The sequence below is a fragment of the Wolffia australiana genome, chromosome 12 (assembly GCF_029677425.1).
Source record: "Wolffia australiana isolate 7733 chromosome 12, ASM2967742v1".
Classification (NCBI taxonomy): domain Eukaryota; kingdom Viridiplantae; phylum Streptophyta; class Magnoliopsida; order Alismatales; family Araceae; genus Wolffia; species Wolffia australiana.
The window spans coordinates 2,260,056-2,332,144 of NC_135846.1; the positions used below are offsets into that span (position 1 = coordinate 2,260,056).

The 72,089-nt window shown below is 39.5% G+C and overlaps 3 protein-coding genes across 4 annotated transcripts; 2 read left to right on the forward strand and 1 right to left on the reverse strand.

Moving 5' to 3' along the window:
- The first annotated feature begins 21,352 nt into the window (after positions 1 to 21,352).
- Positions 21,353 to 38,259, forward strand: SD3 (import inner membrane translocase subunit). Its single transcript, XM_078584213.1, has 8 exons — positions 21,353 to 21,646; positions 23,201 to 23,260; positions 23,344 to 23,362; positions 23,808 to 23,923; positions 24,754 to 24,935; positions 25,347 to 25,395; positions 25,482 to 25,601; positions 37,926 to 38,259. The coding sequence occupies exons 1-8, from the start codon at positions 21,434 to 21,436 to the stop codon at positions 38,082 to 38,084; spliced, it is 918 nt and encodes a 305-aa protein (XP_078440339.1). The 5' UTR covers positions 21,353 to 21,433; the 3' UTR covers positions 38,085 to 38,259.
- A 1,620-nt stretch (positions 38,260 to 39,879) lies between these two features.
- On the reverse strand, positions 39,880 to 48,025 carry NAR1 (ferredoxin hydrogenase). Its single transcript, XM_078584346.1, has 11 exons — positions 47,783 to 48,025; positions 47,271 to 47,338; positions 46,680 to 46,833; positions 46,009 to 46,195; positions 45,134 to 45,260; positions 44,514 to 44,676; positions 44,368 to 44,417; positions 43,585 to 43,756; positions 43,357 to 43,483; positions 42,416 to 42,507; positions 39,880 to 40,220 (listed from the first exon to the last, which is right to left on the reverse strand). The coding sequence occupies exons 1-11, from the start codon at positions 47,897 to 47,899 to the stop codon at positions 40,068 to 40,070; spliced, it is 1,410 nt and encodes a 469-aa protein (XP_078440472.1). The 5' UTR covers positions 47,900 to 48,025; the 3' UTR covers positions 39,880 to 40,067.
- Positions 48,026 to 60,902: 12,877 nt separating this feature from the next.
- APG10 (Aldolase-type TIM barrel family protein) lies at positions 60,903 to 66,943 on the forward strand. Of its 2 annotated transcripts, XM_078584385.1 has the most exons (9): positions 60,903 to 61,059; positions 61,230 to 61,322; positions 61,399 to 61,457; positions 63,042 to 63,252; positions 64,482 to 64,567; positions 64,997 to 65,098; positions 65,186 to 65,319; positions 65,525 to 65,573; positions 66,613 to 66,943. In XM_078584385.1, exons 1-9 carry the CDS (start codon positions 61,026 to 61,028, stop codon positions 66,796 to 66,798), a joined length of 954 nt encoding a protein of 317 aa, XP_078440511.1. In that variant the 5' UTR covers positions 60,903 to 61,025; the 3' UTR covers positions 66,799 to 66,943. The 2 variants fall into 2 exon arrangements, with proteins under 2 accessions (XP_078440511.1, XP_078440512.1); XM_078584386.1 differs by lacking the exon at positions 61,230 to 61,322 and having other exon boundaries at positions 60,908 to 61,059.
- The last annotated feature ends 5,146 nt before the right edge of the window (positions 66,944 to 72,089 follow it).

Consider the following 72,089-nt stretch of genomic DNA (forward strand, 5'->3'; position numbering starts at 1 on the left):
GTGTGTAAACAGGAGAGATTACATGCCTTAATATAGGCTAACGAAGAGAGATTTTGAGGAGATTACCCATGTGGGACTAACGACTAATAGGAGAGAGAGAGAGGATTAGGCCTAGTGGGCCTTGTGTAACACTCTCCTCAAGCTAGAGCATATAGATCAAGCATGCTCAGCTTGGTGTTTGACAGACCCAAAATATGTTATGTAATTATACATCTTTTAATGGCATTTTGGGATCATTTCACATGCATTTTCTCCAATTTTATAATAATTTTACATTCCCTGCATTAAATAGATCAAACGATGAAATAATGCATTTTAAGGTCAATTTTATGCATGTTTTAGAACTTCAAAGATTTTTTAGTAAAACATTTAGGACCTTTTAATTTTCTAAGGCTCTGTTTAGTATGTATGCTATTGCAGGGAAGAAGAGGACATTGGAGAAATTAAGAGAAGAAACAAATAGAGAAAATGTCATGAAAAAAAGTAAAAAAAAAATGGCCTTATTGGGCCGGCTAAGGGCAGACCTCACGATGGGCTTCAAAGCCAGCAGCCTGGCCAACAAGTGCGGCGCACTCAAGCCAGCCCAACCGCCAGCGAAACCCATGCATAAGGAGCCAAGTGCAGGCCCAAATCGTGCCCAGTGCAGGCTCTAGGAGATCGCGCAAGGTGGTATGGATATCATTTTGATTCATTTGATTAAATCGAAACATTATATAATACTTCATTTTTTAAAATTTTTCAATATGGGATCTTAATCCCATGCTATTTTATCTGCATCGGGCCAGGACACAGAGCCAGAACACGATCGCGGCCCAACAGGCCGCGATCTTAAGAAAATAAGAGGAAAAAATAGAAACCGGGCTTCGAGCAAGGCCGGCCCGAAGCCCGTGCCTTTTCGGGCTTATTTAAAGAGGCGGATATGATCTCCGTCGTCTGATCTTCTTTAAGAAGATCGGACGGTGGAGATCTATCTCGCCGAATTTAAATAATTTATTCCTTTTTTAAGTGACGTGGCTGCGGGACCCTTCGACGGGCAAATCAAGGAGAGCCACGCGGGTGAAAAGCTGCCTTGGAGCTTACGAGTCAACGACAGGGTTACACCATTTAACTGGGTCCACGGCTGCGATTTAATCCCAGCCATTGGATCCAAATGAGGCACATCAGATGGAATGAGGCATTTAAGTCATCTCTCGCCCTGGCCGTTGACTCCGCCAGCCGGAGGCCGTTCTCGGCCGGCGAGGGGGGACCAGCCGTGATCCGACGGCCAGGGAGGGCTACCAGGGCAGCTCCCCACCATTGGACGGCTTCAAGGGTCCCTATCAGGCCGTTAAAAAGGGGCCGAGAGCCCCCAATTTCAGCCATCTTTCGACCTTAAGCCATTATGGCGGCAGAGATCCCTTCCGCGTTTGGAAGCAAGATGTGGCATCGTGACAGCTCAAGCGGTTGTGGACAGTGAGGGAGGAGCCAAAGAAGCTCTAAAGAAGTCTGGATTCGCATCCGGATGGGAGAGAAGAACGAGGGACACCTTAAACCAAAGCTCGGCGGCAGCGAACGGCACCACCACTCTCGTCTTCAAATCAGGGTGATTCAGGTTAATTTAAGTGTTTCCTCGGCTAATTTTCATGTTTTCATATTAACCTAGATGCTAAGATTCTTACTCAATCGAAACCGTGATCATATTTTCGTTGAATTTGGTACCGAAAATTCTGTGTGGCATTTCATCGAACATTTCACGTGTTCGATGATGATTTGCTCGATTTATATAAGTTCTATCTTATAAAGCTTCTAAAAAATTTTGAAAATATATATTTCCCCCCTATTTCCTCTTCTTTTGGGAATTCTGTCGAACACCTCACGGGCATTCGACAGAAATACCCTCTCCTCTTCGATTCCTCTACAAACCTATCGAAAATACTTATAAAAATCATAATATAACTAAGTATATTATACATCTCGACCTCCTATCGGGCATTTAGTCGAACTCCTCACGGGTGTTCGACTAAAGCGACCCAATATTCTTGAAATCGACTTTAAATATAAATATAAACTATATTAATATCATATAATACTAAAACACCCTCTATTTCATTAAATTGACTCAACAAAAATCCATAAAAAATACAAATAAAAATATAAAAACCTCTTAAATACGTATAGTAGTTCTATACTAAATAGTTCACCCATGTCAGTAGTATTCGATAAGCATAGACTATCTTATAGTAATATAACTACTTCTTAACTACTACTAGTAAGCATTTATTCTCTCTTAATATCTCTATATACTTATCTAACCACTTAGTATATAATATCAGATACTTATCCTCTTCCTATCTACAAGTATATATTTCTCTTGCTTACCTATCTAAATTAAATAGTATTTCTCTATCTATCTAGCTTCTCCTTCTTGCTCTTACTCTTATTAAACTAAGTCTTATTAAATTCTTATCTATCCTTTTACTAACCATATTATTATCCTTCTTAGATATAATATCTAATTCCTTATTATTCTTAGTATCTCTAGTGCATATGTATATATATATATATATATATATATGTTCTAGATATTTTATCTTCTCTGCTTATCTTATTAAACTAATATTTCCTATACTTTCTTATTAATTATCGCTTCTTATTCTTCTTATCTTAACATTATTACTATACTTTAATAAATAACAACTCGATTATTGGATATATACCTAAATGCCAGTCCCTGTGGAGACGACCTTACTCTAACTATACATTTGAGCAAGTTCTATATTTTATCAAATTTATTTGATTGTAGGCAAATTAATTACAACGAAAAATTAAAAATAATTACGCAATTTGCCTCCGTCAGTGTTGCTTCCATCATAGGAGACTCTTGGTAGGCTCTTACCAAAGATATCCGCAAGCTGCTGAGATGATGCGACAAATGGAGTCAAAGTAATCCCCCCCCATTACCTTGTCACGAATGTAATGGCAGTCCCCCTCCATATGCTTGGTTCATTCGTGAAAAACTTCATTTTTTGCAATGAAGATGGCAGCTTGATTATCACAATGCATTGGCATAGGTGTAGGAGACTCTACGCCAAGTCCCTGTAACTGTAGTTTAAGCCATACCATCTTTCGAGCTGTGGAGGCCACGGCTCGATATTCGAACTCCGTACTTGAGCAGACGACCACCTTCTGTTTCCGAGACCGCCATGTAACCAGATTTCCACCGACATATGTGCAATAGCCGGTAGTAGATTTGCGATCCCTTGGGTCAGCCGCATATGACGCATCTGAATAAGCTTCAACTCAAAGGTGATGGTGTCGTCAACAACGAAGCCCTTTCCCTGGGGCATTTTTTATGTTTGCAAAGACCTGTAAAGCTCCTGCCCAATGAGCTTGACATGGTTCCTGCATGAACTGGCTTAGGACACTAACTGCATATGCAATATCGGGCGTGTCACTATGAGGTAGATGAGTTTCCCCATCGATCGTTAATACTGATCAGCATGAGCAAGAAGTGGTGATGACGTGTCCCAAAATGATGGATGAGCCCCAATAGGGTATGATGACGGCTTGTATCCCACAAGTCCTGTTTCTTTGAGTATATCACAGGTGTAATTTCTTTGAGAGAGACCAAGTTTATCACCCTGATAGGCAAACTCAATTCTGAGAAAGTACTGAGGAGTCCCCAAGTCACATATATTGAGGTGATGCTGGAGATAGTCCATCCTATATATTTGGATGAATACGTAAGCAACCAATAGAGCTTTATGTCATGCGATCAATTTGTCAAGGTTTTGTTTGACCGTGAACACCCATTTGTATGTGACGATATTTTTTATCCCCACGACGAGGGATTAATGTCCATGTGCCCCGTGATACAAGTGCGTTCACTTCAAGATCCATGGCGGCTTTCCACGCAGGTACATATGTTGCTTCATCATATGTCCTGGGTAGTGACTGAGAGGCCACGGCCAGGGCAAAAGGGGTGAAAGGAAGGGGAGAGAAAATCATAGGAGACAAAGTTAGAGAAGGATGTTGAGTGCACACACATGTACCTTTGTGAAGGGCAATAGGAAGGTGATGATCATCAGTATGAGGAGGTGGAGAGGCTGGCGTCGAGGCTGGTATTACGGCACCGTCAGAGGCAGGTGTATCTGCATCTAGGGCTAGTCAAGGAGGCTGAGCCGAGGAGGAACCTGGGAACTGATGAGTTAGATCCTAGACAGATGAGAAGGGAAGGAGGGCATCCGTAACATCGAGCAGGGGAGAGAAGCTCGCTGGAGGTGTTACGGGGCACTAGGAGGAGCCATTTTTGGAGAAAATAAGGGAGACTCCTCATGGAATGTAACATTGGTAGAGAAGATGTAAGTTCGGGTATGTGGAAAGTAGATGCGATAACCTTTTTGCAAACGAGTAGCCGATAAAGACCCCTTTTTTAGCATAAGGGCGAGTTGAGAAAGGGAAGATGAGTGAGTTTGGACAAATGCGATGCATCTAAACACTCGTGGAGGTAAGGGAAAAAGAACAACATTAGGATGAAGACGATGAAATCGGGTGCCACCGTCGAGAGCCGCGAAAGGAATGCAGTTTTGGAGGTATGTGGTAGTGAGAATAGAATCCGACTAGGGATGTTGAGGGACATGCATATCAATTAGGAGTGTGCAAGCTATGTCAAGTAGGGAACACTCTTTACGTTCAGCAATGTCATTTTGTTGCGAGGTGTGAGGGCATGAGGTTTGATGAATGATGCCACAATCAGCAAAGAATATTTGAAGGGATGTTTGAATTAACTCTAGGGCATTATCGCTATCGAATATTTTCAGGGTAGTGGAGCATTGAGTTTGTACCTCATTGCAGAATTGAATGATAGTGGATGGAACTTCGGTGTGATCGTGTAGGAGGTAGGTCACAATGACTCTGGTATGGTCAGCAATGGAAGGCAATGTAGTAGCGGTGGCCAGAAATGGAAGGTGTTAAGGACCCCAGACATCACAATGGACTAGGTCACACGGAGAAGATGTGGGTAGTCCGCCGTGGCGTGGATATGATGAACAATGGTGTCTCCCTAATTGACATGGCTCGCACAAAAAAAAGGAGAGAGAGAAGGAAATATTTTTTTGTAATTTGTCAACAGAGGGATGTCCCAAACGTTTGTGCCACAAAGAGGAAGATAATTTGGAAGTAAAGAAAGATAAAAGTGCCCGAGGGCTAGAGTGAATGTCATCGGAGAGGAACTCATGGATTCCCCTTCCATTCTCACGGCCCAAGCCAATCCTCCGCCCAGTAATCAAATCCTAGAAGGTACAATAAGTAGGAAAAAATATTACGGAGCACTATGGGGGCACGAGTGATGGCACTGACTGAGAGGAGATTTGCAGGAAATCTACAAACGTGGAGAATTTGGGTTAGGGGAAGTTGGCAGCGATGCCAAAAATTACCGAAAGAAGAGTGTTGATTTTTTAATCAACCATTGCTCTGATACCATGTGGAACTGAGAACGAGTGTATTCCAGTGTATGAGCAAGAGAGATTACACGCCTTCATATAGGTTAACAAAGAGAGATTTTGAGGAGATTACCCATGTGGGACTAACGACTAAGAGGAGAGAGAGAGAGAGAGAAAGGATTATGTCTAACGGGCCTTGTTTAACGGATGAAATTAGTCCAAGCTTGGATACAACAAGAAGTCCACGAAGGTTATTTTGTGGTCAAGATATGTGCCCCTAGTATCTAAGAGGATATTGATTCAAAGAGTAAGATGTAGTTAAATAATGGAAAGTGCTCCCTGATGATTTTATCACACATTAGTACAAATTACAATAATTGACTAGGGTTTCATAATTTATTATGCCCTAATTCAGTACTAACTAAAATAATCGGGAGTCTCGCACTGGACAAAAGAGTATACATACACAGTAATCGATGATGATAAAGGTTCCATAAGAGATTTGAAAACTTGAGACCCCACAGGATGAAAATTAACCTTTCAACTAGATTATATTGGTCGTTGACTTATTAATACATGTCAATAGAGTAATAAGGTTCTAGATAAATATTATTGGGTAGTTAGAGTTGTTAATTTGGCATATGCATGGCCTAGACATGTCACATGCATAATATATTTGGATATTGGTGGCTATACTCTTTGCTTGGGATCTTTTATGGAACTTTATTGCAGAAGGGAAGTTTTTTGAAATTGAACCATGAACTCTTGTGAAATTTTTCAAGATAGTATAAATATAGATGGGCACCCTCTTTTGATAGACATGCAAGTCAATAGTGAGTCTCTCCCCTAACTTTTCTTGCTCTTCCTTAGTGTTACTTCTAGAAAGACTGAGTGCTAAGGAAACTGGATTTCTTACAAGACATTCAAGGATATCTGATGCTTTGAAGATTTTGTGGATTGGACTAGAGGATAGACATCTGAATGACTTGAATAGACTCACTCAAGGAACCGAGAAATCACAAATTTGATGCATACAAAGGTGGTGTTTTTGGTTTTATCTTTGCTTATTGTTTTAAGATGCATTTTAAGTTTGCCTTATTTCATGAAATTGATCCTGGATTGAGTCTATCAAGGCCATGAATCTGATCACTTAGATAATCGTAAGCTCAACCTCACAAAATTAAGCTGAGATTAAAATAATTTCAATACAGACTACTAGTCTTTTTTATTACATCTGAAACTAGACATTAATAAGAATTTACTCAACTCCTTAGTCATCATTAAAATTATTGATTCATTGATAAAGACATAACCAACTCATAAATTTAGGAATATTTAATTACCCTTTGAATATCATTTTGGGTTATTTGGGCCTGATTGAAGATCCTAAAATGACTTTTGTTTTAAAAATCAAGGAAAAACAAATAAGATTTAAAAACATAAAATCTAATATGATCTTATCACCTTATGGAAGTAATTCAACTCTCAATTTGCTCCTTAGAAGAGTCTCTTCAAGTGGTTCATGTGCATGGCCTCCAAAAGTATCCGCACAATTTATGTGATGATTGATCTTCTCTTGAGCTTGTTCAATCCCTGGCCAGGAAATAAAAATATTTTTCCTCCTCAATTCAATCTCCTTTGTTTACTTCTTTCTATATTCAAGCTGACACTAATTTCAATCATTAAATAGGCTAAGTCAAAGTAAAAGCATAGCCATACATACAGAAATGTATTTAGTGTCTTACGTATCAATACTACATACATGATCGTGACATGAATCAACCTTATTGATGTTTACGTATAATACCATTTAGGGAAGTATAAGGATCAGTCAATGAACTATTTTCCCAAAGATCACAAACCATATGTCTTATAGTCTCTCTATAATAATGGTCATGGGATCACACATACTTATCACATTAGTTCAAAATATATTTTTTGTTTATAGATAGTTTGATATCCCTCTCAATTATGGTTTGAATAGGAATATTTAGAATACATGCTTAGAGATTAGTGATTGGTATAAAATGATCTCATCATAATTCATTGATTCATCCACTACATTAAAGGACTTCATTATAAACATCAAATGAAAATAATAATGAATAAATATTTATTTTATTATACTTGAACATGACATCGATGTGGCGCTGACTTGAAGGCCACATAATATCCATCATATCTAAGTTTCTACCTTGGTTTAAAACACTTTCAAGGAAGTCGGTTGATGTAAATAGAAAATTTATATTTTGATTTCAAAATCATGAGAAAGCACTTTCCATGTATTCAACCGCATAATAGGATCCCTAAATCAAGGTCAGTTCAAATGCCCAATAAATTAAGGGGAACCATATATATGTACACATATAATGGATACAAATGGAGTATATAACATTTCTACTTAGCATTCATGCAAGGTTAGCACTACTAACAATTCCTAGTGTCATTTTTATAAAAATTAAAATTTCCACTTATTTGAGGATTTTTCAATGTCATCCTAGGGAAATAAAATGTGTTTTGTTGGTTTTAAAAGACATTAACTAAAATATTGGCTACATGGGACTTTCTAAACTTTCGTTATTTAAATTTTCAACAAGTCAGGTGGAGTATTTAATAATTTGAACCTATATAAGCAATAAAATTTTACCTTGAATTCTTGAAATTAAATTTTTTGGTTTCTTGATTAATTTTTTAAATAATACGCATCATATTTTTTTGAAATTTTGATAAATTTCCATCATATAAAAATAATATCCATCATTTTAAAAAAAATTTGATAAATTTCCAATATATCAAATCTTATAATTCTCACAAGTAAAATGAATTAAAAAGAAATATCTGAGGAAGAGTGGTAATTACAAATTGATATATGCATTAAGCAGATATTATTCTATCTTTGTTGATTGTTCTTCAATATATAAATAACACATTATGTATTATTTTTTGATAATATTTATATATATTAATGATTCTCCTAAAATGGATTATTTTCTATATTATTTTTTTTTTACAAGGGATTTATCTCTCTTTTTACTTGTCAGTTATTCGAATACAATGACTTAGGTGCATTGAATCATAATTTATGGTGTAAGCCCAAGCCATGACCTGGACCAAATGAGAAAGCTTGCCAAGCCACAACCTGGACGAGAAGATGAGACCAATACACAAAACTCAAGTCATGGCCTTCTAGTCCATACGGATTATAATCCAAGGGTTAGAAAGTTTAGAGCTCATCTATTTGATTTAATTTCTCTCTTGTGTCATTTTTATCTTTGGATTTGGGCCTAACAAAAAAAAAGGTTTGTATCCTCCTTTTTTGAACATCATAATTTCTCTCCTGAATTAGTTATATTTTTATTTTATTAAATATTTAGGATCCATAGAAAAAATAAGAGAAACTATGTTCCAAACTGTTCTCACATTTCCTTCTATGCCTGTAATAACACATCACCATTTTGATTACACGCACGTGTACCACTAGTAATAGCAGCCTACTTCTGTCACAAGATCAAGAATGCAATGGTGCCTAGTTTGTTTGTTTGGCTACAAATCTTACATCCAATTAATCTAACTTAGTCAACTTGGCCCCATTTCTGTGTTTATGCTTTATTTTACTCATAAAAACTCAAGAAAAGTTTAAACATTATGTAATCATCCAAACGTTCAAAGATCATCCAGCATTACACCCGATACTCATGAGGATCCCTACCTTTTGACTTTCTTGGATATCCCATATTTCTTGGTCATGTGTGGCATCATTATTTTGATGTCTTTTTGGCCAAGATGAAAAATAAAATCAAAGGATGGAAACTATATTTTATATCCCCCAGAGTAAGCATTTAGCTCATATGTAATTTCCTCATGAACATCCCATTGCATACACTAGCGATAAATTGTTCTTCGATCCAAGGAGTGCCTACGTGTGCACTTCCTATGGTTGGGTCACTTAGAGGAAGGCCACCAACATCATTGGGTCTCTTGGTAGAAAGCAAGTTGACCGACGGAATAGGGGGGTGTAGGATTAGGCACCTTCAAGACGTCTAAGACATTCTTCAAAAGAAGCTCGTTGGCGTATGAATTCAGCAAGCTATCCGTTCCGGCACTTTATATGGGCCAAGTATGGCGAGTGGACTCACCACAATGCTGATATCAAAGGCCCTAAACAGAGGCATACCTGGCAATGCTACTGGCTAGAGATATCCACGGTGACTCGCTATCTCGTCTACCAAGGCAAAATTAGTGCCAACTACAATACTTGGCTTGCAGATACCGCCTTAGCTCGCCACCCTACTTTTCTACACAACCAACTGCAGTTGACCATGGCCCAATTGCTAACATGGAACAGAAGACACCTATGGGAGCAACATAGACTTGTGTTAGACTTCTTACCCACGGCTATGGCCATTGAGATAGAAACATCCAATGACCGTCTTATTTGGACACTCACGCATGGTGGGAGTTTCTCCTACCATTCCTCTTGGAATAACTTCTGAGAGAGATTCCCTACACAAGCTTGGGGTCAACGCATTTGGTACCTAGTGATTATCACCCACATTTCATTTTTCCTTTGCAGATTCATGCACGGTGGTGTACCTGTATTGGTCACTCCATTGGTTCACACTGCCATTGTTGTCCCGTCTCTCCTTAGGTTCAAATTATGTAAACCCTCTTCTTCCAAATTGAGATTGCAATGGAATGTTGGCGCAAATTTACTCACCTTTGGCTTCTAATTTTCTGTTCCCATACTACACTAACGACCACTAGAGTATTTTCACAAGATCTTTATCTTGTCAACATGCTTTAAGCTTAGCCCTTATCTACACATTACCATAGTATACTTACTATGGGAGGTATGGAAAGGGTGAAATTACTCTCATTTTGTAGGGTCCACCATATGACCATAGGATGTCATGAGTCGCATCAAGTAATGGCTACGGTGATTCCATCGACTCTAACCACCTATTGCTCGACGCCCATTACCTACATGTGACGCACTCCGCACCTAGGGCATCCCAGTCGCTTTGGCCCACATCACCAACTGGCTACAGATTGTATATTGGCACCCATCGCCAAAAGGTTCTCTCAAGATCAAAATGGATGGTGCGGCCAAAGGGAACCCTGGGCCCAGCTAATGGAGCTGGTGTCCTTCAAGATCATATTTGCTTTCTTACATTTCTGTGGAGTTTAGACTAACACCTCAACCAAGGCTTTAGCAATACGCGATGGCTTGCTTCTCAATGTGGAGCAAAACCTTCACTATATCATCATATCATCGGACGCACAACTATTAGTTGATATTCTCCTTGTTGGCTCATGCTCCCAATGGCATTTCCAGAATGGTGTATCACATGGAGCGCTAGAGGCGGAAGTGCACGACATCCTTACTAGACTTTGTACCCTTTGCATAGCTCCAAGATGATACCTGATGAGTGTGAAAGATAACACCTGCTCCTCACATCGCCAACACCGGGGACACGAACGAGCTGTTGGTGCCTGAAGTCTCCTCATCGATATGTAGTAGTATCACTATTATGTCTTTTTCCTTTGTGTTATGGGTGTGGGTAAGTGTGTTCCATGTGTAATTGGGATACTTACACCCAATCCACATCTATAAACTCTTCTAAACACTCAACCTTACATATATAAAACCCCACAAGGTGGAGTCTAGGGCATAGTTGGATCAGTCTACAAGCACAACCCCTGGGATGGACCTTCCCGGTATCGTGTTTTTGTCAATAAATAAATTATAGAAATTTTAATTATCAAAAATATAAATATATTTTAAGTTTTCTTCTCATTTTCACTATTTTTATTTTATTGAATTGGTTAACTTTATGAAAATGATTAAAAGTTCATTTTAACCAAAAAATGTAATCTCATTACATTCTCTCTATGTACTTATTGTGTGAATTTTAAAAAAAATTGTATAAATCAGGAGCCGTAATGATCATTTTTCCCTAAATTATTGTTTATCTAAAGGAACCAAGGGTAAAAAAGCTACTGATGGGCTTGAAAATTTGGTCCACTAAAGAAGAATACAAAAGTTCTTGCATAAGAGCATATATACAAGGTAAAGATATAAGGAAAATGGGTCATATGGAAGGAGAGATTTGTCTATAGGAGATATGTATATAACTCCAAAAGATTTGTCTATGGAGATTAGTATATATCTTTTGGGAGATTTGTGTATATGTCCAAAAGACTTGTCTATGGAAACAACAGGGACCATCCACATGAGTTAATTTCCCAATTAGACATGTCCTATTTTTAATATATCTGTTTTTTTATTGATATCATTAATGATGGCACAAAATATAGTTTTAAGACATGTAAATAGCAAGAATACTAATGTAATTGACATAAAAATAAGTTAAATCAGCAAGCTTATAACTTAGTTTCCTTTCATAGAACTATTTGTGAAATAATATTATTCTTCATTAATGGTGAAAAATCTAGACACCACTTTTAAATCATTGCCATAATGTTAAATGATTGAACATGCACCATTTTTTATATCCAAACTTGAACACTGCCATTAAAAAATACATCATTCTAGAATTAGTCTAGAAGGCACAAGGGATAATCAACTTTGAGCATTGCCATCACATAAAAATCTTCTCTTAGAGGTAAGCTTGGCTTTTTTAATCATTCAAATACCGAATGGGAGCTCAAGCTAAGCACTCTGGTTAACCTCAAATTACTTAAACCTTTTTTTAAAACAGGATTAACTAAAAAAAGATGTAATCAGATGCTTCTTTAAAATAAAGTGATTTGCCTTACTGCTCTTTCTTATTGATTTTAGACATTTACAGATAGATATCTAATTTTTAGTGGTGGTGTAAAATGTTTTCATCCAACCTGACCTATGGCTCTTTCTTCTCAAAATGAATTTGGTAATGAAGAAGATTATGTGTTCTCAAATGAATTCTGGTTTTCATTTTTTCAATTTGTGACATTCTATTTAGTAGTAGTAATGGGTGTAATCCAAGTGACTTTTAATAAGGATTTGCAGTCATTTTTTCTAGCCATCTGAGATACCTGTTGTTACACTTCTCAGTTAGGCCTAATATTTATCGTATATACTATCCTTATATGGTTGCATGATGGTCTACATGAATCAATATTGGAAGGTGATGACATACCTAATGAAGTGTTACTTATATTTATTTTATACAATTTTATACTCACTCTTCTTGAATTTAACGTGTTATTATCAAAATTAACTGAATCTTCATACATCAGCTGTAATTCTCCATGTCTTCACATTATGGGCATTTTTAGCTAACTGTGGTTGACTTATCTGATGTCAATAAACTTTTAATGATGAAAATTTTCTATTTCTATGTGTGTATAAATTTACAGAAAATAAATGGCACCATTATCATTGAGTTGTGGCACTTATTGGAGCTAATGTATTCGAAAAACAATCCTAAAGGGGTCCAATATGGTTTTGGGTTTAAGAGGCAAAACTAGAAGAGTCTGGGCAACATCTTCATCCACATATTTAGCCTTCAATCACTTCTTAAAAAATATCTGAAAAAATTAGAAGACAAGCCCTCACCCGATGGGAAAAATGAGGCAAAAAAGATAAGGAAAGAGAGTACAAAACCACACAGGGGTATTTTTGTAATTATTCCATCCGTAACAATATTCTCTTTGCCACACATTTCCCTCATTCTGGACGTGCTCTAACAAGTGGCTAGCCACCAAGACAATGCATTATCTAGGGTCTCAGTTGTTAAACCTGCTTAATGTAGATTTTTCGAAGTTTTTATTCAACCTCTTCTCTTGTTCCCACTGCAATTTCCTAATCCTGGAAAAATATAAGTATCCATACATGACAAGAACCATTTAGGGCTCAAGAGATATGGATTAAGGTTGATGAAACTTTGATCTCCATTTTCACTCCATTTCCATTTCCCCCTAGATTCTACCATTCTCAGTCTAAACACATAATTTCATTTATTTATCTCTCTAGAATTGTCTTTTTATCTCTCTAAACCTTCAACCATGTATCTAGTGTATTTTTCCTAAAGTTTCATTAAAAGCTCACATGTTTTCAGCTCCAAATCACATTCTCGATACCTCCAACACTATTTCTTAACTCTCTCTCGATCTCATCATTTTGACCACTCTCTCTAAAATCTATCCCTTTTATCTCTAGACCCACCTGCATCTTTATCTCTTCTCTCTAAAAAATCACATAAATTTTTAATTGTTTCTCCCCAGTTTCTTCCAAAACTCCAAGCACTAGCACATACCCTGGGTTGTTTCCAAAGACTCAACAGTTTTGAAATCACCCAAATGGCCTTCTAATAAGTCCAAATTCAGGTTTTATGTCACTGTTTTTGTTTAGAATTAAGCAAGAAAATGTGTAAATGAAATTAATTTTCATATGGAGTAAAATTTTTTATTATATTTATGTTTTGAGAAACATCACAATAGTGGTGTTTTACCTTATCAGCTCAAATGTTGATGCAGTTCATGAGTGTTATATGGGGAGACATTTATCCCATTATTATATTCACTATGGTGTTTCATGTGTTCATTTTTTTATGGTATTACTACGTATATGATGAATATTCAGGTATTAGTAAGAGTTTTCTCTAGCATAAATATTGGAAAAGATAAAATAAAGAAGTGTTAACACTAGGTATCTAACTTCATGGTGAACTAATATTGATAAAATATTCCATGATAACATTCAACTAGTACCCAAAAAAATTCTCAAAGTTTCAAAGATATGCTAGCTTTATTCACATTCTGCTCAAAGTTCTGCCTGCGGTCTAAAATTTTTTATCTAGACATTCCTTTGGTCCCCCTTCTACTTTTTTCTTATTCATCTTTATTTACTTTTGAATTATCAGCCAAAATGTAGAGTCATAAGTAGATGCAGGCCAAATGCAAGCCTACACAATCAGGTTAGCACCATGCTAGTCGTAGTCTGTCGATTGTCTCTTTATGGCATTCCTTTTGATTGTGCATATGACGCTGGGAAAAGTGCTTTAATCATCAACATATTTATTTATGTTAAAAGGTCTGTTTTTATTTAGTTATTCAAAAGTGTGAATCAGAATTTAAAACTGATCTCAGCTAGATAACAACATTCATAAGAGGATACATATTCAAAGAACATCCAATGAAGTCATTGGATAGTATGACGCAATGGGAAATCATGAAAAATATATTTATGTGCATAAAAATATTATATGCGTGTGATCAAGCCTAAAATGATTAAATTTAATTTTTAATGATCTTCTGATTTTTGGTATTTTAAGGTTTTTCTAATGATTTTTCTAACATCGTATACAGAAGAAAAAATGTACAACTCAGAATATTTTTTATGAATCTTATGACATTAAATTTTTAGGCTTTTATTATGTTAACTACAGAAACATATTTTACATACAAGTGATTTTATGAATTAATTTACTTGTTTGGGTTTAGTATGCACAATGCACCATGCGTCACCATTTTATTTGTTGAATCACAACCAGTCATTGTTTTTTGCAATGATTAGCGTAGCTAACCATTTTGAAAATATACATTGTGATTAAAAATTTCTATGCTTTAATGGTCAATCATTGCTTGCACATATCCAATTTGTTGAATGCTTGAATCTGACATGGATGAATAGAGACCCAACCTTATCTGCAATAAATGTGATTTCAACAGCTGAGAAGAAAGAGGGATAGAAATAGCAATGACTTTAATACTTAAAATTTTCAAAAATTATGTTGTTGACCACGTGTCACACACAAGCGCGTACATGTGACTCCAATGTGTATATTGGAATCATGTATAGATATTTTATATGCCGACAAGATGAAACATGTGGACCCGGCATGGCGTCACATCACACACTCCTTAGTAATTAATGATTCCCTCTTTCTTTCTTATTTTTCCCAGGTACATGTGGTGCTCTGCATGTCGTTGATCGACAACAACATGAAAAAACCCTTACCACAAATTAGTAAAGTTTCAAATAAGCTAAGGAATAATTCCTAGATCCAATGTGACAGTTATGATAGTGACGAAGAGAGAGAAATGGTATATTTGAATAAATGACCAGAATTTATCTAACTGCAGAGCCTGATATTTGAGAATCCAAAATGTCAATGGCTGGATATAGAAGATGAGGTCCGATCTTTGTAAAAAACATCTTTGAACTTGCTACATGTATTGGTAGGCAGATTAAAAGAGAGTGAGGAAGATTAAAAGTGTTCCTTTGTGTCTTGAATGTTTGGGAAAGGTCAACAGAAAAGAGGAAAAGCTAGCCTACATCACCAAAATGCCATGGTCCTTGCGGAATGTAAGAAACTAGAGTAAGCTCTCTCCCCTTACATTGATTCATATCCATCACATTTATTAGGTTAAGTCTGCTTCATTCTCTCTTCATATTCCTTTTTATTTACATCACCACTTCTCATTACATCATCTCTATCTGGAATAACCATCTCATATCCATTCAATTGTAAACCCTAATTCATTAATTGTTTCATTTATTCATCTTCTCTTCTTCGCATTGCTTCTTTGCATCATCTTCCAACATAATCTCCTACTTTCAATCGCTTCTTTCACATCATACCATCTGATAATCATATTAATATTCATTGGGTTCTTATTAAATAGTAATTATCATCCTCTTACATCACCATTGCCATAACCTCACTAGCCCTTTTTTATATGTATGCCCTCTTATCCCACTTCAAATGCCTTTTAAAGAGCTTTAAATCCATAATCATCATTCCCGGTGGAGACAACTCATACTCATCGCTGTGTATATTTGTTAATTGTAATTTTATTGATTAAAACTCAAAAAAATCAATGACATAAATATAACCTTAAATTTGAGTTCATCAATGCATGGTAATTAATGATAAATATATTTTTATGAAAGCTGATGAACTGTATTATATTTCGGAGCACTATACATCTTGATATCTCACATGTTGAGGACTCAACCGATCAATTGGATTAAAATTAATCTTTGATTTGTTTACAAAATTTTAGATTTAGTTAATTAACTAGGTTAGTCAGTAAAGATTTATTGAGCTTATGTGGTAATTAACTAAACTGGTATAAAGACTTTAAGAGAATAGGTTTTTATGAAAAAAAAATTACGTATAAAATGACCAATCCTAATTGAGAAACATCCATGCAAGTATCTACTTGGTTGCCCTTCTTTTCTCTTATTGACTGCCCTCCATTGTCAATGTTACTGGATTGGTGAGAAAATCTTTCGATGACCTTTGACAGTACTGATCGAGAATAAGATGACGAGATCCAATGTGTCAAGGACTACATGTATATGTCTAGAGGCCAGACAGGTATCACAAGACACCTCATAGGGGAACCAAATGGTAGCAGGTTTGACTGTACACAAGGTAATTTGATTGCCAGTGTACTTATGTTTCTTAAAGGTCCTCTTATATTCATATTTTTCTGCCACGTGAATCTCTCATAAGATCATTAATCATATAAAACCAAACATCAGTATACCCACTATATTCTATATGAAAATCAAAATGTGCACCTTGATTTTATTGTGAAGTATTGAATTTAGTTTTTTTTAACAAAAAAAAATTATAATAAGAGTAAATAATTTCATAAAAATCATTTGAAAAATGAAACCCTAATTTTTTATAGGCATGTAAAGGTGTTTAACAGTTATAGTAATTGTGAAATATTATAATGACCTAGTAAGGGAGTAAGTTATGTAATTTAAAAGCATATTTCTTTTACAAGTTAGTACAAACTATAGTCTGATTTATATTTTAGTAACTAGGTATACTAAAACCATTGATACATTTAAATCAATTTATATTCACTGCATCTCTTCTCACAAAGTATATCCAATGTTTCATTATTATTTTAGTAACTAGGTATACTAAAACCTATCTAAGTGGAAAGAGGAAAGGAATGAGACATATGGTTTTTCATGCAGGTTTGGGGCTAACCCTATTTAAAACCTTTGAATTGTTTATGTTTGTTGGTCACAATTTTGTAAAATATAACTCATTGTAAATATATATGATTATATTTTATAATCTGTGAACGGCACTGGGAGAGATGGCAGCGACGCCAAAAATTACCAGAAGAAGATTATTGATTTTTTAATCAACCATTGCTCTGATATCATGCGGAACAGAGAACGATCAAGGTTCAATTTTCCATGATCTTCGTGAAAATTAAAAACATATGTCACGGAAATATGATGCCCATAAATTGACTAGATTATATTTTCCCATTATCTCAGTTTTCTTGCATGTCCTTTTGCCTAATGATCTCTCCAAGTTAGGTTCAATTACGAAAATTTTATTTTACGTCATTTTTTGAAATAAAGAATATTATGTTAGTTAAAATCTTGAGATATGAGTAGTAACTATCAGGGTCATTTGGTTGACACTATCCCAGTTTTAAATGGAATTAAGTGCAAAATTTTTAAAGATTAAGAGACTAAAGATAAATTAATTCTTAAACTTACCATTATAGAATGGGTTCATAAAATTCATAAAGTTTGAGATCTTTTTTTTTAGTATTCTTCATTTTGACATATTAGTTGTCTCTGATCATTGTTTAAATAGTTGGCATAACTTAGTCTATGAGTCTGCATTGATTCAGTATTTAGCTTTCTTCAAAGGCATTAGTTTAATTTATATGGATTCAAAAAAAGAGATGAAGGATTTCAGTGGTTTAATAATCCAACGATTAATGTGCCCACAGTCCAATAATGTGCCCATTGAAATAGGCCAAGCCATGTCAAGATATCAGTTTTGGAGCTCATTCATAAACCAGATAAAGCCAGCTAGAGAAAAAATATGTTTATTTGACAAGTTTGAAAAGTTAATTCAATCAAGATGACCAATTGAAAATTGTATTGATTGACTGAGTCTAGTGGTACTGGTTCCAAGTTCCAATTGAAAATGATGTTGATTAGGCCAATTGATTGATTTAGTCCAGCCATCATGGCTCATCAGCTTAGTTGACCAATATCTTTGTTTTGTGTTTTTCTTCTTTCATTAAGCCCATTTCCCATTATTAATAAGCATATAAAAAGATACATGTTTTGGGGGTTTGAATAGTTGAAGGCTAAATAGAGTAAATGGTTTGATCAAAGAGCTTGCATAAATATTTGAGGATTCTAGTGAATGATGACTCAATGGAAACTCAAAAGCTATAGCTGATAAAAAATTATATCTACTTTTGCTCAGACTGGGCAGTCATCCCTATTGGGTTCTATGCCTTGGTTCAATCATGGGAAAAAAAATTCCTGAATGCAGAAGAGATTTTTTATTCCAAATCAATCTTAAAAATCATATGTCATATGTCCCTTATGGGGAACTTGTTCCACCCTTGAACTTCTCACTTTGAGATCTTTCTAAAGCCGTTCACATGACGGCCTCTAGAAGTATCCACGCGATCACATTGCTCTTGTATCTCCACTTATTCTTCATCAACTCTCCTTGAAAATATTAAAGATATTCTCACCATGATGTAGGGAATGGAGAAGAGAATATCTTTAATGAGCGTGGCTAGTCTGGGTGCTTAAAATGAGCATTCCTTCCCTATATGTTACACTCAATTTTTTCTCAAAATATATTTACCAATGCCTATATGATCTTGTGTGTGTGACCCTCTAGGCCCATGTATCATTTTAGTTAATACTTTAGTGGCCTAATAACAATTATTGGTCAACGTTATTAATTGACGATATCAACAACTAGATTAATAATTAAGGATTGATTTAACCCAATTGATGGGTCAAATTTCCAGCCAGCGGGCACCTATCTACACCTCGTGCTTTAGAAGATATCGAGTAGTGTTTGAACTCTCTATGGAACCTTTAATATCAACGATTACCATATATGTATAATCTATCATCCACGCGAGACTCTCGAACAACTTAGGGTACGGTTGATCGTCAAACCCTAATCCGTCATTTGATTAGTACTGATGTGTTATGGGGATCATTGGAGAATGCATTCTCTAATATCCTCACTAACCTCATTAGGGATTTACTGTGTCGTCTTCCTTGAGTCAATCAGGTCGGATGATCCCGTCTTGACTACTCAATCAACTCTGTGAGCTTCCTACTACATCGGAGCTATGACTTTTTTGAATCGTCTGATTAGAGGCTCGTAAGTCGTAGGCAAAATGTAGTTGTCCATCCATGAGATGTCCTTGGTGTCTCAGGTCAATGGATCACTTATCAACCGTGGCATGAATCAACATGATTGATGTTTAGGTATAATACCATTCAAGGATTATTCGGACCAATTCAGTGAACTCTTTCTCCAATGAGCACCCACTATTTGTCCTTAGTGTCACCACACTATTAGCCATAGAATCAGCCATACTTATCATATAAGTAGGATTTGTTAGTGCTACTCTATGCAGATAATTCGATGTCCACCTCGACTATTCATCAAATAGGAATATTTAGAATGCATGGTTGAAGACTAATAATAATTATATTATGATATTATCATAATTCACTAGGTCATTGCACGTATTCATGGAGTTCATTATAAATATCACATTGGAATAATAATGAACGTAATATTTTATTCAAGAACTTAAATAAAACATGGTGGTGTGATTTGGTTTGACGGGCATATAAAATTAATCAATCCTTGCTCAGCCTTGTTATGCTTTCAAGATCATGCCAGACCTGAAAATGGAGTAAGAAGAAAAAAATCATAAAAAGGACCAACCTAGGAATCAATGAGCTTACCTATTTAGCTTTAGGTAAATTTTACTTTCATGTATCCTTATAAATAAGATATTAGGTCAAGTTTATGTCAGTTGTGGCCCATCCAATTGTTAATTCAGCCTTAAGTATATATTTCATTTTGGTTTTATCCATGAAAATAATGGGTTTGGTCAAGCTTATGTTAGTTGTATTGCAAGAACTTTTATGCATCTTTAGGTAAATGATACATTTTGGTTTTATCTTCATAAATAAGCTGCTTTGTAAGTTTCTCATTTGTATTTACCTGAAGCTGATTAAACAAGTTGAATAAGCTGAATATATGGATAAAACTAAAATGAAATATTTACCTAAAGCCATAACCCATGAACTTATTTATTCAATTTCTGGTAAATATTCCATTTGGGTTTCATCCATAAATAGATAAACTACTTGGTGAAGTTTCCCATCTATATAGCCCATGAATAGGGAACAACAAACATCATCTGTCATGTCATTCGTCATGCTGACGGGGGCTTGATAGATGAAATTTAAGAACGCAGTGATAGTGAAGAATGACATGACAAAATACTAGTGGTAGGTGACATGACAATGATGGAGGGTCTATGAGGGGTGACGTGATGGGATGGCCGTCACTGATGATGGTGATAATATTTTTTAAATTATGACATAGAGAGAGAAGAGGGAGAGAGAGAGAGAGAGAGAGAGAGAGAGAGAGAGAACAAGAGAGAGAAGAGGAAGAGAGAGAAAGAGAGTCTAAGAGAGAGAGAGAGAACAAGAGAGAGAAGAGGGAGAGAGAGAGTCAGAGAGACGACGGCAGACAAAGCACGAGCCACACTTACAAAATTAATTTGTTCATATGATGTTACGTCTCGTGTGACAATGACGCCTTGTGGTAACGGGACGTGAGGGGTCATGACATGCGACCCAACTGTGATAGATTTTCTCAAAACCCAGGGACGTGTGACGGGACGGGAAAGGCAGTTCCCTACCCATGAACTTGTTCACCCATCTTCAGTAAGTCTTACTAACCCACAACAAATATATACATATAAATCAGCTAGTTGTTAAAGTTTACAACTTTTATATCACAATAATATATATACATATAAATCAGCTAGTTGTTAAAGTTTACAACTTTTATATCACAATAATATATATACATATAAATAAGCTAGTCGTTAAAGTTTACAACTTTTATATCAGGCTGGCCCTTTAAATCAGGATTTCAACATTTGCAGTGGAGAGAGGGAAGAGGGAAGAGAGAAGAGGGAGAAGATCAGAGGCAGCAGCGCCGTTGATGGTGATGATGATGATGCTGAGGCGATCATCGGCAGCGATTTCTCGATGTGGGTCGTCGAGCAATGGAGCTGATGGTTTGCTGAGGCAGGTGGCGAAGGGGCTGTCGCCTGCCGCTTCCAGCGGCACAAACGATGCCTGGACCGCGATTCATGCCGATCGTATGATTGCAAGCGTTGCATCTGACTGCTCCTCTGTCAAGGGATTCATCAAGGTACGTGTTTTCTTCGTGATTTTGTGTATTCTTTTGTCTATGTGTTCGTATTTTGTGGTTGTATGATGAGGGCTGATGTTAGTTTGTATGGTTTTTGAGGAATTCGGTCATGTAAAGTTTATGATTTAGGTCCGAATGCGTGGTAGAGTAAATTTAATTTCTGTTGGTACTTGAGTGTGTCATTGCGGTGTGGTTGCGTCATAAATTTATCATTTTAAGGATCTTTGAAGTTAATGATATAGTCCTGAATTTCCGTCTTTGATTAGATCTAAGATGTATGTAATTATTCAACATGGAAAGAATGCCGTTATAGATTGTGCTTTCCTAGAGTTTGGGCATCAATTTCAAGTAGGTTGAAGTGGCTTTTTGTGTTTTTTTCTGATCAGGAAGGTAGAAAGGTGATCAATTTTTCATTTTAAAAAGGAAATTTATTGGAATATAGTTTTCATATCACAGCTAAGACTAGTCTCTGCGACTTTATTTTTTTATCATCGTAGATTTTTTGGTCTTTTAATCGGCTTTGGTATATGTGTTACCAGAGTGATTTTTCAGATCCTATTGATGATTATCTCATCTTAATTTTCTGATGTTCAATGTTGGGCGATAACCTTTCATCTCAATATAAATGTTCGATGAAATGACTAGATGTTATCCCCAAATGGTAATATTTTTCTTTTCTCTGTTGTGAACCATGGTGCTTTTGGGATTTTTCGCAGGAGGTGACTTCTGTTGATTTTCCAGATTCTGTAAAAATTATCTCGTCTTAATTTAATAACGTCATATGTTACCTGTAGTTATAACATCTCATCACAGAGTAACTATTCAATAAAATGAACTGATGTGTTCCTCTAATGGTTATGTTTCTCTTTTTATATTTCTTTTCTGAACTATGGTGTCTTTATCTGGAACTCACTTTGGAAGTGACTTGCTGGTTTACAACATTGTGCAAATAGTTTTCTCATCTTATTTTTGCATTTTTATATGTTACTTTTAATAATTATAATATTTCATTCCTGTGTAAGCATTTCATCTGATGACTTGATGTGATCTTTTTTAGAATTCATAGTTAATGGCTTTAGGCTGAGGGTTTAAGAGTTCAGGGCTTAAGATTGAAGGTTTGGGGTTTTGGATATATGGTTTATATTTGAAGGTTATGGTTTAAGGTTTTTGGGTTGGTTCTGTTTATTGTTCGCCATCACCAGAAAGGATGGCAAGTCATTGGCGTACTTGTCATTTATCTTGTCCAGGATAACGATGATGATCATGAAATTGTCTTTATCACAGTCTCACGTCCGCAGGTAGCACGACGATGACTTCAACAATTGTCTGATCATTGCCTTTCACCACTCCCTCTCCGTTAGATTCACTTATATGAAGAGAAACTCTGATGAAATAGTCATTGTAATTTTTTCGGTGACCAGAATGACGATGGCAATCATAAAATTGTCATCATCACCCAAGCTGCGTACAGTAATAACTTTCATCATTGCTTGCAAAATCTGTTTCTCTTTATTAATTTCTCCCTGGAAGTGACTTCTGCTGGTTGGATAACAGGTTTTGGGGGGCTTGAGCAGGCAAAGCTGGTTGACCTCTTCCACCAATTCTGGAATGAAGGTCATGTTCTGATCTGCCTTGTTGGTATTTCTTGATCCTATCCAAGTTGACAGAGGACTGAGTCTATCTTCTTGACTGTGCAGGACATATCTAGAAGCCAAGGTTCGTTCATAGATCTTCGGTGTCGAAATCATTTTCCTAATTTTTACAGTTTGAGATTTAATCCTACTGGTTGTTTGTTTGACTCATAGAATGATCGCTGATCTCTTTCTCCCTCTCTCTCTCTCTCTGTTTTGCTCTTATGCACTCTTTCTGAATCTTTATCTCATTCTCTTGCTCTCTCGCCTATTCTCTCTCTTTCTCTCTCTATGGTTCTCTTCCTTGATCCCTTTTTCTGTCAAGTTTTCTATCTAGCACTCTCTTGCTGTTACTCTTTCTCTCATTGGTTGTTTCTCTCTCTATCAGTCAATGTCTCTATTTCTCTCTCTCTCACTGTAATGAATGATTTCTCAAAAATGAAAGAGACAAATCAATGTCTTCCATTATTAAATTAGGAAGTACTAATATATCTGCCATTTCAATCTGAGGCCTTCTTTTTTTTGGTTAGGCTTCCATCGCTCCTACGTTAACAATGCATTCGGAAGATACAGCATAGTCCCTTCTCTTGCCAGAACACTCTCATCTTCTACGTCTTCACAATCATCTCAGCGGGCAGCAGCCGAGGTGAGATTTGTATTCCTTGCTTACTGCATGTATAATGAACTTTATTGTGTACTCTAGTTTCTTGTAGCATCTTCTCCATCATGGTTGGTCTCCTCTTCATTGCTGATTGTTAGGTCCCGACCCTTATCAAGGGTATTCTAACTATTTGTATTTAGGTTAGTTTCCTTTAAGTAGATGTAGCCTTCTATGGAAGGCTGACAAGAAACAGCTATTGAACTTGACTGGGAGATCATCCCAGACGGGGCCTGGAGTCAAACTGAGCATTTAACCATTGTTCGTATATCTTTCTTTCTTTCTGTCTCTCTCTAACTTTCCACGGTCATTGCACAATGGAGATGCTTATGAGGGCAGACAAGGAATAATTGACTTTGGCTGGGAGATCTTCCCAAAGGGGGTTCAGGTGCCAATCTGGGCCTGGAACTATTGTTTTTCTCGCTCTATGTACCCTTCAGAAGGATACTATAAGGAAGGCAGAAAAGAATTTGTTGGATTTGGCTGGGAGGTCATCCTGCATGGGTTTCAGGCTCTAATCTCTGCCTGTGTGCATTGTTCTATCCGTCTCTCTCTCTAGCCATCTCTCTTTCTCTCTCCTTATTTACCCTTTGAAGATCAACCGATGGAGACCTTAAGGTTGGCAGAGAAGTAGTTGAATTGGCTGGGACCTGGGCATATAATCATTGTTCGCTTATCCTTCTCTCTCTATCTCTCTCTCAGCCCATCGAAGATTATTTCCCAATGGAGAGCTACCCTAGGTTCCTATCATTGATCTTTGTTTTTCAAATTGGTTCTTGATTTAGATGTGATTTTTTTCTTCAATTCTCCATCTCCAGGATTCTAGGAAAGATTTGGCTACTTCTGAAGATCCGTTTGATTCACCAACATATAATATTCCTGAGAAACCAGTGACGTTCACTGAGGGTGCCTCTTATAGCATAGTCATACTATTGGGGCTTGCAGCGGCGGCTGCTGCCGCCTACGCCGTTTTTAAGGAGCTGATTTTCGAGCCAAAGGAGTAAGTCTGAAATTTTCATCAACCATTGCGATTTTATATTTTTATAAAATGGTTCTTTTTGAATTTTTTAACTTTAAATAGGGTATAATTCACAAGCAGACAAGGTCTGGAGTTTTATTCTACCCTTCAATTTATCTGAACCTAGAGTTTCAACATTTTCACGCTTCAACATTTTTGTGGTTTCAATTTGAATCAAATTGAATAAAAGAAAGGTTTACTTTTGATTAAAATTTTCTTTGTGATTGTCTTCTGCGTCTCAAAATCAAGAATAAATCTAGTTTTAATGTAATGTTCTACAGCCGTAAAGAAAGACATGGTTTTTATGCTTGATTAAATTTTTTGGTTGATTTTTTAATGCGTACTTAATAGTGATGTAATGATCAGTTTAATTTTTATCTATTTTAATGGCAGGTATAAGATTTATGGAAAAGCCCTCGAGAGAGTCCAGAGTGACAGCCAGGTGCCTGAAAATATATTTTAGTTTCCATTTATTTCTCAAATTTGGGGTTTCAAATATTTGCTGGCTGACTTTATTGGAGATATCAGGTCAGGGTTAGAATTGGATCCCCTGTCACCGGGTATGGGCAGGAGAGCAGGAATCGTGCCGCCCGGCAACGAATCGCTCACAAGGTTTGGACTGATGAAGACGGTGTTGAGCACATTGAGGTATAGTTTTCTTTTTCTCTCTTCATATATGCCCAATTAGTTTTACTGCTAGAGTTTAGACCATCTCCTGGGTATTCATCCGTTTGATGGGATGCTGGGCCTATCTTTTTGCAATTTTCAAACAAAACCTCTCTCTGTACAATCAGTCGCTCCAGACTCTGCTTGGATACTGATAGAGTTCCAACTAACTCAAGAATCGAATTTTGAAAAAAAAAGAATTTTCTCACAATGAGAGTTGCAGAGATGACAATTCTTCAGACAAAGAGGAAAATTTTCAGACCTGTAGTGCCATCTCAAACTCTCCAGGCGGATGCAGCTTGAACTCAGCAATGCCTCCCGATCTCCAAGTTCTTCCCGCAAATGACCAATTCCCTTCCCTTCCAGAAGGGGTTCCTTTATATAGGAGCAAGTCCTCGCTCCTAACCCGGGCAGTAACGATCTTGTACTGTATTTGTCAGCCGAGATAGTCTATCTTTATTTTACGTCTTTCTATTTCTTGTTATTTTATTTTTTCATCTATTTCCTATTTCCAGACTAATGGGCCTTGCTGTTAGCCCAAATTCGTGTATCCATGACCTGGTATTTAAACCAGGAATGTAAATGTAATGTGTGTGTTGCTGTTGTTCAATCCCGCTACCCTTAGGGTTTCTGGCAAGAGTGACCAGGAGATAGCTATTCCATTGGTGAACAATATTGACTCCACACATGTGGATCCAAGTACAGTCCCACGTGCAGATTCATTCCCATTATCTTCTCTCTCTCCTCCTTTGTTTTTTCTTTTATACGTAATCCAAGGTATCGTAACAGATACCTCTAAAACCTCTCTAGAACAAAGGAATATTCTGCTCTGCTCGCTATCTCTCTGTATCTTCAGTACAGTTCGGATCCTCCAATGGGCATCCCATATTTTATCTAATGTATGCTAGCTTTAGGTGACATTTTCAAACAAAACCACTCTCAAGAACTCAAGAAGGTTAAGTTCCTTTCTTCCTAAAATGTTTTTGGTTCTCTCTGGTTATTAGGGACGTTTCTCTCTGACCACCTCTTTTTCTTTTCAATTTGAACCATCTGATGGAGACCCATCTATTTGATTGAATGCTGGCTAATTCAAAGATGCAATTTTCAGACAAGACTTCTCTATGACATGAGACATCAAAATCCTCTTATTTTCTTACTCTCAAAAAGATGTGTGGATGCCTCTAAAATATCTAACCATTGTTAGTGCCACTATTTGGTACGTCTTCTGGGCATGCATCTCTTTGATCCAATGTTGGGTTAGTCTTTGTCTGTTCTGCAAGAGCAAAACAGACCATCCAAGGACCGCCCCTCCCCCCCGACGGTCGGAGGTCAACCCGACGGTCGCCAACGGCCCCTCCCCCCCCCGACGGTTCCCCCGTCGGGGGTCCAGCCCCACCCGGCGGTTCCCCGTCGGGATCCATCACCGCGCCCCGACGGTTCCCCCGTCGGGGATCCATCGCCCGACAGTTCCTCCGTCGGGGGTCCATCGCCCCGCCGGAGGTCCAGCGCCCGCTCCCCGGGGGAGGATGCCCGCCGTCGCACAGGACGGCTTACTCGGGCGGACCCCCAACCTCCCATTACCCACTACGGCGACAGCGGAATTCACCGCCGAGCCCCACCCCTCATTCTCTGGCCGAAGGCAAAGTCGCCGGCGCCCCCAAACAGCCCCGACAGTCGGACGGCTACCTCCAGCCCCCCCTGGAGGTAGCACGGAACGGCGACTCCGCGCGCGGGGATCTGCACCCTTCTGATCGCATGATGTCGCCCGCATGAGAAGCGGTCGTGGGGCGGTCCTCAAACACCCACGCCACCCAGCGCGGGCCACGGTGTCCACGACGGACCACGTGTCGCGGGCCAGGGCGAGACAGGAGCCGACCGAGTATGGCCCTCACGCCCGGGGACCGCGACATCGCAGGCACAGCCCCTGCCCGTGTCGTGGCCGGAATAGCCCGATGCGTAGACAGACATAATGCTCAGCTTCGCTGCGGCGACACCTGGCGCGACAACGGCCATCCCCTCCGACATCCGTGACAGCTGATCGGGCGAGGCCAGGGTGGCGACAAGCCCAACAGCCACCAAGGAGACCCCATCCGACCCGGCCAAGGCGATACAGTCCTCGGGCACCTGCACGCAGCCGTTCTCGTACACGTCTGCAGTGCCGACCTACACCGCCCCCCGCCCCAGCCGAACGCACCGAAGTAGATTCGGGTTCAACCGCCGTACCGGCACAGGCAGTCTCGTCACAGCGGCATCAATCCTATGCATAAGCAACTAGAGCAACGCTGGCCATCTTGGGCGATGAGGACGAGGAAGCGGGATGGACGACAGTACAACGCCGCCGACGTCGCCACCCGCCGGTTGATCTCCGGGCCGTCACCAGAATGGGCGAGCAGCGGTGTTTTCGGTGCCTCTCACGAGGTCATATGATCCGGGAGTGCCGGGAACCGGTTGTCTGCCGCCTATGCCTCCGTTTGGGGCACCGCCAGGCCGCCTGCCCGAACGCGCGGATACGCCACCGAGCGCCTGTCTCGATTTGGCCCCCACCAGACCTGCCTATATTCTGCTTGGTTGGGGTGGCGCTTAGTGGCCTGCCAAAGGAGGAACAAGTGCTGCAACACCTCCAGTCCCAGTGGCCAGACACGGAGAGCGCTGATTTTCATCAACTATCCTCGGGGGATTTCTTCCTGCGCAATCTGACGAGGGCCACCTTCCAGGCATTACGGGGACGGGAAGAGGAAGTCAACGGAGGCGGCCGAATCCTATGGCGCAAGCCGACTCCTGCTGATGGGACGAACAAATCCAGCCAACATACCGTGTTTCTTGAACTTCGGGGGATCCCGTTCGGACGCCGGGCATGGGTGCACCTAGACAAGATTACACGGCCTATTGGCTCCCTACGACGGATCATCTCTACCGGCCTCAAGTCAGGCGACCCGAACAGCGTTGCCGTAGAGATTGCAGTCCCCGCGGGGGCGATCATCCCGCCGGCCGTCGTCTTCGAAGGGGATGAGACCGTCTTCATGGCCCAGGTTGTTGTACCCCCTCCCCCTCCGCCGCCACGGTCAAGCCCCGGCCGCCAGTCTCATCTAACTCAAGCAGCCCAAGACTGCGGCCCCGAGGATCCGTCGCTGGAGGCAGACAGCTCCCATTCTAATGGGGAAGGGACCAATCCTACCCCTGCGGCAACTCATTGAAGCAAGACGGCGTCGCCCCATAAATCCCCGACAACAGCGACCTCATTTCAAGCGGCTGCAGTCCCAACACCTTGGTCGGAACCATCGCCACTAGCGATGGACCAGTCGCCGCCCGTCCAAGTGATGCAGCAGTATAGCACGGATGCGGGGAGGGTGACTCCCGCTCCATCAGCCGTCACGAGTCTGTCGACCTCTCCCACCTCGGAGATTGAGATCCCCATCGCTGCCAGGGGGACAGTAATGTTGGAGGGGGGCACGGCGGCGGCTCCCCCGCTAGTGCTGCCTCCGACATCTTCGCCGGGGCCAAGCTCAGACCTTGCTATCGGGGACCCGGACCACGCTCAGCCTACGGTGACGGACAGCTATCTGAGACCCGCGTTGACCCAGCCAGTAGGCTCGGCCGATGCAGGTGAATGCCTCCACGGAGAGGACCGGGACCACAGCAACAGGGTCATCCGGGCGGTAAACATGGGGCGTGCAAAGCGCATGCTAGAGGCGCAGCATCGATACTACAAATGGAAGGGCAGCAACCGGAAGCCGTGCACGATCATGTCACGACAGGAGGTCACCACTTACCTGGAAGAGATCAACAGGACCACGGTCCCAGCTGCAATAACTCCAGGCGCGGTCAAGATCGCAAAGGCGGCAGGGGTACACCTAGTGCCTCAGCTTGACGAGGTCCGACCGGTTTCTCCATGAAGTGCGTCTCATGGAATGTTCGTGGGCTCCGGGATGCCCGAAGTCGAAGGATCATCGGCCAGTATCTCCGAGAATGGGGAACTACAGCGGTCTGCCTTCAGGAAACAATGCTGGAAACGTGTGATGTGCACACTTGGAATGCCGTGGGGCAGGGGCATCTACAGGGCTTCGCGGCACTTCCGGCCACGGGCCGAGCCGGAGGTGTGATGGTGGCATGGTCAGAGGACCTTTCCGAAGAAGCTGATCGATGGAGCGGGCATCATCTGGTGGCTGTAAAATTGACACGCCGCACGGACGGATGGCAATGGGTGATCATATCGGTGTACGGTCCGGCGTCTCCACCCAACCGAGTAGAGCTATGGGAGGACCTGGAGTTGGTGGCAGGGCGATTCCGGGGGCTCCCCCTTCTCTTCGGGGGGGGACTTCAATGTCACCCTAGAAGCTGGAGATCGGCCGAATGGCGCGGGGGGGCGCGACTATGGGTCACAACAGCTTTGGGACTTCATCTCCACCGAAGGGCTCCAGGAAATGGGCCCGTCAGATTGCACATATACGTGGCGCAGCTCGGCCCATCCACACTCCCTATCGAGGCTGGACAGATTCCTCTGCTCGACAGAACTCATGGAGGCCTACCCGTCGGCCAAGGTTGTGGCGTTACCACGACCGCTGTCCGACCACTCGCCTATTGTGTGGCGGCCACGGACGGATGGCCGGCAATCCACCTATTTCAAGCTCGATAGATCAATGCTACGAGAAAACAGGTTCCGGACCGAAGTCCAGGATTGGTGGGAGGCATGGCAGCACCCCTCAGTTGTAGCTTGGGATCTCTCTGCCAAGCTGCGCGACCTCCGCTTGTTTCTAAAGGCGACCCAAAAGCAGAGGAGAGTGGAACGGAGCCGCCGTAGAGATGCATCCTTGATACAGATAAAGCAGTGGGATGACATCGAAGATAGCAGGCCCCTCACGGGGGCGGAGATGCAGGAACGGCGCCGACACAAATCCGTGGTGACAGAAGAGGACTACAAGCGGGAAATGGATTGGCGGCAACGTTCGAGGCAACTTTGGCTCAAAGAGGGGGACGCTAACACCAGATTCTTCCACATGTGCGCCAGCGGGCGGCGAAGGAGGAACCGGATTGCGAGAGTCCGTGTGGGGGGCACGATACACACGGAGGCGACAGAGATAGGCCAGGCTCTTGCACGGCATTTCTTTGCCGTCTCTCGGAAGGGACCTAAGCATGTATGGCGATGGTCGGGCCGCGGCGCAGCCATGCTGATGGAGCCCCAAAAACAAGGGCTGATTACTCCATTCACGGAGGATGAAGTTGTGGCGGCTATACGGGGCCTCAATGCCGAGGGGGCCCCCGGACCCGACGGCATTCCGGTATTCTTCTACAAAGAGTTTTGGCCATCTGTCAGCCCGGATCTGATGCAAACCATGGCACAATTCTGGAGGGGGGAGTCCAACATGGCTCGGCTTAACGGATCCCACGTCGTGTTATTGCCTAAAAAGCAAGGAGCGGAAGATGTTGGTGATTTTCGGCCCATCTCCCTCTCTAACTCCATCTATCTCATCATGGCCAAAGTGCTGGCTAATCGCTTGCGGGAAGTGATTGATGGACTCATCAGCCCCTGTCAGTCCGCCTTCATTCCGGGCAGGATGATGACGGACAGCACCGTCCTGGCAGGGGAAATGGTGGCGGCATGGAAGCGCCGAGGAACCACTGCATTCCTATGGAAGGTGGATTTCGCTAAGGCGTATGATTCCTTGGACTGGGGTTTTTTGTGGGCGGTGCTGCGTCGGCGAAACTTTCCCGAGATGTGGATCCGGTGGGTGAAACTATGTGTGACAACCCACTCCTTCTCCATTCTGCTTGATGGGCGACCCGAAGGGGGATGGATCCAGCCACAACGTGGGGTTCGACAGGGATGCCCGTTGGCGCCACTGCTATTCGTCCTCGCTGTGGACGCCTTAGCCATATGCACTCAGCAGCTCTGTGGGAGGGGACTGCTCCGGGGATTCCAATCTCCTAGCCAGGCCCAGGGAATCCCGCTATTGCAGTACGCCGACGACACGATATTCTTCATCGAGGGATCGGCTGAGGCGGCGGAGACCGTCTCCACTTTACTTGACTTGTTTGCTGATTTTGCAGGTCTTCGTCTCAATCGGCATAAATCGTTGGTTGTGGGATTTGGCATGACATCGGAGATGGAGCAAAGGTGCGCCGCCATCCTCGATACCCCCACCGAGACCCTCCCCATCCGCTACCTGGGGCTCCCGCTCTCTGGGGGGCAGATCCGGGCCCGAGACTGGCAACCAGTTATTGATAACATGGAGAGGCGCCTGGAAGGATGGAAGTCAAGGCTGTTGTCCAAGGGGGGGCGGCTGGTTCTCATCAAGGCGGTGCTCTCGGCCATCCCAACCTTCTATTTGTCAGTATTCCAAGTCCCGGCGACTGTTCAGACCCGCATGGAGTCCCTTATGCGGCGATTCTTTTGGAAAGGCAGCCAACCAGGGGATTGCCGGGGAGCGGCACGGGTGGCTTGGAAGGACGTATGCCGACCTACCAGAGCCGGAGGTCTCGGCATTCTAGACCTGCAGCTCTCCAATCAGGCACTCCTATCTAAATGGGTATGCCGGTTGCTCCAGCCATCGGAAAGTCTAGTGCCTCAGATCCTTCGAGATGCCTACGGCACCAGCCTGGATTGGCACAACCTGGGTGGCCGACAACGCAGGCCGTCTGCGTTCTGGCGAGGTGTTGCACAGGTCGCCCAACTGACTCGGCAGTACTACGCCCCCCAGATTGGCGATGGGAGGACATTTCGATTCTGGCTCGATGATTGGTCGGGGCAAGGGAGGCTAAAGGAGGCATACCCCCGTCTGTTCGCATTAGCGGAGGATCCGGGTGCTACGGTCCGGGAGTGCTGGCACGGGGGATGGTCGCCAACCTTTCGAGGGCTGCTGTCAGATCAACGACAGTGGGACCTCCTAGAGCTGCGGCTTACATTGGGGCAGCTTACGCCCAATGAGGACGAGGCCGACCAAGTCGTATGGCAGGGAGCCGCTTTCTCCGCAAAAACGGCATACACACAACTATGTCAATCCCAGTCCCCGGCTGCCCCAGATCTACCAGGGGGGTGCCGTCTAGTCTGGAAGCGGAAGATCCCCCTGACAGTGAAGGTATTTGGCTGGCTGCTGCAGAGATGTCGCCTCACTACGCGCTCTGTACGGCAGCGCTGGCTCCCGGGGGAATCAGCCGAGTGTGGCCTGTGCATGGGTGAAATTGAGGACTGTGACCATCTCCCTTTCCGTTGCCCCCTGGCACGGAAGGTGTGGACTACGGAAGACGTCCCTGGTGTGGTCACCCGAGCAGTTGAGTCCTTCTGGACATCGCTCCGGGGAGGACCATACCGGAGTGAAGCTGAATGGCAAAAATTTTTTGCCACCCTATGGGCTTTGTGGCTTCACCGAAATGAGGTCATCTTTCGGAGTCGCCCACCGGCAGCTCTGGCGGTCTTACAAGACGCCAGGGCTATTGCTTCGGTGTGGCATTGCGGCATGTAACCGTGTTTTGATTTCTTGTTTTTGCCGTACACTATAATGATTTACATCGCAATGGCAACGGGGGCACCGATTTACGGGTGACTCCCTTTTCTCTTCAAAAAAAAAAAAGAAAACAGACCATCCAACCTCGACATTTAGGATTTAGGAAAAAGAATAACATAACTCTTATTTAGAGTCCGGGATTTAAATACCCATGAAGTAGAAGAGCCGGCTTGGGCCAGGGCAAGTTTAAATGATTTAATTTACCAGTGCGTAAATAAGCCACTTAAACAGTGAATAACAGAAGCCGAAAATTAACAGAAGATATTCTGCTCAACATCCCCCCTCAAGCTTTATGTGTATGTTGTTCATGCCGAGCTTGCCAACCAACTTGAAGAATGCGAAGGGACGAAGCCCCTTGGTGAATATGTCTGCAACCTGCTCAGAGGATCCCACAAACAACAGCTGGATAATCCTGGCTTCAATATTTTCATAGATGAAATGAAGATTGATCTCAACATGTTTCATGGTATCATGCTGAACTGGGTTATGAGCAATAGCTAGAGCTGACTTATCGTCACAATATAGACACTGTTCCTCAAATTGGAACTGTAGGTTGTATAAGATTCCTCTAACCCATATGCCCTCACATATACCTTTGGCTAGACCTGGCAACAACATGTTGCTTCTGACTTTTCCGGCTCACCAAGCTCAGACACACATCTGAGGTTGATCTTCTGTCCATCACCAAACCTGCATAATCAACATCAGTGTAGACTTAAACACTTTTATCCCTCCTTTTTTTGAACTAGACACCCTCGCAATGTATACTTTTTAGGTATGCCAGAACATGATGAGCAGCCTGTAGGTATATGCTAGATTTCTCGGGCCGTGTCGAAGGCATTCTCGTCATGACTTCCTTTTATGTTCCTTTAAATAGCTCAGCCCTCCCTCTAAGGGGGGCAGACTTGGATGTTGGTTCTTAAGTGAATGTTAGTTTTCCCCTCTCCTCTCGTCTCTCCTGCATCTACACTCAGTCTCCCTCCACGATCCCCATCCCTCGCGATCGTCTCTTCTTCACTGCATCTCCAGGCGGCTCGTTCCCGGCCGATCCCTACACCCTCTGCTCGGCTTCCTCTTCTACTCTTCCCGTTTCGCCTCTCTACCCCGGGAACTTCTACCTAACCTCGTCCTCCAACCTCCCTCAGATACGAACCTAGATCAAGGTTCGTATCAGTATACTTAACGAGGTTCATGCATATACTGGCTACGCAGGCTCACAACAAATGTTCAGATTAAATTAACCTTCTGATAAGTCATCGATATGACTCCCGGCTCAGTGGGTGGGCTATCCTCTCTGATCCCTAGCTTTGTGTTTGGTCGACTTGGGTGCTCTCTGTTTTACAAGCCAGTTGATCTCCTTCGCTGAGAATATCCAAGATGTATTTGTGATGTGCCAGAAATCTGTGATTTCTGGAGTAGGCCACCCCCATGCCGAAGAAATATCTCAGTCTCCAACATGACTTAATTTGAAACTCTGCCGCCAGTGATTCTTGAAGATACTGGATCATTCCCAGCAACTGGATGATCAGGGTTGTCACTCTGGCCACTTGATGTTTGAAAAATAGGGTGTGGTCTCCATTGCCTGGACGATACCCCAGTTTATTCAGTCTTGGCAAATCTTCTAAACTACATCTGTGGAGACTGCTTTAGACCGTAGGAGTTTTCTTTAAACTACAAACCATACCGGCATTATAGGCATGTTTAAATCTAGGTCGTACAGTCTGGTGAACTTCTTCCTGTTCACCGTGGGGAAATGCATTCCTCACATCATTTTGTCATATATTCCAGTCCACATGAGAAGCTAAGACCAGTAGGATCTGAACAGTATCCAGCTTGGCCAGTGGAGCAACATTTCAAAAAGATCAAATCCCATATGACTGTAAAACTTTGCTACCAGACGAGCCATATAGTGTTCTAATTGTCCATGTGCTCTATACTTGGGAGTAAAGACCCATTTACATCTGACTGCTTTTTTCCCAGGACGTAGTATTACTTGCTCCCAAGTGCCATTCTTCTTCAACGGAGTTAAACATAGAGAGAAATGTCTGACAAGTGTGACTTAAAGCTCCGTTACACAACGCAATGGGCCACTGGAGACCTTCCTCAGTCGGTTGGTCCTCTCCAGACCCAGAATCAGGAACATCAGGAATTGCTTCCTCATCATCCACTAGCAGATGTTTAGGACTCAGTGTTGGGAGCTTTGATTGCATATTATTCATTGGTTCTGTTTTCTGTAGGTGGAATGGCAGACACAACAGATCAACTGGTGAATTGGTTGAGGCATTGGTTGCCAGCTAAGAGTTCTTACCATAGGACGCTGCACATTCATCAATTGTCATACTGGCAGAGAAAAAAAACTAGCACTTGTAGCCCTCTGAGTAGATAAATAGCCAATGAATATGCATTTGACTGAATGGGGGTCAACCTTCCCCTTTTCTTTCAGAATGTCCGTATAGCGTGAAGAAGTCTCCTTGGCATGCAGATTGCTTTTGCAGTGAGTACTGTTAAAACTATCACTTGGATCCTCCTTGACTCCATCTTTTGAGGCAGATTTGTTGCCACCATTATGATTATAAACCACACTCCTGCTCTCCCTCCTGTGCTGTTGTTGGGCCAGGAGCTTTCTTGGAGAGTAAGGCTGAGGGCCCATGCCTCACAACAGCAGAGTGAACCTTCAGTCTGCTTTCCTCCATCAGACTATGAATAGGTTTATTTAAAGTTCATACTTTCTCCTAGTGAATGATCTGCTTCCTCACCCCTTCGTTCACAGAATTCTCACCTACCAGAAACAATAGTATCATGAGATCCTTGTGTCCGACTGTTGTCTACCCAGCCCATCAGGAGACAATATAGGCCAATATTGGTCTATTTCATGTCAGAATACCTTAAACTCACATGCCTATTCCATTATCGATCTGTTTCTTTGCGTCATTTTCTGACCTCGGTCAATGAAAGCATAAACCCAGCCAGATATCATTCTTCGTGGAGAAATTTGTGTGGACCTGATCCAACATCAGCTTCACGGTGTCAATGTGAAGAAAGTTTTACATTTCGGGGGGCTAGGGTGCTAAAATCCAGGTTTGGATGAAGGCTTTTTCTGTGATGCTTCGAATAGTGGGCTATCTTCTGCCACTGAGTCTTTCTTCAAAAAAATCTTCTGCCACTGGGTCATTCACCATATGTTTAATGAAACACTTAGCCTTCAGTGTCAGCATAACAAATTTCAGACACTGATGGAAATTCATTCCAGAGACTTTAACTTTCTCCGGTACCTGAAGCAATGGATGTGAAATCTTCATAGAGACAGGTATCTCTCCATAATTCTGACTGTCTAAAGTTACTCCAATATCAGATGCAATATTTCCATTGTGGATGTTGACAGAGGTTTGACCACTATTCTTGGCAGTATTGTTTTCAAAAAAAAAAACTATTCTTGTTAGTATCTCACTTTGCCTTCTTCATTCCTGTGGTGGAAGCTGATGATGATGAGCAGCGGAAGACGGTCATGATTTCTCTGGTACTTGAGGCAGTGGATGTAAAATCTTCATAGAGACTGGTTTCTCTCCATAATTCTGACTATCTAAAGTTACTCCAATGTCAAATGCGTTAACTTGCTCCATTGTGGATGTTGACAGAGGTTTGGCCACTATTCTAGGTAGTATCTCACTTTGATTTCTTTCCCGTGGTGGAAGCTGATGGTGATGAACAGCGGAAGACAGTCGTGATTTCAGCTGGAGACTTTCTATCCATGGCTCTGAAACTATGTCAGTTCTGCTGGAGCAGAACACACCAGCCGGCAGCCGCCATGTTTAGAGTTTAGGAAGAAAGAACAACATTTCTCTTACTAAGAGTCTGGGGTTTAAATACCCATGAGATACATGAGTCAGGTGAGTGTAAGCGTCTTAATTCACTCGTGAGTGAATAAGTCACTTAACCGGTGAATAAAATATAAATAAAACTAAAAATAAGCATGAGTAAGATCCTCTGTATAACAATCTTAAATAATATTTGATTGAAGGTCTCTCTGAAATATGTGAAGATTAAGCTCCTTCCTCAATTTTTCTCTCTAAAATATGGCGCTTTAAACTCTCTCTGGAATTATGACGATTATCCCCTCTACATCTATCTGTATAGTGCTTCAGTTTTGATCATCGGTTGGGAACTTTTCTCTTGGATCTGATGGTGGGTTTCTATTAAATACCGTTTCAAACTTAGTCTCTTTCTAGAAAATGAGAAGCTCTCTCTAGAATCTACTAGTGTGGCTTTATAAATATACTTCTCTGCCTCTCAAGCATCTCATTAGGTCGGGAAGATTTAACTCCTCTCTCTCCCACTAGATTTTTTATGAGATGCCTTTAGAATATGGTTCTCTGCCTCTATTACCTCTCACTTATCTGCGAAGATTAAGCTCTCTATCTCTAGAATCTACTATCCTGCCTTTAAGATACACTTCTCTGCCCCTTAAAATCTTATTAAGTCCGGAAAATTAACCACCTGTCTCCTAGAATTTTATTTGGTGCCTTTAAAGTACACTTCTCAGTATGTTAAACCTCGGAATAGGACTTGAAGATTAACCCTCTCTTTCTATCTTTGCCTCTAGAAGCTTTAAAATATGTGTATTCCTGCTGTAACTTTTCACAAACATCTCATCACGTTGTTTATTTCAATATGATTTCTACAAATGATTTTTATATGCTCCTGGGGTGATGAAAAATATTAAAATCTAATCGAAATAGGGAAATTTCTTGCGATAAACCCAGATTTTTATTTGGGTTTTTTAGTTAACCAGCGTTGACTTTTTACTCAGGTTAACTTTTACATCCGTGGGCCCCACGGGGCAGGCAGAGTCTACAGTGAGATGTTTAGAGACAAGGTTGACCGAGAGTGGAAATTCACTTATCTCATCGTTGACGTCACCGCTCCCTCGCAAAGTCGCCTCATGCTCGAATCGTACGTCCCCGCCTGATTCTCCCTCTTTCCACTGATCCAAACGCCTCGAAAAATTTTGCTCCTTATTCCCCTCTAAATTGTAAGTCAAGGAAAAACTCTTTATTTTTAAGGAAAAAATTATTTGGGCGTTTGCCTTTACTTCCTAAAATGTTTTTAAGTGCAAAGAAAATAGCCCTTTATGTTTTTTTTCATTATTTTGACATATACAAGTTTATTTTGTATTTATGCCCATGCGGAATACTATGTTACCCCCTTGATTCTCCTGTTTTGCTCCCCATCCCTCAAAATTGTAATTCTAGGGGAAAAAGTATTGATCTTAAGGAAAGTATTTATTTATTTTAAGATTGTTTTAAGTAACAATAAAATAGCCACTTATGGGTCTCATTTTTTTATAAATATATGTTTATTTTGTATTAATGTCCATGTGGAATACTACGTAACCCTTCCCCCCCTGATTCTCATGGTTTGCTGCATATTTCCTCAATTTTTCTAACTCCAGAAAAGCTCTTCATTTTAAGAAAACATTTCTTTTTGTGCCTTCCCCCGTTTCTTCCAACAATATTTCTTTGTTCAAAGGAAATTTGAATTATCTTGAATTTGTAATTTAATTTAATTCTGGTAAGAAAGAAACACTGTTGGGCTTTTTCCCGCTTTCTTGATAAAATGAATTTTAGGACAGAAAATTGTCTTCTTATAGGAAAGCTATAAGGCTATACAGTTCAAAGATATAAGGTTAATTTTGTAAACACTGACCATATGAAAGCTCTTTATTCAAAGAAAAAAGGTTATTTGGTGTTTTTGTCCCCTCGTCGTACAATGTATTTTTATTACAATGAAACTAGCATTTTAAAAGTTTTACTGCAGTTCTAAATATGTCATTTTTAATATTTTAAATAATTTCCAGGATGAATCCTCCTTCACTGCCCTGTGAACCAAACGCCTACTCAATTTTGCTGATTATTGCCTCAAAATTCCTAGACCCAATAATTTTTATAAGTACAAAAAAGTTCTTTTTGGCTTTCCCTCCATTTCTTTCTAAATTGTTTTTAGCGCATAAAAATTCATTTTTATGGGTTTTATAAATTCTAATTTTTGTAGTTGTAATTTTGTAAATTCTGCTTCCTCTCCCGAGTCTCCCACGCTCCTTATTCCCTCTAATTTTCCAGTGCCAAAAATGTTTTTCTGGCGGTTTTCCCTCTTCTTGCTAGAGTATTATTTGTACGAATCAATTATAATATGTAAGTTTATTTATAATAATTAAGTAATTTTATCTTCGTATAGAATGTTCTACAGAAATCTTATGTTCACAACTAATTCTATCATTTTCTGTGATGCATAAGATAATCAAAAGAAATTAAAGAATATGAATCTAGTCATAACTTAATTAAATTTTATGCTCGATTCAAACGCCTAAAATTGTATTCCTAATTCCCTCGAATTTTCCTACACCAGAAAAACTATATATTATAAAATGAAATTCTTTGGGGATCTCACCCCATTTTAAAAAATATATATTTCTGGAGAAATAAAACTTCACATTTTCTGTGTTCTGAACGGTGTTTTGGAATATGCAAGTATAATCAAGTAAATAATGTCCAAGTGTACTATTATTTTCCCATTTCCACTTATTCCAAACCCCTTAAAAATTGTACTCCTTTTCTATATTCCTCCAAAGTATTTTACTGTCATATATTAAAATTTAGCCTCAAAATAACACTATTTTGTCCAAAAAAGTGTTTTCTTTTTCTAGAATGTCTTCTCAAATCTAACTTTCATATTATTTACCTAATAATGACCAAAAACTTAAGACATTATTTTGTCCTAAAAATGTTCTTTTTGGGTTTCTCACCTCTAGTCCTAAACTATTTTCAATACAAAGGAATTTTCCCCTTTTTGGGGATTCATACATTATTCTAAATACAACCGAAATTTCGTAAATAATATTACTCAAGGGCCATATTTTAGGTTGACTTTCTGAAGTCAACGAAGATGGGGCCCATCACCAGCTGTGGATCTCGGACGCGACGCTCTTGACCACGGCACGATAGCTCGTGTGCATATACTTGTTGGCTGTTTCCGAGCCAGGGAATCTGAGCCACTCATCATAGATTCCCTTCACTATCGGGTTTTTAAAAGGATCAGATATTGCCACCTGGCAAGTACGCGTATGCCACGTCAGCAAGAGATTATTGCTAATGCACCAAATTACCACTTAAAAAGTGAGAATATTTTCAACAGAAAAAAAGGCCAATTAGACCTTTTGAATATAAAAGCCAAAAACATTTCTGTTGGGAAAAATCTGTTTTCACCTCTTTGAAAAACCTTCCCAACAGAATTTTAAAGGGTTTTTTGGAATGAAGAAAATTGATGGAAACTCTGCTCAATGGATGCCAAGGAGTCCGATTCGTGACGAGTTCACATGTAGACTCGGCAATAACGAATAGTGTCTGGCAGGTTGGGTTGTATCAACCCGATCGACACGCTGGTCAACTAAGCGAACAGTCTTCGGTTCAGGCAGTCTGACTGAATTCTGGTCGGACCATGGCATTCCCGATTAGTCGGTAACCCACTGTTAGCCAAAAACAAACCAAGAGGCGGGAATAAGATAAGCCCTACTTGGGGTCAGGTCAGGTTAAGCCCAACTGACACATGAGTACAGTTCAGGGACGCGGACGGGATGATTTTTTCATCCCGGGACGAAAAAATTGTCCCGTCCAAGGGTCTGGATGAAATTCGGGATAAAAATTTGTCCCGGGAACCACCGAACGGGACGATTTTCGTCCCGTGGGACGAAAAAACCTTCCGTCCGGAGGTCTCGGATGATGGGCGGACAAATGTGGACGAAAAAAGGTCAGATTCACATCCGACGGTTGAGATGTAGCCACATGGCCTCGCTATGATGATTTGCATCAAAGTCCCTGTATTTTTTCGGGCGTGAAAACTGACGCCGCTGAGAAATAATTGTACATGTCCATGTGGATTCTCTCTTCTCCATGTTTCCCTAAAAAACTTAGAAAAATCTATATTAATATATCAAATGGTTTTTTTCATCCGGGACGAGGGACAGGACGGTTTTTTCCCCGGACAGGACGAAAATTCATCCCGGAGGACTGGACGGGACGGTTTTAGTACTGTCGGACGAAAATTCATCCCGTCTTTCGTCCCTACACTGAATTCGGACGTCAAACGGGACGAAATTCGTCCCGTCCCGTCCATCGTCCACGTCCGGGACGATCCGGAACTATACACATCAGTCAAACAAGCCAACCCGTCAAAGAGACCAGGCCAACTGTTAAGATTGGCTTTGGATCAAGTCAACCAGCCCTCTCAATTAGGTCCACCCATACAAGATTGACCATACAGGAAAGTAGGTCAGAGTCAGGTTAACCTTGGTCTGGTTGACTTTGGGCCAGGTCAACCCTGGCATTCCCACCTGACCCTAACTACGTGACCTGATCATACGTACCTACAGGTCACGTTGCCTTCGATGTAATTCTGATAATCAAGAGGGAGACGTGCAAGAGAGATGCCAGAGTAGAGGTCAAAGAGAGGAGGTAGGGACCGAACCAGGGACCAGGTGTCTGAAGATGGGCTGAAGAGGAGGTGATCACGAGGACGAGAATTGTTGACAGCGAGGATGGGACTTGGACTTGAGGGGATCAGAGACTAGCAACTCAAAGTGCAAAATACCTTCTAGTTGCCCACCTAAAGGGGGGGCCCATCCTATTTAAAGCGAACACAAAAAAAGGAAAAGACAAGTCTACCCTCTAGTAGGGTCGGGGATATAGTTCCGAATCGTCCGGGACATGGACGATGGACGGGTCGACGTCCGGAATCACTGCAGGGACGCGGACGGGACAGTTTTTCCGTCCAAGACCTCCTGACGGGACGGTTTTTTTGTCTGAGTGGACGAAAACTGTCCCGTCCGTTCGTCGTGGGATGAATTTCAGTCCTGGTTTTCGTCAAACCTCGCGGACGGGATGATTGTTTCGTCCTGGGACGAAAAAACCGTCCCATCCGCATCCCTGCACTATAGTTGGGGATCATATCACAATAACAGGGAGTTAGGGCAGGGTCGTCACGGGTTGGGTCAGCCAGACAAAAGCAAGGGTCGACTAAGTTGACCCGTCTAAGAAGGCAGATGGGGTCAGCTTTGGGTTGAGACGAACGGCATTCCAGACCCTACCACCCTACCCTAACCAAGGTTAGACAGAACCTTAATACCGAAACAAAAGAAATTATTGAACCCAATATAAACTAATAATTAGAGATAAGATAAATAAATTGAATAAATAGTAAAAAATGAAAATAGATTTAATGCAAAAAAGACAGAATAGAAGGGCTCACATCTTGCACATATGCTGATTGAACAGATTGGATGGTCTCTCTGACCGTTTGACCTGGGCCCGGTTCGAGCTGACCCCTTCCATTCAAGCAGCCTGCAAGAAAGAACACACAATTTTTTATTTAATTGTTTTCAGTAGAAGACGACATTTGATAAACCGGAAATTAGGATATGTAGAAGACACATTCCAGAACTGTGGCCCAATAGGTTATGTTTCCCTTTCGTCGACTCAGAATAGAACAATGAGCAAACAGCAGTTACCTTTCGGCGTGGAAACAAATCTTAAACCATAAGAACTTCAGGTCAAAAGATTATGTGCAAGCAAGAACGAGAGTAAGAACACACAAGTTTAACCTAAAGATTAAGTTTTTTTTTTATTTTCCTTTTCTTTTCTAAATCAAAGTCGAATCACGAGAAAGGTATGAAAAGGCAAAGATTCAGCTAATCGTTTTGATTTATGCTTTGGTCAAAGATGATTGCACTGCAGAAACCCAGACGTTTGTCCTTCAAGAAATTCGATTTTAAATGTAGCCCGACCAAAATTTATGGGCAAAAAAATCAAGAATATTTGATAAATAGGGGACTCCCATGAGAGCTTTTTCTATCATTTCTTCACCCAGAATAGAATGAGGAAAATTACAAAAAATAGCTTTTTTGGGACACACTTGATTCAAAGATAATCGAGCGGCAGAGCCTCAGACCCAGGAAATTTAATACCATTAAAAGAATCATTTAAATTCAATAACATTAAATTGACCAAGTCAACGAGAGTATACTTGGATTTTTACCAAAAAATTCAATACCACTAAGAATATGCAGCAGGAATGTGAGGGAGAGATGGGAGAGAGGATTTAGAAGGGCCCGGGAGGAATCCCTATCTCCATACAGAGATAGGAATTCAAACTCATGGAAATGATAATAATACCCTTCTAAAATAAAGTACCTGATGGACATGCCATGATCTCAACGAAGTGATAATCACATTTCCCGATTTTAATCTTCCGGACAATGTTTTGCAAGTTCCGGAATCCATAGCAGAGAGCAAACCGCAAGGCCACTTCTCCATCCACCTGTATCCCCAAAATTCATGCAAAAAATAAACTATGAAAAAATCCCGGATAAAATATTAATAGAAAATAACCCCCCTTTAAGAGAAAATTAAGTGCCAGACCTCTAGAACTGCTTCTTGGAAGTCAGCATTACGGAGAACGCGGAAGTCAACTGGGCTGGAGATTTCTTTTCCGAAGAGCTCTTTGGCAGCGTGGACAAATACGGTCTCGGCGTAGCCTCCTGACCCGCCGCTAACCCCAAACAGACAACCTTCGTTATCCACGTTGGTCAACCTAGAAGACATCATCACCCATGATGAACACAGGCTTCTGACTAATTTGGCTGCAAGGCATCAAAAACTAGTTCTCCATACCAAGCATATTTAGCTGGACCACAGATAACTTTCCAACAAAAACTATACAAAAAATCATACATAGAGATAGTTGATTTAGGAATATGAGGGTTGGGCACGATCATGATCTGATCAAAAGATTGACGAGATCTGGTCAATAAATCACTTATTGATAGATCTTGTGTTCCATAAAATAAAATCAGTCCATTGGATTAATTCGTGGATTGATTAAAAATAAGAAACAAAACTAAAATGAATAAGCAAAAAGGTGACCTGAAGAGGAACCAAAAAATCCCCGCCTTTATCAATTTACGAGATTACGATTTTTATGGATCTACAATTGATCATTTTAATTGAAAAAAATATGATTTAATCAATGATCGGTCGAAAAGAATAGATTGATCTTAGGCCAAATCAAAAGATGACTTTGATCACATTCGGATCATTGGAATCCAATTGCTGAACCCTAATTAGGATTATGCAGGAAGAGAGAGAGAGAGAGAGAGAATGAAAGCGGGAAAGAGAGACAGAGAGAGAGGTAGACGCTCTTACAATCTGTCCAGAGAAGCTTCTGGAAGCGACTTGAAGTCAACAGCCCTAGACTGCAAATGGTTTAGATAAGAATCTATCTTTTGGTTGTAAAACCCTAAAATCTAGAAGAGTGAAAGCTAAGGAAGAAAAGGTATTCATGATATTACCTGAATTAGGTCCAAAATTTCCCTTGTTGTCAGCACTGAGTCAACCTCAGCTATCCTCGACTCAACTCCTTCACGGTCAACTGAAAAGATGAATTCCTGCCTCGCGGCCTCAAGCTTCTTGTCATAACAGGGCATCACTGTGACATGATATATGTTTTCCGGCCTGAAATATTTAACGAAAAATTCAATAAATGTTTCTTAATTTCACTGTATTTAAGGGAGAGCTGATATGACACTGGTCAATATCGTCACAAAAAGTGTCGAAATCCAATATATATGATTTCAACATTCATCAATTTCCATAAGGAGAAGAGACTATAATAGAGATTTCAAGGAAGAGATCACGAATTTCAAGGAGAAGAGACTATAATCCAGCTGCTCGCTACCATGAATTCCCAAAACAAGAAATTTTCTTCCAAAAAGAAAAACAAGAGGTGTTCTGGTTCTAATTTAGCAAACCGCCTTCCCGCCATAAATACTAAAAATTCTGGTCTTTACACCAAATATGATCCCCTACAGCAGCGCCTCTAGTATTTCCTGAGATAGCCTCTAGGGAGGTTCATAGATAGAACCACGATTTCAATTCATAAAAATGATAAGAAATTGATACAGAATCATACTTTAGACCCATTTGTGCACATAAATGATGCTTGATTACAGTTCCTATTGCTTGCTGGGGGCTCTTCACCGTTGATATGTAAGGCAGGACATAGGATCCAACAGACTTTTCAGCATAACATATCCAGCCTGAAAGCAATCGCAGAAGATCAAACCTTCATTTCAAGAGAGAATAGGTAAAATTGAATGTGCCGGACTTTTGAGCCGAATCAGGAGATCACTATAAGATTCTATCGTGCATACTTAAAGCTAAAATATCCAATGAAAAAAATATAGATGAACAAATGTTAGGTAGGGTTGTAAGAAATCAATGGAGTCTTGATTTGATCTCACAAAATGCTGGATAAAAGTGCATAGAGGTAGTGGCCCATTAAACATGAATAGGGTTCAGCAATTGTCAATGTCAATGTCATCAAACCTTGTTGATGTTTATAACGAGATTGACAAATTAACTGTTGATGGTTAACGTAGACGGTACTGGGATATCATAGACGAATTAACCGTTGATGTTAGATAGAAATTTGCTTAAAATATAGCCAGTTGACGGTGACTACAATGTTGATGCCCGTTGACACTGAAGACGCCATTGGCAAACCATCAACCTCATGTCACCTTATCAGGATGTGCCGGACCCAAACATATAAAAAATAGCTGTGGTCATTCAAGGATGACAACGCCACCTTAATCTAGAATGAGTTTAATAGAACATGCTTGGTTGAGGGCCTTAAAGAGATTTCTAGGGTTTCCTAGTCCAATTAAAGGCCGCTTCGGAGGCATTTTATCCTAAAAACTTGATTAAATTCAAAATCATATACACAGAACTTTGGGTATGTACCACGACCTTAGATAGATAATACAACAGCATTCAAATAGTTACCTGGACATGCTGAAGATAGCATAGGGACGGCCAGCACATTATCCTGTCCACTACTCATTTTGCTTTGTTTATACCTCGAAATAAATTCATTGCAAGACTCAATCAGTGATATATCTCTGCTGCAACTTGTGTCAAAAACACCCTTCACCCCCAAATCCTTCAACAAAGTAGTCAGCTTCCTGAGCACCTAGATATTATCGAGAAAACGCTTCAATTAAAGACTGCAAAGAGGCATTCATTAAAAATTGTTGGAAAACATAACAGTGGAGTGCACACATTCGAAAACAAGAAGAATCTCCTCGGTTTCTTTCCTAAACCATTAACCATTTTCTTGAACCGTCCCCTATAAAGAGAGTCTCAAATAATATCTATGACAAATAGAATCATACCCTCTTGATTCATACAAATTTCTCCCGAAAGCAATACTGGAAACAGAACGATACTATCATATATCCTAAAGGATATCTTGATCACTGTAATCCCATAAGGGATGTTTTGATCATCTCGTGTCTAGGGAACTTTTCCTTTGAATAGAGCACTTCATTTAAATGCAGGAGATGACCAAGATGCCTCTTATAGGTTACGGTCACAGAATACCCTTGGGTTACAGGTTCGTATCATAGAAAAATTTTCAAGTCCATACTAAATATAAATATGGGATAGTTTGACACCTGAGGGGGCGACAGGTTGAAGTGAGCTGCTAATGAAGCCCTCGATTGCGGAGAAAGGGACACAATTACATCTTCCCCTGCGTTGATGTGGGAGAAAAACTCGTCTAGGCTTTGTTTCTCAAGCATTACTGTCTCGGCAGAGGTTATACAACCACTGCAATAACAGAGTAAAACTGAATATTCTTGAAATAGAAATTAGTGGCATGATGTATGAGAAAGATTAATCCAGAGAGTGAAAATAAGTGATTCTTGCTTTTGGCAATGAAGACCACGCATTCCCACGGTCTAAAAGCAGCGATTAAACATCAATAATGTTAAATGATTTTCTGGGTAAAAATAAACTATCCACAAAATCATTGTCTCATAATATGATCAAATAAGTAATTCACTTCAAAAAAAATTATAATAAATAAAGGAGACCTTTGATTTCAAAAAAATAATAAAAAAAGGAGACAAGAATGAGAGACACTGTTTGCTTGTTAATTCGTTGAGCTGGCCGAATATGAGAATGTTTTTGGGTAAAAATAAACTAGGAAGATAAGTTGGTAAGAATGAAGTCAAATCAAACAAATTGCAGTGAATACAACCAACCTGCAAGCCAAGCAATCTGTAAGTGAAATTTTCTGCGGTTTAGACTCAGATGGCTGAATAACCGCCGTCTGAAAGAGTCAAAAGAAAAAAAGGGATAATCATTACTGGGAGGATATATTAATAACTCAAAGCCCAAGGAGCAGATTACAAAATTTCGGATTCCACCTCAATTATTATTTTTTCTAAATATTTTATACATGCTTAAAACTTATTTGAAAGCCATAATAGCGGAATTTCTTCCACAAAGCCCAGAAAAATCCCCGCTGGACACAGATATCCTAATTAATTGTATTTTTTTGTTTCTGACAATAAAAGGTTGACCTAAATCGGAGTGTTCTACGCCCGCAACGATTCAAACAACAAAGAACCGACAGAAAGAAATCGTCCAAGCGCTTTCAGCGACAAAAGATCAAAAATAACAACATGACGAAGAACCGAAAGAAGCGCAAGCAACAAGAACTAAACAATCAAAAATCCATAAATTAACAAAAAGAGATCAAGGCGTCACACACCTGAACTTTCTCCTGCTTCGATTTCGAGCCCTGCAGCGAAACTACACATGCTTGAGAGGGCGCGATGAAGTCGTTCAGGTCGGCCGACCTCAACGCCGGCGAGAATCTCTCCGGCATATCAGCTCGATCGCAGCTTGCAATGAATTTAATCAAATTATAAACGAAAAAACTTCAAATTTCAACTAGATCGGCGACGATCGATCTCTCCTGACGTGAAATTCCGACGAAGAACCGACAGCAGAAATAATCCCGCGCGATTTTAGCCCGGGTAGCTGTTTATATAGTGATAGAGTGCTGGTGTTTTGACGAAAATACCTCTCTTTTGGAATTTAAAATTCAAGCGTGGCTAAGCCTATATTTAAATTATGGCTTGTGGACTATGCAGATGGTTCTGTGTGAAAAGTGTGTCAATGTCCGAGAGAGAGAGAGAGAGAAGATAGAGAAAGAGGAGCTAGGGAGAGAGATATGAGCTAGAGAGTGAAGATAGAGGGAGAGGAGCTAGGGAGAGAGATATGAGCTAGAGAGAGAAGATAGAGAGAGAGGAACTAGGGAAAGAGATATGAGCTAGAGAGAGAAGATAGAGAGAGAGGAACTAGGGAAAGAGATATGAGCTAGAGAGAGAAGATAGAGAGAGAGGAACTAGGGAAAGAGATATGAGCTAGAGAGAGAAGATAGAGAGAGAGGAGCTTTGGAGAGAGAGAGATCTGAAATAAAGAGAGATATGAGCCACAGAGAGAAGATAGAGAGAGGAGCTAGAAAGAAAAGACTGAGATAGGGAGAGAGATATGAGCCACAGAGAGAAGATAGAGAGAGGAGCTAGAGAGAAAAGACTGAGTTAGAGAGAGAGATATGAGCCACAGAGAGAAGATAGAGAGATGATGTAGAGAGAGAAGACTGAGATAGAGAGAGGAGCTAGAGAGAGAAGACTGAGATAGAGAGAGAGAGAGAGAGATGAACTGCATAGAGGAGCTAGAGAGAGAGAAGACAGATAGAGAGAGATGTGAGCTACGGAGAGAGGAGCCAGAGAGAGAGAAGACTGAGATAGAGAGAGATGTGAGCTACGGAGAGAGGAGCCAGAGAGAGAGAAGACTGAGATAGAGAGAGATGTGAGCTACAGAGAGAGGAGCTAGAGAGAGAGAAGACTGAGATAGAGAGAGATGTGAGCTACGGAGAGAGGAGCCAGAGAGAGAGAAGACTGAGATAGAGAGAGATGTGAGCTACAGAGAGAGGAGCTAGAGAGAGAGACGACAGGGAGAGGATCTACAGAGAGAGAGAAGACAGAAAGAGATAGAGATAGAGGAGCTAGAGAGAGAGAAGACTGAGAGATAAAAATAGAGGATCTAGAGAGATAGAAAAGTGTTAAAGATATTTAAGGTGGTAAACTCTTTAGATAGATTAAGGGGAAGACTCAGGATATGTACTGACACGGCAGTCTCATGATGACAATAAAGGGTGTCATTCCCTCTAAACCCATCATTTTGAAAGTTACAGAATTGAGGACGAGAACCTTTTTTAAAATATTTTGCATAAGTTAAGCTCATGGATGTGCCTATAAGTAGACACGTGTAATGAAGATTTAAATAAATGATTTGGCTTATTCTTATGTACCTCTTCTTTCATTTCTTCTTCTTTAGTCCTCTAGAGATAGATCTTTGATTATCTTGTTATATAGTCCATTTCGCCACGTGATTTTGAATGAATAGTGATTGAGAGAGAGAATAGTGATATACGTATAAGAGAGAGAGAGAGAGAGATCAGGTAAGATAGAGAAAAAGAGTGAGGAAGAGAGAGGAGAGAGAGAGAGAAGAGCAATCAAGTGAGAGAGAAAAACATATGAGCAAGAAAAGGAGAGAGAAGAGCGAGTGAGGAAGAGAGAGAGAGAGAGAGAGAACTGTGAGTAAGAGAGAATAGAGGGAGAGAAGAGCAATCAAGTGAAAGAGACAGAAAAGGTCAAGCAAGTTGATGGAGGCAAATTACGGTGTTATTTTTTGGTGTGGTCGTAAATTTAAGATAGTAATGTGATAAAAAATGTAGTTAGTGAAAACTCACTTGAATATGTGTAGTAAGAGTGAGGATGTATCAACATGGACTAGCCTTTAAAGATAGATCCAGTGTTTGTGTTAGAATTTAGAATAGTAGATGGTAATAAGGGTAATTAGAGAAATAATTTATACAATTGATTAAGAGAATGATGAGGTGACATAAGGGGAAGGAAGTGAGCATGAAGATAAGTAGGAATAGGTGCTTCGTGTCATGGAAAATTAGGAGTATATATAAATTAGTGATAGAGAGAAGTTGGGAAAGGCAGAGAATGATAGTTATAAGATAATATTTTAATTATATTATTTTGAGATTTTATATTTTTTAGGTTCTAGAGATAGTAAGTTGATGATATGATGAGATTGATTTGTAGTGAAATATATGTTATATATTTTTAATTTATATGTAGGTTATATGTAAGATAGGAGAGAGGTATAATTAAGAGGAAAGTAAGATTCAGGTAGGCAATGAGTATTTATTTTAGTAACACATAAGATGGAGAAAAGAATAGAAAAAGGGGTAAGAATTAGGATAGATAGGTAGAACATATTATTTAATTATACATAGATAAATGAGGTGGAAAAGTGATGGCGAGGACGCCAACACTTCAGCATCGAACGCATCACCACGGTCAACCGGAGTCAACACGCCCGCTATGGACCATGGTCAATCGGAGTCAACCGAAGTCAACATGTCACAACCGTCAACAAGCACGTCTCCACCCACGCACGTCCCTACGCGCGTCATGACACGACGCCAGAGGCAGATCCACAACTGCCCTTTGGCGTGACACGGCGCACGTCTTTATTTTCTCGTCGTTTTCTCTTTCCTCCAAGGCCTATATATAGGCCATTGTTTTCAAGAAACATTAGGCAATCATAATTCAAGAATCGAGTTTTTGTTTAACTCTTCTTGGAGGATTGCCCAGCCTCCCCTATCTTCCACCTTCCAAACCATAGTCGCCGTCGCCGTCGCCGCCGCCGCTGCCGCCACTACCGCGGTTTGCGACGTCGGCCTCCCCTCTCCTCTCTCTTTCTCTTCTCTCTCTTTCTCTCCATTCTCTCCTCTCTCTTTCTCTCCAAGGGGGCCACCCAGACTGCCCGCGCGCCTTTCGCGCGCCGCCCGCGCACTGCCCGCGCGCCGCCTGTGCGCCGCCATCGCACCGTCCGCGCGCCGCCCGTGCGCCGCCTCGCGCAGCCCTTGCCTGCCCCGACAGCCTTCGCCAGGGCCGCCCGAGACCGCACTCCGGCTGCCCCTGTTCGGACGCCACCGGCGCTTCAAGCCGCGCGCGCGGGTGTTCGCCCACGCTTGACGCTGCGCCCACGACAACCGCACTTAACCAGGGCCGTTCAACGCCCGGAACGTCCAGCCTCATCCTCGTCCAATGGGCTGCTCAACGCCCGGATTCGCCCAGCCTCGTCACGTTCAGAATTGCCCGCAACCTCTTCATGCACTGCGGTGCTGAGGTACGCCTGAACTCTTTGGTGTTGACGTGTTCTCCGTCTAGTGTTTTCTCGGGAAGTTTCCACCGCCGTCGAAATCTGAATTGGTTTCAATTCTCTGCTTCTTCAACCTACCTCTCGAGTGTTTCCTCGCGACGCGAATTCAACGTATTGATTTCGGTGCTTAGGCATCGTCGCGGTGGGTGAAGACATTACTCCCGCCCTCGATAAGGGTCGGAGCTGCACCACCAGATTTTCATCGGTTTTAAAGTCCGGATCCGACCGTGAATTTCTGTGGATTGTTTTATCCCTCTCGCCTATCCTACCCCTAGTCCTGTCGTCCCGCCCTTCCTTACCTACCCCGTAGTCGTCTTACGTCAAAAAGGTTTCTATACGATAAGAGTTTACGATTAACAGATATAAGGGGAGAAAAAAAATTGATTTTTGGAACATTTTATTTAACTAGATGGAGGCGTGAAAGATAAGAGAAAATTTAGGAAATATAGGAGTAATTAAGGCATGCTGATATATACGAATACATGGTTAACTAAAACAATATAGTATGATAATACTGTTTATATAGGTTTATATATATTTAACATGCATTTAATAGGTATTATTTTGTGCCCCTAACTTTAGTGGGCTTTCACTTCCTTTTCCTCCGAGCTGGCACAGATTTGGGTCTTCTTGGACTCCCTCTGACATTGTCCTGAGCACTTCGAGGAGTCAAAGAGGTGTCATGCATCTCCCCTTGCTCGTCCCACCACCAAAAGGGTTTCTTGTTGCTGCAATGGAACTCCATTGGAAGATGAGAAATTGAGAGTCAAAGCCCATATACAGCCCTAGAAGGACCTCTGGTGGCCGTGGATGGGGTAGTTCAAACATTGAGATCCTTTAGGGGCCACTAGGTCAGCTCTGGCGATCTCCTATAGTTGGAAACGACCGTCTAGCCAATGGAGTCGATGGGTAAGGGCAGAGACGGATATATCTAACCCTATCTGTACAGTTTCCCTTATGGAGGGTACAACGACTATAATTAAGTCACAGCTGTGGACCCCTATTAGTTATCGTGAACCCATGAGCCATGTCGGTAGCCTTATCACTCACCTAGTCAGCCACCCGTTAGTGCTTTGTGCTCCCACCGTTCATCATTCGCGTGGCTCCATTGTCCTTGTCAACTAATCCGGCCAATTAGAAACTTACAAAAAGAAATAAAATTAAATAAAAAATGCTTATATAATGTGGACCATTCGATCTCCTTAGAAGATTAAACGATATAGATTAAAACACAACTTAAAGTTTGGCCCGTTGTGAAGCGGTCTTCACGCTAGGCCGGCTTGAAGTCCGGAAATTTGTCCTTTCTTATTTCCTTTTGATCGCGGTCCATTGGGCCACGATCTGTCTCCTTGCTTGTCGGTCCGGCCCACAAAAACTGGAAGAAAACATGAAACTAGTTAACCTCATATCAAATGGTTCAAAATAAATATTTTATATATAAATGGTGATTCCCCTTGAACTATGAATTATAATATCCTCTCATCGCCACGTATGGGAGGGCTGCACACTATCTTTGTTGTCTGTTAAGTGGGTCTTCTTTGGATTTCACTTGTGGTTGTGTTGCCCCCAAGTGATGCTGCTTGCGTGTCTGTACTTATTGATAGTGGCTGGAATTGAGTGATCTACGCTCGTATGCATGTGGCTGGCTTGTGTGTTGTTGTGGCTGGCTTGTGTGTTGTTGTGCCTAGCTATTAGCTAGGCTACTGGCACTACAAAAATATTTTTTCTTATTTAGATATATATCTTAAAAGTATAAAATAACCAACTCTAGCAGTGATTTAATGAGAATTGATGGACTTGTAAAATATAATGTAATTCTTTTAATGAAAAATGTTGCTTTCGCATAATGATCCAATAAAGTTATGAATCATAATTTCTATTTAAAATTAGGATATATCAGTAAATTCATGCCAAAATAGCCTTAAAAAATGTAGGATTTCATGTATCAATTCAAATTTATCACAAGTGAGAGAGACAAGAGCGAACAAGTCATAGAGAGAGAAAGAGTGGGCAAGAGAGACTGAGAAGAACAATAAAGAGAGAGAGAGAATAGCAAGCTAGAGAGAGAAGAGTGAACAAGAGAGAGAAGAATGGACAAGAGACGTTGGAGATTAATCTATCAAGAAAGCTAATTTTACCCTTTGACTTGCTATTGGGGGGAGACTCTTCAAGCAATTCACTTGTTTGGCCTCTAGATATATCCACACTGGATATCCACATCTTCTCCAACTTTTCTTGAAGACATAGTTGATTTTCTTTTTGCCAATTCTCAGTAGAGTGAGGGGGGGGGGGGGGGGGGGGAAAGTACATGATGTCATGGGCACCTAAAATGGGTGGACCCCTCTTCTTATACTTATTTAGGTATATCTGCCAACGTCCATTAATTTTACAGATGTGGTCATTTAGGCTCATGTATAAATCTAGATAATAACTTTAAAGAACCAATAACATTTACAACCTTATTAATTAACTATATCAACATATAGGTTAATTAAATGATGATTAATTTAACCTAATGGGCATGTCTAATTACTAGCTCATATGTTTCCCTACTATACCTCGTGATATAGAAGATACATAGAAGTAATTGATCTCTCTCATGAAACCTTAATCTCAATCTGTTACTAGAAATGTATAATCTTACATATGTGTGACACTTTCAAATGCCTTAGGGTATGGTTAAGCTTCAAACCCTAATCAGTCGTTCACCTAGTACTGATGTGAAATGGTTATCATTAGAAAACTTCACCAATATCTCCACTACCTTGGCTAGGTACTTAATGCATCTTCTTCCTCAAGTCAATGCCCACCTATATTGAGGGCACAAAATCCCATCTTGATCACTCAGTCTCCTTTGCTTACATATTGCTATATATGAGCCAAGATATACTTGAACTCCCATGATTAAATACTTATAAATCTTAGATAAAACATAATCATCCATGTACAAGATCGCCGTCCTTCTATGAATGTCCTTCATGTTTTGGGTCAATGATCCACTTACATATTTGTGACATGAAACAACCTGATCGATGTTTAGGTATAATAATATTAGAATTTCAAACGGGTCAACTCAGTGAATTCTTTCCCTAAACATAACTCAAAATATATCCTTACTGCATCCACACTAATAGCCACAAAGATAATATATAGTACTTCTATAAATACAATGATATAGTGTTATTATTTCCACATATTTCTATGTTCTTATCGAGTATCCTTAGAATAGATATGTTTCAAATAAATATTTAAAGATACAGATTACCATATTATAATCTAGGGATCGGGGATTCGATCTGATTGTTAGAATGTTCAATCATATCATGCATTTGAATGATCGTATCCAAATCTTGATCAGACATGAGATACATTTGATTCATACTCAATATTTGCATCAGGTTTGGATCATACCTTTCAATCCAGCCCAATATTTGGATCAAAATAATGTTATATGATTCAATTCAAACTTGAAGGTATGATCAGATCAGATAGAAATGTTCTAATTGATAACAGATAAACAAAATAAATATCTAACAAACAGAGAGAGAGAGAGCAGACCAACAAACGAGAAGGAGATAAAGAGATAAAGAGATAGAGAGCACGAAGGAGAGAGAGTGAGTGAGAGAGAGAATAAGAGAGAGCGCACAAGAGAAGAGAGCCAGAGAGGAGAGAGAACGTGAGCGAGGGAGAGAGAGAGGCAAGAGCTAGAGGGGGAGAGAATGAGAGAGAGAGAAAAAGAGAGAGGCAAGAGCCAGAGGGGGGAGAGAGAGCAAGAGAGAGTGAGAGCCAGAAGAAGAAAAGTGTATGAACCATACAAGAAACAAGAAAGAAAAGTCAAAAAAAATAGGAATAAAATAAGAAGAGAATAGACACAAAAGTGCAGGGCAAGCGAATAAAAAATGTAAGATGAAGAGAAGAAGAAAAGAAGAAGATAATAAAGAAAAGTCAAAAAAGTAAAGACTACAATAGAAAGAAATGAAGAAAATAATAGGGATAAAAGGGGGAAATAAGAAAAAGAGAAGAACGAGACAAAGGGAAGTGATCAAGAAGAATAGAGGATCAAAATAATAAAAAAGAATGATGAAATGATAATAAGAGGTATTAGTAGTAGAAGATGGATAAGAAGAATACATGGAGGAGGAAGAAAATAGGAAGAAAAAGGGGCAGAGAAAAAGGAAAAAGGTAGGATGAGATAAAGAAGGAAAGAGAATGAGATGAAGAAAAAACAAGGGAGAAAAGAGCATGAAAAGAATAGGCTGAAAAGAGGAAGAAGAGGGGAAAGCGAAGAAGAAGAAGAAAGGATACGGAAATAAGAAGATAATAGGGAGTAAAGGGAAAGAAAAGAAGATGAAAATAAGGATGAGAAGAAAAAGAAAAAATGAAGATAAGGACTAAAAATAAAAATAGGAAGAAATTAAGAAGAGAAGAGGGAGAAAAAGGGGAAGATAAGAAGAAGAAAAGAGGATGAAAAGAACAAAAGAGAAGAAATACAAGAATAAATGAAACAAGAATAAATGAAATACAAGAGAATAATGAAAAAAGGAGAAAGAGAAAAATAACAAAAGGTTATGAAAATAACAAAATAAGGATAAAAGAAGAATGATAATAGAGAGAGAAAAGGGGAAGAGAAGAAGAAGAAAAAGGGGGAAATACAAATAAGAAAAGAAGATAAAATGGGAAAAACAAGGAATTAAGACTGGAAAGAAGAAGAAAAGAACAACGAAATAAAGGAAAAAATAAGGGGGACAAGAGAAGAAGAATATGATGACAATGAAGCAAAAACCAAAGAAGAAAAGAAAAAGAGATTAGGGAGAAAATGGGGAGGACAAAAAGAAAAGGATATGAACTGAAAGAAAAAGACAAAAGAAAGGAGGAATAAAATAAGAATAATAAGAAAAGATAGATAATGGGAAAGCAAAGAATGTGAAAGGATAAGAAAATAATAAGAGAAAAGGGGGAACAAAATGAGGTGTAATTACTCCATGGGGTGTGTGATGTGTAGTTTGAAAACTTGCACCATACTTTATACGAAAAATTTCACTTCCCAAAAAAATGAGCATATCTTGGAATGGCTATAGATTCAGTTTGACAGCAAGGGGAAACAAATTTTCATTATTTTTTTCATTTTTGAATCCCAAGTTTTTAATTTTTCTTACATGCAAGTGGGCTCCACCCCTAGTGAGATAAACATGCCTCAAACACCAGAGATGAAAGGGCTGCCGCCATGCATCTTAATGAAGAGAAACAAAAAGAGAATAACATAGCTCATATCTTACATAATCACCTGGCACTGGCTGCACGTTTTTCTCTTCATTAAATCACATAACACCACATGTCTTCACATAGAAACATCATTTGCATCAGCTCCCAATTATTACGAAAGAAATTATTTTTTCTGTCAGTTGCATGTCTCCTTAGGCATAAAATTACAATAAAAATACCTTGCAACACATGTTTTAATTATTGGCTGATGACAATGATTGGGTGATGACAACCATTAGCCTAATTCCAAATGGATCAGATTGTGTCTTGTGGTGGAGGGGATTCAATCAAATAATACCTATTTAAAAACACTTTAAAATATTTAAATAATTCTAGAAATATACATTCTGACTTATAAAACTATTTTCAATATGACTTTAATGTTGGAGAATTCCAAAAATTTAGAAAAATAAAATATCATTATAAAATAAGCACGCAAAATACATCAACTTAAAGTTTAAAATAGCATGTTATTTGTGATTATCAATAGCTTAGTACCCCATGAGATAGAAACTTAATACGTATATATTGATATGGTTAGTTAATACTGTTGTAAAATAAACCTTTTCGGGCAATTCAAACTATTAAATAGAGTAATACATGGACATTGAGGGCCACACACATAAGATAAATGGAAGTTGGTATATATTAGTAAATAATAATGAGTTTTATGAAAGCTCCTTAAATAAAGTATAACAAAAGATCAAACACCTGTTTTTAGTTGTGCATGATAGCAATACCTAGGCACCCCCACGTTCTTCCATTCATCTCATTCCACTCACTCCACTAATGAGACTTGATGGTGAGAAGGTCAGCTAAATCTTCAATAAAAGTTGGAGAACAAGAAGAAGATGAAGCGATCCACTGTCTAATTGATCGTGTAGACACATCTATAGGCAGAACTTGTGAATGATTTGAGGAGTCGATCCCAATGAGAAAGTCAACCTTGGAGTTAGTTTCCCACATAGGGGAGGTAATGTGATTATCTGGTACTTTATGGATCATTTATGAACATAATTACATATTCTGCTGGATGAAATCCAATGTCATTCAATAAATCAAAGCCAAGAGAACCTAGTATTGGTATCAAAGCCATGTTTTGAAGGCATTGATTGAAAAGGAAAATATAAAGCTCCAAAATGGCATACACAACTTTGATTTTGGATGCTGTACCAGCTCCAGCCATAGCCCTGCACACTTGTGCCAACCCACCTTCCTAGCCCTTTAGGGATTTCTGAATTAGCACAAAGTGATAACTTCTTTTTTTCTCCATCAACACATTTACACTTATCTCTTATTCTCTCCCCTAGAGCATCTAAGAATGATCCAAATATTATGTTCGAAAACATCACAAAGTGATTATTTTCATTAACATATTACGGTATTAAGACTTCATTTTGTTCATTTCTTTTGCAACGCTTACTATCTTCATTTATCTCTTTGATTCTCGCCCATAATATCATGTTAGGATGATCCCAACATTTTTATTCTATTTAGTCACATATTAATTATTGGTAATAATGTCTTTAAAGTATAGACTTCATTTTTTCAATTCTCACATCAACCCATTTACATCTAATTATTTGTTTCTCTCTCTTGAGTGTTGGGTTATGTCCTTTGGTTCAATCATGGAAATAAGTGTTTCCATGAATGCGGAAGAAATTTTTACTGTAAATCAATCTTTAAAATCATAAAATACATGTACTTTATGGGAAACTTGTTCCACCCTTGACTTGCTCACTCTAAGATTGTTCTGAAGCCATTCATGTGCCTGGCCTCTAAAAGTATCTATGCAATCACGTTGCTCTTGATCTCCACTTCTTCATCTTTTAACTCTCCTTGAAAATCTTGAAGATCTTCTCACCATGAAGACACTCTCTATAGTTGAGTGAAGAATTGATCGAACTGGAGAAGGGAGGGGGGGATTCTGGCTTCGGTGCTTATAATGGGTGCCCCTTCCCTTATTTGTATTTTACTTAAGTTTTTCTCAAAAACCCTTACTAAAATATATCCACCACTGCCCTTATCACCTTATGCATGTGACCCTCTAGGCCCACGTATCGTTCTAATTGATAGCTTTAGTGGCCTAATAATAATTATTGACCAACCTTATTAATTGATTATAGCAACATATCGATTAATTAAATAAGGATCGATTTAACCCAATCGATAAGTTAAGTTTCTAGCTCGTGGGGTGCCAAGCTACACCTCGAGCTCTAGAAGATACCGAGTAGTGTTTGAACTCTATCGCGAGCCTTTACCGTCATCGGTTACCAAATACGTATAATATATCATCTGCGCCAGATTCTCGAATAATGTAGGGTATGTTGATTGTCAAACCCTAATCTGTCACTTGATTAGTACTGACACGCAACATGGATCATTGGAGAATGCCTTCTCCGTTATCCTCACAACCTTGGCCAGGGATTTGCTACATCATCCTCCTTGAGTCAATCTTCTCTTATAGTGAAGGTGGATGATCCTGCCTTGACCACTCAATCATCTTAGTGAGCTTCATACTACATCCGAGCTATGACTCATTTTAATTTGGTGATTAGAGGCTCATAAGTTGTAGTCAAAATGTAGTCGTCCATTTACGAAATGTCCTTGGTGTCTCAGGTCAATCGATCACTTATATAACCATCACATAAATTAGCCTGACTGACATTTAGGTATAATACCATTCGACGATTTGTATAGATCACTTCATTGAACTCTTTCTCCAAAGAGCACCCGCTATATATCCTTAGTGTCGCCACACTAATAGCCAAATGATTAGTTATACTTATCGTATAAGTAGGATCAGTAAGTGTTATTCTATCTGGATAATTTGATGTCCATCTCAACTATCCATTGAAATGAATATTTAGGATACATGTTTAAAGACCAGTGATCACTGCATTATGATCTCATCATAATTCATAATGAACTTAATAAAAAATGGTGGTGTGATTTGGATTGATGGCCACGTCAATAAGAACGTCTATGAGCCCACTAATATATTCTAAGTCATCATGAAGTGATTTTTTCCTATATATTATATAAAGATTAAGACTCGTACTTCATTTCTTCAACAACACATATAATCTACACTAATTTCTTTGATTCTGTCCCCTAATAGCATCTCAAGATGATCCCAACATCATATCATAAATCATCACAAAATTATTGTTGTCAGTATCATTTCATCATCCGCACATTATCTATATTAATATCTTTTATCCTCTCCCTTAAGAACATCTCAGAATCATCCCAACATTATATCATAAATCATCACAAAGTTTTTGTTGTCGGCATCCTATTCAAAGATCAAGACTTCGTTTCTTCATCCAAGCACCATCTCATCTATCTATTTGATCCTCTCCCTTAAAACCATCTCAGAATGATCCCAACATTATATCATAAACCATCACAAAGCTACTGTTGTCAATATCCTATTCAAAGATCAAGACTTCATTTCTTCATCCAAGCACTATCTCATCTATCTATTTGATCATCTCCCTTAAAAACATCTCAGAGTGATCCCAACATTATATTATAAAGGGATAATACTATGAAAGAGCCCCAACTTTCAGTTTTGTAAAGATTGTAGCCCGAACTTTCAACTTTGTAAAAAAAATAGCCCCGACGAATGAGACGTCGCCATTTGGCGTAATTTTTCCCCACCTCGGTCAGGTGCGGCGGCCACCGTGGCGCCCAGGTGGACTCCATGGTGGCATCCGGCGTCACGCGTCACCGCGACGACGCCGTGGAGTCCGTCCGCCCATGCCGCCGCCCGTCTCCTTCTCCGCCGCCGGCCGAATGCGTCGGCCGCTGAAACGCTGCGGCGGCGCCGACGCACCCGCCGGGCGGCGGGAGAAGGAGACGGGCGGCGGCGTGAGCGGACTCCACGGCGTCGTCGCGTCACGCGTGACGCGGATGCCACCGTGGAGTCCACCTGGGCGCCACGGTGGCCGCCGCTACCTTTGACCGAGGTGGGGAAAAATTCGACGCCAAATGGCGACGTCTCATTGGTCGGGGCTATTTTTTTTACAAAGTTGAAAGTTCGGGCTACAATCTTTACAAAACTGAAAGTTGGGGCTCTTTCATACTATTATCCCTATTATAAACCATCACAAAGTTATTGTTGTCAGTATCCTAATCAAAGATCAAGACTTCATTTCTTCATCCACACATTATCTACATCAAAATCTTTGATCCTCTCCCTAAAGAACATCTCAGAATGATCCCAAGATTATATCATAAACCATCAAATAATAATTTTTGTTAGTATCCAATTCAAAGATTATACTCATACTTCAGTTTTATTTATTCATTTCTTCATCAACACAAATCAACGTTTACCTCTTTGATTATCTTCCATAAGAGTCTTGGCGATGTTTCTAGATATTGAAATTCGTTCAAGCGCAGACACTACCCATTGATTTTGGGAAGAACATTCCATGGAAGGATTGGCGCTTGTCAATGCCACGCTGGGTACCCGCCCACTCTCCGATTGAAGAATCTCTCACATGTTCTTGCATTTTCTACAACCCTTTTCATTCAAAGCTTAAACCATGAAAAAAAATCTGATTTTGATCGCATTTCATCGATTTCCCTGCAATTGATACCGTTCTAACATCAAAACTATTGTCGGCTTCTCACAGGTTCTTCTCTTATCAGCCCTCTTCGTGATAAGAATGATTGGCTTAAGATGAAGAAGAAGAAAACTGTTTTTGAACTGACTGCAAGATGTTCGAGTGAATTCCCGAACGATATAATATAGGATTTTATATCATTCAACCGCAATTTTTCTGATAGTCGATTGACGTGCAGGATCTTCTCAGGTCATCCGATGCGCAGTAAGCTTCCGGCCGTGCATCGACATTCATCAGGTTGTTTGAGCAGTTTTCTATTCATCAGATTTTTTGTTTCCTCCGACTATCAATATTTCTAGAACCAGTTAGAAGTTTCAAATCCTCTTAATATTGGTAATGAAGTGGGAAAAGTTACCCATAACTTTCAATCTCTCAAGGTGGTTACAAAAAATTTCCAAGAGGACCTTGATCGAAGGGAACATCATGATTTTATTTCTAACCGATTTATACAAATTATGCCAATATGTTTGGCTGTCGTGGCCAGCATTATTTCCACCGGAAGGTAAAACATGATTTATAAAACTGTTTTCTTTTGAAGAAATGATTTGTAAAACTGTTAATTTTTTGTGCGGGCTCCAAATTTTTGGGCGGGATTGTGGATCTCAGGGAACAGTATTAAACTAATTTTAACTGATTTACCTAACGTTTACCTTTAGTAACGAAGATTTCGATTTTTTAAACCCTAATTTCCAGGTAAAGTAAGGCATGATTTATGAACTGTTGATTGCATGTTGGGGTTTCCAAAATTTCGGCAAGATTGTGCATCTTAGGGAACTGCGGTGAACTTATTTAACTGATTTATCCAAATTCGATCTTTAGTAAACGAAGATTTTTTTATTTCTACATCCTAATTTACATGATAAATAAGGCATGATTTATAAACTGGTAATAGTTTGTGGGTGCTCCAAATAATTTGACATTTCTGTGAATCGCAGGGAACACCATTGAATTAATTTCTAACTGATTTATAACAAACAATTCCATAAGTAAACAAAGATTTTGATTTTTAAAAAATAATTTCCAGTCTTAAGTGAATAAAACTGTTATTTTAACTGATTATTTGGCCGAGAATGTGAATAGTAGGGAACGACATTGAATTTATTTTAAACTGATTAGTAGAAATCACAAAACTACGTTCGAAGATTTTCAATTGAAGCATAATTTTCGGTGGAAGGTGAAGCATGATTCTCCAAACTATTAGTTCTTTGTGCGGGCTCCAAATATTTGGCCTTGAATAGTAGGGATCAACAATGAATTTATTCCTAACTGATTTATAGAAATTATGCAGTTGTGTTCGGAGATTTTGAATCTTAAAGTATGATTTCGGGGGAAAGGTGATGCATGATTTCATGGGGGAAAACCTTTTGCAGGCTCAATAAAGTAACGCAATAATGTGGATCATAGTGAGCGACATTGAATTTATTTCTAACTGACCTATAAAAATTATGCAGCTGTGTTCAGAGATTTTGAATCTTAAAACATGATTTCTCGGTCAAAGTAAAGTGTGATTTATAAAAATGTTAATTCCTTGTGCAGGCTCCACAAACTAACGCTAGAATGTTGATCATGATGAACAACATTGGATTTATTTCTTGATGATCGAACGAAAGTATGCAACTGTGTGTGGAGATTTTGAATTTTAAAGCATGATTCCCGGGGTAAAATAAAGTGTGATCTATAAAACTGTTAATTCTTTGCGCAGGATCCAAAAAGTAGGGCGATACTGTAGGTTGTACTGAACGGCGTTGAATTTTTTTACCCTATTTATAGGAATTATTCAACTCTGTTCAAAGATTTTGATTATGAAAATATGATTTATAGGGGAAAGTGAAGCAAATCGTTGGTTCAACTCTCAATGATTCCAAAGAGAGCAATTCGTCATCTCTCATCACCAACTTTGAATCTGACAAGTCTCCTGCTGAGTACGGCCGAATGTACAAAGAAGATGGGCTTTTAGGAGGCCATGTTATAATGCTCGGTGCGGATCCTTTGAGTCGGGCTGCCGCCCTTGAAGCATTGCATGCCTACCCAGGTTACAGATTTTTTTATGCAAGATTCTTTTTTAGGTTGGACATTAGAAAGATCTTTGGTAGGTCTGTAATTGATGCGGCATTGGAATCGGGAATCAAGAAAAGAAGAGAGGAGAAGAACAAGATGAGAAACTAGAATGGTCTAAGCCTAAAGAATTTTAGAATACAGAAATCCTTGCCCTCATAATTGACGAATACAGCTAACTCATCCCCAGAAAAACTTCAAATGATCATTTAATTTATGTGTTTTTGGTACATTATTTTTATTTATAATTGTCTGGTGAAGCCTGACGGTTACAAACTTTCTCTCCCATTTATTTAATTGGCCCTTATGGGGCTGTTTGTGCCTTCTTTGATGAGCCCTTGTCATGACTCTATTAGTCACCATCTGGGATGATCTTGGAAGGGTAGATATAGAGAGCAATAGATAGACAGACAGATAGAAGAATAGTGGTTACGCTCTTGGATTCAAACCTTAATCCCCTTAGAGAGGATCTCTGATAAGGACCTCCCTAGATCCTACCAGTGTCTGAAATGGAGGAGGATTACCACACATGCGCACTAAGGGAAACAAGTGTGGGTTCAAATAATGAATAGATCGAGGGAGAGGCACCTATGAATAAAAGGCCCAGTACTTTCAAAAAGTTATTGATCATTTTGGGAGCGGTTTGGCCAGTGGTGGGAGATCCTCCTGGGCTGGATGAGCTGAGCCGTTTTGTGTCTCCATCTCACTTGTTCTTCACTACCGTTTCGATCATTCTCTCATTTGAGCTAGTTCCTGCAGTAAACGTTGACAGATTCATGTCAATTATAGGAAATCTAACCTCGATATTAATTGAACCTTATCAATCTCCCAGTTGGTTCAGTAGCTTTCTGTCTGCCCTCATGGACTCTTGAGGTGTGATCTTGGCAGGGCATGGGGAGAGAGATATAGAGGAAGAAAAATAGAATGACAATTGTTACAAGCTGGATCGGCACAGGAAACACCTTCAGGGAGATCTCCCAGCTGAGTTCAACATCTATTTGTATGTTCTTTCTCAGAGGAGGGCAACATCTATTGAGGGGAAACTATTCTAAAGATAAATGGCTAAAATGTCCTTGACAGGGGTTGGTGTTGTAGCTGAATTAAACCAATCAATTGTCTGTCATGATCAAGGCATAATTTTTGGCAGATAATTACTCCAAAATGTTACTTATATCTTCATAAATTCTTTCTTTTCTTATTTTATAGGTGGTTTGCAGATTGGCGGTGGTGTAAACTTAGACAATGCTTTGACTTACCTTGATGAAGGAGCCAGCCATGTAATTGTCACATCGGTGTGTCTTCTCTCAACACTGGCCCTAATTTTATATTTTTAAAACCTTAGCAGAACAACTGTCATCAAAGAACTCTTAAAGTTTGTCTTGGTTAATTTGTACGTTGATGTTGGCACTTTCATATCTGGCAGGAGATTGTGTAACGTTGTCTAATTTCGTAAATGTTTTACTGTCTGGTTGTAATTTTTTTTCCTCCTAAATTTGAAACGCAGTGCACGGACAATTTGAGAAGCTGCCAAATGCTTGCTTTTATTCTAGGAATGTGCAAAGTTTTGGAAGTTCATCGCCAAAAATATTGTAGATTGAGAAATTTTGTATCTTTCCTTTAAGACTTTAACTCCCGAGTTTGTATCTTTCCCAAGATTTTCTTTATTTTCCTCCTCAAAATTTTATATCCTTTTGAAGGTAAAGAGTTTGTTCTATCTATAGTTCGTCTTCAGAGATGGGAAGATGGACTTGGAAAAACTCAAGGCTTTGGTCGATCTAACGGGAAAGGACAGGCTGGTGCTAGATCTTAGTTGCCGGAAGCTGGTCTGTTTATTTCTTACCTGGCTGGCTCTTATTTTTATACTTATCAATATTTATATTATGTTGATTATTGTTCCTTTTTACTTGTAGAATGGGAAATACTTCATTGTTACTGACAGATGGCAGAAGTTCACGGATGTGTTCTTAGATGAGGAGACATTGGCCTTTCTCTCTTCCTACGCAGACGAGTTCTTAGTTCATGGCGTTGACGTTGAAGGGAAAAAGTATCTTCACAAGACTCCCTTTTTCTGAAACATAGTATTTAGACCAATATTTCCAATCCCCAATTTCCCTTTCAAAGAAACAAGAAAAAACCTGTAAAATAAAAGGCCTAATTCACGACAGTTTCTTTTTCACAAACGCTTATATTTTCTCTTTAATTATGACCAATTCTCGCTTACTCCTTCCATTCTTTTATAATTTGTCCAGGTTAGGAATAGATGAAGAGCTTGTAACTCTACTGGGCCGCCTCTCGCCTGTGAGTCTTTCTTTGTTTCAGTTTTTTACGTTTTATTGTAACCTCGCTCACATTTGTTTTCTAAATTGAATAGTTCTCATCTATACGGGGATACTCTCTATAAATTAGAAGAGACCTAGAATAAACTGCTGATCCGGGGGACATTGCAAGATTATCTCTTGAGCGTGAATTAAATTGTGATTTTTTTTTCAGCCGTCATTTTATGCTATGGATTTCCTCTTGAGGCAAACTTCTTGTCCCCTCTGGGGAAATAAATCTTCTGACCATAGTGGATGTCATATGATATAGAAAGTTCGGATGGTTCATAGAAATTCATTTTTCACATTATTCTCTCTAGGGTTGGGTCCAGGATGACAATGGTGAGAGGATGATGATGGTGATGAATCACGGTCCTTGTCATTAGAATTATCTGATGATGAATTAGTCATCTTAGTAGAGTTTAGAATCCAGTATAACGTTGACTTGGGGACAATAATGATTATTACAAATCATCATCTTTATCATCATTTTAAATATTCGATGACGAATTAGTCACCTTGCTTGGACTAGGCCTCCTGGATAAAGATGACGAGTAGACAATGATGATAATGATAAGGATGACAAAGCATCATCATTATCATCATTGGAATCATCCGGTGACAATTAGTTACCTTACCAGGGTTCGGCATCCCTGCTGACATGGATGAGAGGACAATGAGGATGATGACGATGAATCATTATCATTGTTGACATTCGTTTAAATTATTGGATGACAAAATAATCAATATCTCATCATCACTGTGCCATTGGCTTGTCATTGGCTTGCCATTTGTCTTGTACCAGATGGCCATGAAATTTGGGGATGACGATGACAAATTCATCATACTCCTACAACCTCATTTACCATGATTTGATGATATAAAGAGGTGGAAGTCAATGATATCCTTAGGTTTATTAGCTTTTTTCTCATCTTAAAATCTCCAAATCTTAGGATCATCTTTTTTCTGAAATCTTGGCATGACCACTGATGCTATTTCCTCGATTTTGTGTTGTTCATCAGATCCCTGTGACTTATGCTGGTGGAGTGACGACCATGGAAGACCTGGAGAGGATAAAGTCAGCAGGAAATGGGCGTGTTGACTTAACTGTCGGCAGCGCTCTGGATATTTTTGGGGGCAATCTTTCTTACAGAGATGTAGTTCGATGGCATCAGGATCAGCAGGTCACTATTGACAGCCCCGCCTAATCTTTGGTAACTTCTGTATTCTCTCTCTTGACTGTTCTCTCTCCTGGGCTCCATCATGTAATAATGGAAGTTTTGAAGTAAGATTATTGATTTCGTTGTTCAAGAAATCAGCAGTAAAAAATGATTAGATTTTTTATCTGTTGAACCACTTCTTGGTAACTTCCCCATTATATCTCTAGAACATTCTCTCTTCTGGGCTCCATTAATCAACGATTTTAAGTTCTTAAGTAAGATTATGATTTTGTTGTTCCAGTTTTCAACAGGAAGAAATGATCAGTATCGTTTATCTTCTTCGAAAAAATATATCATATGCTCGGGCAAACAATCCACGTTTCTTAATTTTTGGATTTCTGAAATTTAATTCTTCCCTTCTCTTTTGCCAATTTCTCATGCCAAGGGATGAGAAATCATAATCTTACTTAAAAACATTTTAAGTTATTGAGATTTGAAGTATTAATTTTTTCCAGATTTCAGGACGAGTGAGAAGTGTCGTTAATCTTCTTAGAGAAAAAGAATTTGTAAATTAAGATAACGATTGACATTTTCAAATTTCTGAATTCCGCCCTATATCCCCTTCTCTCTCTTCTGATCAACATTCTTTCATGCGAAAATGGTGATCCTGTCGTTTGGTGATAAAGTGAAAAAAATAATTTATATAAGTCTTCCAGTCTTTGCATATTCTAATTTTTTCTAGTCCTTGGTAACTTCCCCATTCTTTCTCAGGACTATTATCTCTACTGTCACCATTATTTACAGTGATCTTAAGTTTCTAATTAAAAACACAGTTTTAAGTTTCGCACGGCACCCAATCCCCTTCCGACAGCTCAACACTCGCCACGTCTTCTAGAGGCACCACCATTATTTACAAGCCTCCCCCTGGCAAAACACCCCGCTCTCTCTTTCTCGTATTCTCGTTAGAGATAGTCACGCGTGACATGGCCATAAACCCCAAACCCTAAACCCTAAATACATTCAGTGCGCCACGTAGCTCTTCGAGGGTGTCTATCTCTGTCTCCCTCTCTCTTTCACCTCTCTTTCACCTCTCTGTGTTGCGGTAGTTCCTCTCTCCTTGATAAAACACCCTCTTTCTCTCTCCAAGTTTTATCCCTTCATGTTCCTCTCTATAAGTTCTTCTATCCCTACATGTTCATCTCTCCAAGTTCTTAAATCAATGTCTATCCCTACAGTTTCCCTTCTCCTGTCCCACCCCCTTCTTCCTCTCATGTTCTTATTTAATATGTATCTTTCTCTCTCTTTGAGCTTTCCCCTCCTTGTTCCTCTCTTCCTGACCTCTCTATGATACTCAATCTCTCTATCTCCCTTATCTTTGTTCCTGCCTCCTTGATCTATCTCTATATTACCCAATTGTTCTCTCTCTCTTTCTCTCTCTCTCTCTACTGTCTTCGTTCCTGTCTCCTATATTTTTCTCAATGTTTCTCTCTCTCATTGTCTCTACTGTCTGTTTACCCCTCTCATCCTGCTATCTATCTACCTATCAATCTCTATCTCCCTATCTCTCTGTATATCTCTATCTATATATCTATCTATCTATCTCTATCTTTACCTCTCTACCCATCTCCCTCTATCTATATATCTTTATTTCTCTATTTATTTCTCCCAATATATCTATTTCTCTCCATCTACCTGTTTGTTGCTCTCTTTCTGTCCCACTCTATCTCTCTTTATCCCTCTCAATCTATCTATCTATCTCTCTATCCATCTAGCTTTATCTATATCTCCATCTCTCTATCTCACTATATCTCACTATCTACCTTGCTCTCTCTCTCTCTATTAATATATCTCTATATATATATATATCTATCTGTCTAGCTCTCTCTCTATTCCGCTATCTCTCTATATCTCCTGTATATCTATCTCTCTATATATATACATCTATCTACCCCTATATATATCTATTTAACTCTCTCTCACACACACTTTATATTCCTGCTTACTGTGGGAATAATGTGTGGACGCACGCCTTTGACTTTGCTTATGGATAAAACAAAATTCTTGTTGACTTGGCTTCAAACCAACATTCAATAAACAACTAAATAATTCATTAGTAAAAATTATTATTGAGGGCAAAAATAGAGATATTTTTCTCAAACTCACATGACTTCCTAACAATTTCTCAAACATAAATAACCTCATAAATTTAACTTTTTTTAGTTATGTGCATTAATCACAAGTTTTATCCTGAGAGAAAAGGTTGTCTTTTAATCTGCATTTTATTTATGTTCCTAGTGTTTGTAACTTTGTCCAAGAGGCTTATCCTAGAGAAAATTTCAACTTCCCATGAATTGCATGGCATACTCAGGCAATCTTCTTGGGGATTTGTTTCAATTCATCCAATTATTTTTCTATGTGATAGATTACACAGTAACTTTTGGGGTACTAATTAGATTTGGAGCAATCTTCATGACATTGTAATGACGGATGAGGTATTTATAATAAAACTTTTCTTTTAAGTGCAGATGGTACGTAAAAAATACATGAGGAAACATTTTACAGGAAAGTGACACATCAATTTTTTATGAAAATTCACAAAATAATGGGGAATCATCATTAAGCCTTAAAAACAAGCAATCAATTAACTAAATATTAGGTTACTAAAATGTATTTATCCTAATTATTTATAAATGAGTAAAAATACATGAGTAGAAAATACTTATATTTATTGTCAGCAAGGGTCAAATCCGCTGGCAGCTATGGTTTTAAAAGAAATAAAGTTCTTCCAGATGGCAAGATATTGAAAATTTGAGTGGGCGGAATCTATCAGATATTATACAGAAATATGTATCAAGGAAGAGGAGATGAAAAGACAAAGGGCAGATGTAGGGACACTATTTTATAAATAATTTTTTAGTTATGAAATGGTATAGGGATGGATATAAATAATAAAATGGTGTATTTAAATGAAACAAGTACAATGAACATTATTATGATAGAATGTTGAGATGGCTGGCTTTTAATATAATGAGTAAAAAAAGCATCTTCCGAGATATATATATATATAATTAAAGATCTTATTACAAAAATTTAATTAAATTAGTTAAAATTGAAAGTCCCTGCTAGATTAAATTAAATTATGTTATAGTGTAATCATTAGTACATATATTGATATACATGAGAAGACAAGGAGAGGAGAGGAAGGGTCCCCTTATATTTTATAACATCATTCATGTTGTCCTAGCAGTACTTACTATTTCCTATTTCATACCAGGTTTCACTCTTCCTATAAAAATGTATATGAAACCCTGATTTCTCTTGAGTTGGTGCTACCTGGAGTTAGTCTCATATTTGGATTTTGATAGAATTTTGGAGTTGGAAAACAGCAAAGGTGTCCAGTGTTCATTGATTTGATGGGTGCCTTCTTCACATGTGAAAAAACTTGTCATGTCAATCTGCCAAAGGAAGAATCCCTCCCTGGAGAGCTTACATTTCTTATTTGGCAGTTATGATTTATTTGTGGAAGCTATCGAGATATCTCACTGGTCATCCCAAATTCAGTTCAAAATATGGGTCTGCTCATCATTGTTAGAGCACTTTGAGAAAAAGGGTTGATAAAATAATGAACAACTCTAGATCCGAGCAAGTGAGCCATCTAATGATCAATACATTTAATTCACTTTGTGGGTTTGATCTTGCTTGCTCCTGTAGTATGATCCAATCTATAAGCCTATCTGCTGAGGAATCATCAATGTATCCACTTATTCAATCTGATTGATGATGTAGCCGCTCAAGGAATTATGCTTAACTATCCTGGTCAAATTTATGCAGCATGGTGATGATGTTATAAATATTAAAATTAAATAATTATTAACTTACCTGTTTTAATGTAAGTATAGTATTACCTCAAATCATATAAAGTAATATATAGTGTGGTTAAGAATACAATAATTCATCGATCATGTTTAACTGCATATATTGTTTTTATTAAAAAATTATCTCCTAAATTATGATAGTGAGGATAGTAATTCCAATGTATAAATTTATTTTTACATAATCTATACCAATGGATTTCATATTTATTTTCATACCCTTTTATCCAGAAGATCTTTCTCAAAATTTTTCCACTATGGTTTTATTGCTCAATCCCTGAATATCTTCCTCATTCCCTGAAGTGTAATATGTCTATATATATGCTCAAGGATTCCTCCCATGTGTAAATAAATGAAGTTATAAAAAATAAAAGTCCAAAAATAAATTCAATCACGAAAAAGGAAATCTAAATATTTCATGTCTTACAATACCAATAGGGAGACCTCCAAGGAGTGGAGAGCTGGAGTGCAAGAGAAGGTGAAGGGTATTTGGGAAGATATTTTCCTCTAGTGGAACTACTTGACTGGGGATCTAGAAAAACATAAAGGATATTTTTTCTTTATAGCTATGTAATTTCTAAGTCCAAAGCCTTTCAAGCCATCAACAACTCTGGTTGATCAAAGACGATGATCACTAATCACATCTTCTATAGATCAGATATATCAATGTACCCATTCCATCTGTCGAATGCAACCAATCGATAAATGGACCAAATCATGGAATGAACTGCACAATGAGCCTGGCCAATCATGGTCTTCACCCAATAATTTGAAACCATGATCTTATTTATCACAAAAGCAATTAGATTTAATCTCCTCACATCATATAAAACTGATTATAGTGTTGAGTAAATCATATTTTAATTTATATTTTAAAAAGAGATTCTCAAGCATGTAAAGGTATGGTTTTCATCACGGTAAATAAATTCATGTAAATCTCCATGATAAAAAAATACCATCAATATAGCATACAAGAGACATTTTTGTTCCCCATTTAAAAAGATTCTAAAAAGTACATTGAATCAACTAGAAGAAAATTAATATTATGTAATATTTGATAGTGTCATAAAATATGCTTAAACCCTAAAACACTATTAACAGTAAAAAAATAGATATGTAAAGTATTTTGATAAAAATTATCCATCCTTTAAAGATAAATAGCAAAAGTATCCATCTGGGGATAGATGCAGCCACTACGTATAATCAGAAACATAAACTCACAAAAAAATTTATCACCCAAATCAAAAAATGGCTGCATCTCAAAAACGAAATATTACCAGAAAAAAGAGAACTGGCATCTTAACACAGCGGATTTTTATTTTCTCATAATTATTTTTACATTGTAAAAGATTTAATAAAATTATTTTAACATTCCAAAGAAAAAAGGAAAAACCTTATTGTATTGAGGCAGAAAATCATAGAGAATAAGATTATAATTATTAAAGACAAACTCACAAAAAAGTGTGG

What these genes read in the sequence shown, in the direction of transcription:
- SD3 (XM_078584213.1), top strand. Translation starts at nt 21,434, where the DNA reads ATGGTGATGATGATGATGCTGAGGCGATCATCGGCAGCGATTTCTCGA. An exon ending in CTGATTTTCGAGCCAAAGGA is followed by an intron (nt 24,936 to 25,346) that starts GTAAGTCTGAAA and finishes TTTTAATGGCAG; the next exon opens with GTATAAGATTTATGGAAAAG. An exon ending in ACGGTGTTGAGCACATTGAG is followed by an intron (nt 25,602 to 37,925) that starts GTATAGTTTTCT and finishes CTTTTTACTCAG; the next exon opens with GTTAACTTTTACATCCGTGG.
- NAR1 (XM_078584346.1), bottom strand. Translation starts at nt 47,899, where the DNA reads ATGCCGGAGAGATTCTCGCCGGCGTTGAGGTCGGCCGACCTGAACGAC. An exon ending in AAATTTTGGACCTAATTCAG is followed by an intron (nt 44,418 to 44,513) that starts GTAATATCATGA and finishes AACCATTTGCAG; the next exon opens with TCTAGGGCTGTTGACTTCAA. An exon ending in GAAGCTTCTCTGGACAGATT is followed by an intron (nt 43,757 to 44,367) that starts GTAAGAGCGTCT and finishes GATGTCTTCTAG; the next exon opens with GTTGACCAACGTGGATAACG.
- APG10 (XM_078584385.1), top strand. Translation starts at nt 61,026, where the DNA reads ATGGAAGGATTGGCGCTTGTCAATGCCACGCTGG. An exon ending in ACTGACTGCAAGATGTTCGA is followed by an intron (nt 61,323 to 61,398) that starts GTGAATTCCCGA and finishes ATTGACGTGCAG; the next exon opens with GATCTTCTCAGGTCATCCGA. An exon ending in GCCATGTAATTGTCACATCG is followed by an intron (nt 64,568 to 64,996) that starts GTGTGTCTTCTC and finishes TTCTATCTATAG; the next exon opens with TTCGTCTTCAGAGATGGGAA.